Genomic DNA, 72,089 nt, shown 5'->3' with positions numbered 1-72,089 from the left:
TTCATTATTTCATTTATATCAATGGAGTTACTCCTGATTTATACTGGTGCAAATGAGAGCAGCATTTGGAGCATTACTTTCAAGCCAACGGTGTTCATTTAACTGTCACAGTAAATAGAGACTGTGGGAAACCCTGTAGGAGTGGAGAAGTGAGGGATGGAAACTTTGCAAGGATCATTCCATTGGGCAAGATGATGTTTGTCTCCCTGTGACCCAAAGATCTCTTGATGCCAATTGGCAGAGAGCATGGGGTGCATAGAGGTTCCAGGGATCCCCTGGACCTGGAATTTGCATTCTAGTTCAACTAGGAGCATCATGTAAGGTTTCTGCTGAAAGCCTGTGTCATACTGGTCATCATAATCCTTGCAAAATGTATGTGTGGATAACATGTAAGTAGATACATGTATATATATATTTATTGGCAATTGTGTTCTTAAAGCCTTGAAGTTAAAGGCAGGTCACCCAGTGGTGACATGTGTTAAAGCATGTTCCACCACACAGAAGATGGGAGACACTTATCTCCTTGGTTGACCATTGTGTATTGAGTATTTCACAATGGAAGTCTATTTCCATATTGAGACGAATGCTAGTGAAGAGGTTGCAGGGACTTCAAGAAAAGAAAGTAACAAGAAGAGGTGAATAGTGGGGGAGGGAATCCAGTTTACAGGTAAAGAACAAAGGGCTGGTTTTAGTGCTCTAATATATCTAAGGGTGCAGAAAGAGGCCCTGGCATCGTTCATCTGGAGAACTTACTTGGTCTCCTGGAATGAAGGTGTCAGCCACCCTGGTTGTAAAATGCTATCAGACATACTTTGGAGCAAGTAGTACTTTATTTAAGAAGAGGGCATCATGTTAGTTATGTTTGACCCTAGAATGCACGTTATGATTTTATTTTACATGTAACCCTTTGTTTCCAGGAATTCTATTTGCTTCGTCTCAAATCTCTATTCCTGTTTAAATAAACCCATTCTTGTTTTCACTATATATACATCTATGTGGTGAGAGACAAGATGGGGTGAGGTAATATCTTTTAGTGGACCATTTTCTGTTGGAGAGAGAGATAAGCTTTTGAATTTACACAGAGCTCTGAAGAGACCTGAAGAAGTGTGAAAGCTTGTCTCTCTCACCAACAGAAGTTGGTCCACTAAAATATATTACCTCACCCACCTTGTCTCTCTACTATTCTGGGACCAACATGGTTACAACAACACTGCATACTCAGTAGCATGTGTTAACCTGAGATGAAAGAGACAGGCTACTCCCAAAGGAATAGTACACACCAGCTCATCTGTGAATTCTATGAGTATCCAGTGGAACAGGGTCTGGACACTCCAGGGGGATGCTCGGAGGACTTGGGGGTTGGAGTGTGTCTATCGCTAACCTGCAGAAGGACAGCAGAGCCTGTGCTGGCTGAGAGGGGAGTGCTTGGGTTGCCTGTGGCTGGTGGAGTCAGGGAGATGACCCTTGACAGGCCTAGACAAGGCTTCCTCATGCTAAGGGCAGGTGGTAGTGAGGTGCCTCATAACCCTGGGTACCCCTGGGAAATTCATACTCCCCACATGGAATAAGCAGAGAGTTCAACCCCCAGAATCCAGACATCACCAAGATCCTTGTGGGTGCCAGAGGGATCTGCTCAGAGGCCCCAAGCTTCTGTAAAGACTCTGTTGTTCCGAATCTTCACTATGGTTACCTGGCAGCATGGCTACAGTAGAACCACACTGCTCTGATTCCCCAACCCACTATTGTCCCATAGCATTGGTCTGCATGAAAAACTTGTGAAAGCATATCCTCTAGATCCATTTACTTTTCTGAGGATTCCTTGTGTGACTGGGGGTGGTGGTGGTGTGTCTCGGGGGTACAATGTGCATCTCATGGACCTGCATGCCCATTATTCACACAATCTTGGACCCACTGAATGGGAGCAGGGAGTGCCATCAAAGTAGAAGCCTCTCGTTTCCTCTTGGAGAGGATAATATCGGTGCCCAAGCCTGAGTGTGATGATGTGGCCCGAAGTAAGGAGGTGTACAGAATATCGGTAGTTCTAAATTGTCCTCCAAATGTTGTACAAGTCATTATACAGTGAGAGTAAATAAATACTCTCAACACTAGTGTCACAGATATACATTGTGCAAAAAAGCAAAGCAAGCCACATAAGTCACAGAACAGCCATTGGAGTAACAACTCAGTAACAACTCAGTTATTCCTGGGGGTGGGAAAAGCAGTCTGGATGAAATGAGGATTCATCTAAACTGAAACCATTGTTGAGGGTTGCTTCAGCAGTTGCCATTTGTGTGCACCGTTGCACCTCCTGATTCAGGCTGGGATTGGACACAGAAGTGTTCAAGGTTCTCCTTGCAGGGTTTTCAGTCTGGAAGCAAAACATAACAAAAATCACACTAACGCAGCAATATGCTGCTGACATTTGAACTTTTCCCACCCCCCAAAAGAGGTATCCATCTCTGATAAGACTCATATCATGGACTGCTTGTGCTTGCACAGAGACAGGGTGAAATACTGAGGAAACAATTCATTTTGTTTTTCTATTTCAAGAAAAATGCTTTGACATATCAGATTCACACTCCAGGAAGGAAGTAGCACCGCACAGCAAATACACATACGTCAGGTGCACTGAACTGGAAATTTGCTCTTATGAGATATGTTAATCATCCCCTTGGAAAATCATTTCTGGTAGAGGTGGCTTAGCAGAGAGCTGGTGAGTTCCAGGTGGGGCAAAGAAGCCATCACAACCTTCCTTTAAATTATGGGCAGAATTTTAATAAGGGATCCCAACATCTCTCTCCAGCACATCACTGTATTAGGAAGCCCGTTCCTGTGAGATTTCAAAGCCAGTTTAGCAAGCCCAATAAATAATGCCAATGCAGATAATCATCCAAACCTCTTGAGGTTCACTGTCAGCCCTGCATTGCTTCAGACTCTCTAACTAAAGATGGAAGGTTCTTTATCCAACGGTTAATTCTGTTAGCTATTCTATCCTCTTCTGGGTGGAGGCATGGACTAATGATCTGAATATAGGGCTGTGAGCAAGGAGTTCTTGGGTCTATTTCTAGCTCTACCACTGACTTGGTCGTGGACCTTGGGCTGTAACCCATAGAGCTAGCTTAGCCTTTTATTTTACTTAGCAGTAACACAAGGAACCTACAGGTCTGTATCCTGTAAGACACTGGATTAAGCAAGTTAGCATAAGTAAAATAGGTCTATGACCCTTAGCTGCGATGGGGTGAGCTCACCCCACAATGGATGGGGAAGGGTTAACTCCTCATTGTGCGCAGAGGAAGTCACAGCCCTACCTCCCTACTGGGGATGCTCCAGGTATAGCATCAGTATAAGAGGGAGAAGCGCAGCTCAGTCTGGGTGGACTGCTGGAGAGGAAGAATGCTCCTTGCTGTCTCCTGCCCAAGAACCACTGAAACCGATGGACCGCAGAAGCCAGAGGCACTGAGACCCAAGCAGACACCCAGCTACCTGTGGATGCCCCAGGAAGGTCTGAGCTACAGGGAGTTGCACCATCTGAGGAACCCGGAGACCCCAAAGATGCGCAGACTTCCACCAGGAGTAACATGGTAGGAAGTAGCCAAGGGGGGAATAGCCATTGTCCCGATGATGGTCAGCATGTTGTAGATGGATCCCCACTGACCCAGTGGTAGACACACTCTCCACTGACAGGGCCCTGGGCTGTGGCCCATTAGAGCAGGGAGGACCCGGGTCCCCCTACCTGGCCGCCACGCCCTCACCTCCCGGGTGGCAGCCCACACACTACAACTTGCTGCCAGGCCTTGCTGCCCAGCAAACCCATGTTATCACTATTGACTCTGGCTGCCAGGCTTTACTGCCCTGCAAACCTGGGGTATCTCTATGGACTCTTGCTGCTAGGCCTTGCTGCCCTACAAACCCAGGGTATCTCTATTGACTCTGGCTGCTAGGCCTCACTGCCCTGCAGAGAAGGGCTACTTTGCTGATGTAAGTCATGTGACCCTACTGCTTTGTGGATAAGGATGATTACATAGACTCTGGCCATTTGGCCTTAGAGACCTGCGGATCAGGGCAACTCTATGGACTTCAGCCCTTAGATCTCATAGCCTAGAGACAAAGGGCAGCTCGAAGCATGGGGTGAACTCACCCTGCACTGGATGAGGTCTCTCCACCCTGTCACATTAACATATATAAAATGGCATGCCAGTTACCCTAGATTTTGGGGAACTGGGAATAGCTTCCTTAAGATAGGGACTTGGTACATAACAATACCAGGCAACAGCAGGAACACTGAACTGATACTGGGCTTGGATATTTTAGGATAGAATTGTTGGCAGATGTTTAACCACAAATTTGCTTTAGCAATAGGTGACATATGATAATGAGAAAAAAGGCATTAATATGTTAACCTATAGGCTAAGGGCACTCCAATGAGGGTGAGGAAGTTACATTTGGACATGGGAGGCTGGGTATCTGAATGAATATTCATGATAGTACCCAGGCCCTATAATAGGCTGACTCACCATGTAGTGGGGGCTAGCTTTTCATTGCTGACATTTCAGCTTTACATTGTTATAATCTAAAACCGACCTTTTTGGTGTTGTGGGTCTGGACCATCAGACTCATTGGGCATGCCAGGGACAGAGCTAGACCTTTGTCTCTCACCACCAGGTCCTTAGGGAAGGGTGTGAGTATATAAGTATATGAGCATATGTAGGGGATGACACCAAAGATATCCCTAATACTATATTACTGCTATTTCTTTGTGTGATTTGCAGCTTTGTCTTTACTGATTTTTTTAATAAAAGTGGCTAAGGCTTTGCTTTGTCCTCAGTGTGAGTGCCTTTGCCATGCACTCCGGGATTCCCTACAATATATTTAATATGTTAGTTGTAATTCTGTGGAGCCTCATTCTGGGATGAAAACCCTATTGCCCCCAGCTCATTAAATTAGTACCAATTGGCAATCAATACAATTATTAACCATTAAGGGATCAGGCTAGTAGGCAAATAATGTAACTTCTTTGTTTTGGTTCCTGCACCCATAAACTGAGCCAGTAAGGGATACCTCACAAGGCTATAGTGAGGATTATTAAATGTTTGTAGAGACCTTTGAGATACTCAGCTGAAAGTTCCTAAGTACAGTCAAATAATATATAGCTTATCCATTGATAAAGAGCTATTTGGATATCTTCTGAGAAGATGTGAACATCTGAAAAGACGCAAATACTTTTATTTAGAGGACAAGCAATGACCGTACATTTGGACATATTGTATATAGGTTACATCAGAAGAATGAAAGTGTATCTGTAGAGTAAATTACTACATTTGTAGAGCATAAAAATAGGACACACTCATAATCTTCCTTTGAGTAAAACAGGGGGAAAAACAGCTGCTATATGAAGTTTTCAGGTGCGCAGTTGAAATAAAACCTTCATGTATGTATGACGCATAGGAAGAATTGAGCCTGGATATATTAATCTCTAAAACCCTTTATTTCAGATCCAAAATATGCCTACATGGAGTAGATTAAGAATATTTATACCAGGCAAAATTCCAAAGAGTGAATATTCTGTTGCCAAGACCATTTTGTGGACAACAGTATATCATTTTACCACATACAGTAGTTCGTGCTTTCAAAGTGAAGGGATATGATAATATATAGTTATATGCACAGTCCTAAAACTACATCTGTACCCATAGGTTGAGTGAAGCGTCTCATATAGCCAAGTAGGAGACCTAGCCTTAGGAATGACCTTATATTCCCTTTCCTTAGCCTGGGAGGAACCATTGGGGCCCCAGGGAAGAGCTGCTTAGACCAAATTGTTTTTCAAAAGGTTAACTCAGGAGACCTACAAGATCTGAGTTCAGTTCTCTTCTCTGCCACAGATGTCCTATGTAACCTTGGAAAAGTCACTTTGTCTCTCTGTGCCCTGGCTTACAATCTGTGAAAGGGGTGGTGAGGATCAATACACTGACGACTATGAGGTGCTCAGATATTGTGGTAATGGTCAAAAATTTCCAAACATGAATGCCCTAAAATAAGGTGCCTAAATCCAAAGGGCCCCAATTCTATTCCATTTTAGCTTTGTTACATTATTTTTTTATGCTTCTAATGGGAAAGACGGGGAGAGGGGAAAATCACAATCTCATAATGGGAAATATGGGGCATTACCCACATATAGAGAGCCTGCTCCCTCCTGCTCACTTAAATAAATAAATAAATAAATAAATAAAATTACGAAAATAAAAGAAATTTGCCTTGTGGAGAAACCATCGAAGGAAAAAGAGCATATTTAAAAATCAGTTTAACGTCATGTGAGGCCACAAACATCAATATGCATTAAACACAATTGCCTGACTATGACATAGTGTCACTACAGGGCAGAGTTAAGGTTGTTTGGGTACCACAGCTGTGTGCCATTACCTTAATGTGTTTGGATTTCTTTTAAGTATAACCTTAATTCTGAATTTCCTGGGTTTACAATGCTCTATTTTGGGATAATTAGTGATCGCTGTTGTGAGCCAAACCTACAGCCAGACCAGGGCTGTTCACTCAGCTACAATGACTCATCCTTAGGCATGCTGCAGCAGCCAATCCCTGGGCTGGGCCCAGGTGAGATGACTCCCGGCTTAGGCATAGGGACCACAAATTAGTCTGTGCAACAGTATCACTCGTCTGCCACACGGTGTTACAGACTCCCTAAGCTTCCAGCCCGCCCTCAATCCTGTCCGGTCCAAGCCTTGTTCCAGCCTTGTCCGTGCCCTATTCTGATCTCTTTCCAGCCCTATTCCTGACCCGCTCCAGACCTGAGCCTGCCCCCTGACCCCCCAGGCCCTTAGAGTGACTCCAACTCAGCTTCAACCTTCAGCCTCCATCTGGACTCTGACTACAATCCGGAGTTGGCTCATCTACAGACTCTGACCGTGGTTCTGACCCACAGCCTGCCCCTGAATACTGGTTCCAGCACTGCCATCCCAACTCTGCATCCAGTTTTGACCTTTGGTACCTGTTCTTGACCACAGCTCCAACTAGCAGGCCTAATGACCTAGAACCCAGAGACTGATACCTGAAATATATTTTAACGTTACGGAGTTATTCTCTGAATCTGAACTCAGTCTTATTGTAGACAAAGCATATCAAACATAAGCCACTTATCTTAATTTCAAGGCCTTTCACAATCTATCCTCCCCATACCTATCATCTCTTATCAGGATTGAAAGTTCAACTCCTGCCTCCAATTGGCCCATGATGTCAGCCTCCATTTCCCACTTGTTAAGTTTTCAAAAAAAGCACCCTTGTGCTTACTCCCATGCTGCCCCTCACTCTTGGAAGGAGCTCTCCATAAGCATCCACAAAATTAACCCATTTATCCTCCTTCAGATCTGAAGCCTATAGGTATAGGTATTTGCTAGGTAAGGCAGGGTATAAGTTAAAGCAGCAATGTAAAAAGTCTACAAGGCTTGTAAGACAATAGCGTAGCTAAACAAGGAATAAAGTCCCAAAGCTTTAGCATAAGCAGCTAACCAGGAGTAACTCTAGATCAAGATAGAATGCTACTGGTAGGTAACCACAAGATGTTAATTCACACCAGCTTGGGATATTTTAAGTTAGGAACATCAGCCGATGTCTGACCACAAGAGTGCCATGGTAACTAACTGATGTATATGCTAATAAACTTGAGGTAAATGGACTAGTAACCTATGAGAGAAAGTCACCCCAACATTAGTAGGTTGAGGAAATACAAATAAGGAAAAAGGGGGTGAAACCCCTACTGAATACGTATTAGGGATAGTGGCACCAGCATAACACATTATAAAAGTTGTATACCAGCCTGCGAGCCTTGGAAAATGTAACTCCTGGAAGATGCCCAAACGGTAACCACTGGTGGTGAGGATGATGAGGATAACTTTGAGTCCTTTTGCAAGGGATGGTATGAGCATGTGAATGCTCAGACTCACATTCTGTATTATCTTTGTCTCCCTGGCTGGGTTGGAGCGTTTGTAACTTTGCTAACTGTTTTAATAAAACTATTATAAATACAGAAGATTTTTTCTAAATGTGAGTGTTTCAACTGTGCATGCTGGGGTTCCTAACTAAATTTTAATTTTAATACAGGACCTGATCTTTGGAAAAGAACCTAACAAACCTCATAGTGTTAACTGTAATTTCTTAAGTAATCAATATAATAAATACACAATAGGTCAGGCAACAGATTCCTCCTTAAAATGCTTTTCTGTCATGGATCCTAAAAAAACACAGCAATGGGTAGGTTGCTGGTATGCTGACACTGCAGCACATCACATTGACCAATATCGTCTCATTGGTTCCTTATAGTCCTCCATCAGTGTGTGTATTCATATAATTGTCTCTTGTCTTAAATTTAGGATTTAAGCTCTTAGATGCAGGAACTGTCTTTCTGTTCTGTATTTGTACAGTGCCTAGCACAATGGGCTCATCACCCATGTCTGAGACTCCTAGGTACTATGATGATACAAATAATGATAAATAACAATAATACTAATACACAGAGTAAAGGGGCCTTATAATGTAAAGGAGAATCAGGCCATTAGAGTTTTGTCACGTGGTGTAGTAAACTACTGAAAAAAAAATTGACTGACAACAGAGGAACATATGTACTCCATGGTACCCATCATTGTAGACTTTTTCGGTTTCCTGCACATTCCAAAGACACTGTATTGACAGTGAAAGAGAATTTACCTCTGCTTTCCATCTTTGCCAAGCCTTCAACCAGACTTCCTAAACCTAAAACAGCAGGAGTAAAGTACTGCAGAGGAGATGAGAACCTTGCTATTCTGAAACACAATCTTGATACTATTATTGGTATGAAAGTCATGTTTACAGACCTTACTATCCAGGACAGCTTTTATTTTTCCACCTCATCTATTCTTTATCTCTTTTCCAGTTTGATCCCTACCTGCACTGCTTAATTCTTCTCTGCCTTTTATATGTTTTATTTGAAGTGTAACAAGTCATGGAAAATAGATCCTGTCAAACTTGATCTCTTTTTTTGATGAGATTACGAGTTTGGTTGCTAAATGTAATAGTGCTGATGTCATAGTCTTCTGGAAGGCATTTGAGTTGGTACTGCATGACATTTTGATACACTCAAAATACATACAATTAACATGTTTTAGAGTAGCAGCCATGTCAGTCTGTATTCGCAAAAAGAAAAGGAGTACTTGTAGCACCTTAGAAACTAACAAATTTATTTGAGCATAAGCTTTTACGGGCTACAGCTCACTTCATCACCACATTAAATGGATTAAAAGCTGGCTAGCTGATAGGTCTCAACATGTAATTGTAAATGGGAAATCATCATTGAATTGGTGTATTTCTAGTAGAGTCCCTGCAAGTATTGGTTGTTGGCCCTACTCAATTTCACATTTTTATTAATGACCTGGAAGAAAACATAAAATCATCACTGACAGTTTGCAAATGACACAAAAATTGGGGAAGTGGTAAATAATGAAGACGACAGGTCACTGATACAGAGCAATCTTGAACTCTTGGTAAACTGGGCAAAAGGAGTTTTAATATAACTAAATCTAATGTTTACATCTAAGAAAAAAGCATGTGGGCCATACTTACATGATGGGGTACTCTATCCTGGGAAGAAGTAACTTTGAAAAAGATTTGGGAGCTGTGGTGGATAATGAGCTGAACATCAGCTCCCCGCATGACATTGTGGCCATAAGGGTTAATGCAATCCTTAGATGCACAAAGAGGGAAATCTCGAGTAGGAGTAAAGAGATTATTTTACCTCTATATCTTGCACTAGTGCCACTACTGCTGGAATACTGTGTCCAGTTCTGGTGTCCACAATTCAAGAAGTATGTTGATAAATTACACGAGGTTCAGAGAAGAGCCATGAGAATTAGGAAAGGTCCCTTATTGTGATATACTCAAGGGGATCAATCTTTTTAGCTAAACAAAAGAGAAGGTTAAGGGGTGACTTGATCGTAGCTTATAAGTAGTATACCTATATGGAGAACAAATATTTAATAATTGGCTCTTAATACAGTAGAGAAATGCATAAAGCAATCCCATGGCTGGGAGTTGAACCTAGATCAATTCAGACTGGAAACAATGTGTAAATTTTTAACAGTGAGAGTACTTAACCATTGGAACAACTTACCAAGGGTAGTGATGGATTCTCTGGCCATTTTAAAATCAAGATGGGATGTTTTTCTAAAAAGATTTGCTCTAGGGATTATTTTGGAAAAGTTCTATGACCAATCTTATACAAAAAGAAAAGGAGTACTTGTGGCACCTTAGAGACTAACTAATTTATTTGAGCATAAGCTTTCGTGAGCTACAGCTCACTTCATCAAATGAAGTGAGCTGTAGCTCACGAAAGCTTATGCTCAAATAAATTGGTTAGTCTCTAAGGTGCCACAAGTACTCCTTTTCTTTTTGCGAATACAGACTAACACAGCTGCTACTCTGAAACCTGTCAATATTATACAGGAGGTCAGACTAAGCTGATCACAGTGGTCCCTTCTGGTCTTGGAATCTATACTATTGATTTTTAATTGCTTACAGTAGAGTGTTTTGGTCAGAAACAACATAGGCCTATGTTATTTAATTTGTACAATATTTTGGAATATGTGAGCTAATCCTGAAATTTGGTGAGCACCTCCAATAAGGTGTTGAATACTTGGAAGTCAGTGAAGCTGAGGGTATACAGGCACCAGTTCAGCAAGCACCTAATTTCAGGTAGATGAGTAATCCTGTTGAAGTCAATGGACTTCTCAGATGCTTAAAATTAAACATGTGCTTAAGTACTTTGCTGAACTGAGGCTTTTAGTACCTAGCTGAAAGAGACCCACAGTTTGTATGAAAGTTGCTATATAAAATAAGACCTTGATCCTGCAAACACTTAGGCACATATGTAGTAATATTGATTTCACTAGGATTATTCATTATGTAAAGTTACTCAAATGCATAAACGTTTTTGGGATTGGAAATTAATTTTGCATTGTATGTATTATCTGATCTCTCCCCCTTCCAACTCTGTCTTCTGCATATTGTGCCCCCTCATGAGTTACTTTCAGTTGTAATATCTCCCCTTCCTCAACATCCACTATCTTCATTGTAGACTTCCTCTTTCAGGTATTCTAAAGCAAACCCTTGATTTTTTTGCCTTTCTAAAATGAGAAAAATTAGTTTAATACAGTGCACAGAAAGGCTGTTGATTGGAAACCATTTCAATGGACTTACACACATGAAGATTCTTGGTTTTCATCTCTATACTCTGTATTCCAAGAAAAAGTGTTCTTTAGTCTCTCTCTCTTTTTAAGTGCAGTTCAGTCCATTCTTTTCAAATCTGGCAAATACATGTTAGTAAAATTATACTCTTTGATCTCTACCTAACAAAGCACTGTATATCGTTAAATCAAGTGCAACCACAGCTACATAATTTGTTGTGGACGCTCACTTCTGGAATCAATTATCTATAGATTTTAGAGACACACAGAATTTACAGACTTTTCAAATAAGAACTGATGGTGAGTTGAAGGAAAAAACACAGATGTTTCAGAGTGATGCAGTGACAAGAAAGAGATCAGTAAAACACTATGAGGAGAATTATTAAAGGAAATCATAATTCCAGATTTATGGGTAATATTACCCTGAGCATGACACTCCAGGGGGAGATAATTCAGTTATTTGCAGAGAGAAATTTGCACTACTTTTGGAGTATTTTTGTCAAGATGTGTTACTAATATAATCTGGAAATGTAATTGTGGTTTTAATGCACATATGTATTAAGTCATTACTGTGTGTATTAAGTATTATTAGCAGCAGTAGTGATATAATCAGATTCTCTAATCGGGTCTGGGGCCCATTTTACTAGAGATTGTACAAATATCACTAAAGGTGATTAACAGTGTTGCATTGCTGTGACAACTGCATCAAAATGGACTGAAATCTGTATTGAAACACACTGGATTTTCCAAGATTACCATGGCAAGGCAAAACTATGTAAATTGCCCTAGTGGAACAAAGGAAGTTACCATCCCTGCTCTAAAGATTTTACAGTTTATGATCCCAATCCCAGAAGTGCTTGCATGCAGATACACTGAAGTCCACAGTCGTCAAGAAGTTGCTGGATTGGGGTGTAAGAATACAAACATATGGAGGATATGGGGAGAAAGAGTCAATCAAATATATATCATTTTTATGTATGCATTGTATACAATTGACATACCTTTTAAAACAGCAAGTAAAAGACTATATCTATCCTCAACATATTCTTTATTGTAGGCATCATGGAAGAAGTGAGTCTTGAGCAAAGTTTTGAACCAGAGGAAGCTAGTGGCCTTATGAATCAGCTCATGGAGGACATTCCATGAGAAGGTGAAAGTATGGAAGAAGGCAAAAAGATGGCTGTGGGAGAAATGGACAAGTGGGCAGTCAAGGTTATTATCATTGGCAGAGAAGAGGGGACAAGGGCTGATATGAAAAGAAACAAGACCAGAAAGGGAAGCAGAGCTATGAAAGGCCTTCAAAACTGGCAAGAAACTTGAGTGTGATGTGATGGAAAAGGAGAAATTAGGGAAGGGATTCAAAGAAGGGAGGAAGGGTGATGGAGCCAGAGTGATGGGGAAAGAAGATGATAGCAGCTGCACTTGAAATAGTCTGGAGAGGGGTGAAGAGAATGATGGGGGGAAAGAGCTGCAATAAATGAATTGGAAGACGATGAGGGGCTAGAAAAAGGTTTTTACCATATACATAGGAAGGACAGATAGGATCCTGTAAATAAAGAGAACATAGTAGATTCATTCTTTCTTCTCAAAGAGAAGATACAAGGATGTTGTGATGCAGGAATGCAGAGGAGCCCAACTCTATCTTCAATGTCTTCAGTCCAGCATTCTGCTGCAGGAATACTTTCTCTGCACCTGGAATATTTAGAGAGAGTCTTTCATACCAGAGGTGCTGATCCCACATCATAAAAGTCTTGTGGTGGACCCAGATAAAAGTGGTAATGTTACCTCTCTTTTTCCTCCACCTCTGCTCCTGGGGTTTCTTAGAGCATGCTGTAATTGATATTTTGTGGGGATAGTGAAGATGAAATCACTCCTGCTGGTGGATTTCTGGTCAAGATCAACAGAGCTTCAGAGTTATCAGACCTCTTCCATCTTCAGTCCTGTGATCACTTGTCTTTGTCCAAGGCCATCCTTCCTGTCTTGTAAATCATTTCACACTCTCCTAAATGCCACATAAGCATTTACTGTTTGTACTCGTGTTTAACCAAACTTGGTGATTACCACAGGTGTCACAAAAACTAGACATAAGTGTCTGTAACTATCAGTTTATTCCATTCTATTTGTGAATGCTAAACCAACAGACAGACACATTTCTATAGGCCTTTCCCCCCAGACACCAGGGTTAATAGTAAATCACTCCACTCAGAAATATAAACATACACATATACCAATTCCAAAAAAGCAAAAAAACTCAGGGTTGGAGTCCTGATCTTGCAGTTCTCACTCCAGTTAGAGATTTCAGCCTAGATATTCAAAGCTATTTAAATATCTAACTCCTCATCAGAGGTTGTACCTCTAGGGCACCCCCATGGTGCAAAGGTTAGAACCTCTCTCATCACAGACATCCTTGTCTGGCTGTAGGCATCGCTAGTTAAACCAGTTTATACCACGAGGTGTGCTCATTTGGTCATAAGTCTTAGGGAGGTGGCAACCCCTCTCTAGCCATAAAGCACTCCAAAATGGAATGGGAAAAACAAATAACACTGCAGAACACAAAGCAATCCTGGCTCACCCAGCAGTTCCCCAAAAAGGTAAGAGGTCAATGATCTCTGTGCAGGTGGTCTGGGCCCCTACACCTCTTGAGTCTGAAGGACCCAGGTGAGTACCCTGGGTTCTAAACAAAAAGGGAAAACAATGTAAAGGCGGTCCCTCTCTTCAGAGGGTCTGGCTCAGAGAGGCTCTTCAGCCATTCTCCTAGTAAACAGCCTCTACTCTGTGGATCTCTAATTCTGTTTATCTCCAAGTGGCACCTGGCACTGGGCTTGGATCCTCTCTTTTAAGGAGCCATCCCTCTTTAGATGTGACAGAACTCCCAGGCGGTCCTGACTGTGCTCAGAGAAGTTCTTTTGCCTCTTCCTGACTGAAGAGGGAATCTCTCCCAGCACACTCCCATTGGGAATTAAGTTCCTATATATCTTTGAGGATCTGGGCCTTAGTTCTGTGGGTGTAGGTGATTAACATATGGGGAAGTGGACATATCAAAATAGTGTTTACAGATGCTGCTCCTGTATATGCCAACCACAGCTGCACTAGACATTTGTCAGTAAAAATGAAACCTCCAGCTGCCCTGTTGATAGGCAGTAGCCATGCATTGCTGTGCTTTGTAATAGACTGTATAGATCTGTTATAATCCCAAACCAGTCCCTCGTCGCCGACCCCACAATTTGCTCGCCTGGTTTTGACCTGCCCCATCGCCAATGGTCCCTTTTGAACAGGTTCCGGACCGGGCAAGATCTCTGTGCAGCCAACCAGTATTGCTGGGGCCTTCGTGACAGCCCTTTGTGTAGCTGCGGCGCAACACAGCCAATGACACACGTTGTCGAGGAATGCCTGCTGACTAGGGTCAGTGGTGGCCTAGAAGAACTGCATCACACCACTGAAGATGCCATCGCTTGGCTAGATGACTATGCACATGCTAAATAAATAAACAGACTGTATTTATAATCAGAAGTTAAGTACCCTCCTACCCCCATTTAGTCCCCCACCCTTTTTCCTCTTTAATCTTCTGCATTCATGTGTCCATTCAATAATTCAGTGCTCAAGAAAGTGACCAACTCACGCCACTAAATAGAGCAGTTCCTTGTGAAACTACCAATATAGCAATCCTGTTGCACCTTACGCCTGTCCTGTAAGTCTATTAGTGAGACACTGATAAGATTATATGAATGCACATGGAGCCTGGAATGAGGGCATACAAGCCAACGTTTCTGAATGTGGGTGCCTCAAGTTAGGCACTATTTTGTCATCTAAGTAACAGCCTGATTTTCAGAAGTGCTGAGTATCCACAACTCTACTGTCTAACGAGTTAAGTCTCACAACAGTCCCTTTAGGTAACTAAGGTTATGTCTCTGCTACAAAATTACGTCCACCTAACTTACATTGGCATACAGCCACTGCAGCTATTAAACCGCTTGTGTCCGCGGTGCATGTCCTCACCAAGAGTGCTTGTATCAATTGTATTGTGTGACGACTCCTAAAAGTCCATACTGGTTGACATGAGCAACACAGTGTCTACACTGACCCTGTGTTGACATAATTACATCGACTGTGACTCTATGTTGCTCAAGGAGGTGGTGTTACTAAATCAGCATAGAGAGGCACTTACATCAGTAGGAGCCAAATTTAAGTGAAGACACTTCACAGCTAGGTTGACACAAGGCAGCCTACGTCGACCTAACCCTGTAGAGTAAACCAGGCCTAAGTTATATGAAGTCAGAAAGATTTAGTGACCTGCCTGTGACCACACAAAGTAGAAGCACAGTCAGAAATAGTTCCCAGCACTTAGAACTCCCACTCCTTCACTCTAATCATTAGGCAGTACTTCCACTTTAAGCCTCTACATAAACCTTGCATAGAGAACTGGATACAGCCAGCAGCAGGCGGGGTCAAAACACAGACATGTATTCACAAGGGATTCACCTAAGTAATATCAGACTGCCTTGCACCTAACTTCCCAGGGTGATTTCACAGATTCCCATTATTTCACATAGTATCAAAGCCAACATCACCCTAGTAACGTCAGTAACATGAGCATTGCCATGGTAGGAACATTTTGATCATACGGTCACAAAACTCAATTTTTTATGTTGTTTCTGTAAAAATTATAGGTCATTTGTTCCCAGCCAACATTTTTATCAGCAAAAGTTATTTGATACCATTTTTGTTTTCATACTGAACACTTAGTTTTGATTAAAGGGGAGGGGAAAAAAGAGCCTCATTTCATTTTCACAATATCTGTCAGGAGAGCAGGCACTCCTGCTTTCCACAGTGGGATTTTGTTTTCCTGTTCAGTATGTCTTGACAAATAGCCCTCTCTCCTTACTCTGCCTGCACAAGATTTCATTATACTTTTGATAACATGCCACAATCTGTAAATTTCTGTCTGATATCAAGAGTTTGTCCCTGAGCAGTAATCAAATGAGAGTGGAGAATTTTGAGTGTTAGAGTTTCCCTCTTTTACGAGCTGCCAAGCTAAATGATTTAGGTCAGAGAAGCCTCTATTGGTAGCAGAGCTCAAGCTTAACTGCAGCAAGAGCTGACTAGAGGAATGTTGTGGGAACGCTGGTTTAGGGATATTTGGGGAAATTTAAACTTTAAGGGCCAGATTCTTGGCTGATATAAATTCATCTAGCTCTACTGACTTCAATGGAGTTATGTCAGTTTACAGCCGCTGAGGATGTGGCCCTAGAACCCCTTGCTAAGGGACCATTTCTGTGCGACCACTCTCTTAAATGTGGTCTCCACAATTCCCACCTTGGACGACCCTGTGTAAGTCCCACCTGATCTGCTTACAATGCTTCCCCAGCTCCCAGGCTGCTTCTGATCCTTGCCACACCAAGCTCAGATCTAACTTCAGAAGTTATCAGTCAGGAGGGAGTCAAGTTAATTTTTAAACTGTGGCTGGCTGCATAAGTAATATACTAGAGATCAAAGGAAAATATTTTCCAAGGAAAGCTTCCCAGGGAACTCCCTTTGAAAGATGAACCTATTCCAAGGACCCCACAGACTGAAAAATCTCTCTAGAGGTCAGAACTGCCCATTTGCAGAATTTCCATTTTAACAACATTTAGTTCCCTGTTTGAATAAACTTTGCTGTGTCATTTATTGCCATGTTTCCCATCATTTGAACTTCCTTGCATATGGCTCATATAAAGCAACTGTACTACTATGTATTTCTGAGACTCAAAGATGTGTGAGCACCAATAACAAAGATTTTGCAGGTCAATTTAGATTTGCAGGTGAGTTAGTTACATTCCATCCCTCTTCCCCATGCAACCACATTGTCTTCAAATTAGGCTTTCAGTGACGCCGCCACACTCCTGTTGACATGGAGATGGCTTAACATGGCCTGATTTTTAGAGGAAGGTACTCAGTACTTCTTAAAACTAGGTTCCTTGAAGATGTCTTTAGTTAAAGATTGAAGTGGAAAAAAAGGTAGTGGTATTTTTCCAAGCTCTGTCCATAAAATAGGCTTGATCCGCTTCAGACACCAAAATGTGATACTGCTTGCAGTAGACCGTGCAGATACTTAAAATATGCTTATGTGTGCTCCCCGGTCACAGCTTCGCCTCACTGGGGTTCAAATCCACCAATGGGCTTTTGCTGGGCTCCCGAGACTTGGCTTCTCCTTGGTGAATGTTGTTTGCTCTTATGACTCGGTTTTCTTGAGGGAGGAAGCATAATGAATGCTTTCATGAATGGAAGTGGTGGCACTTTCTTAGCTCTTGGTACAAGATTCTGACATGTATACCTTTAAATACTCGCTTGCAGGTGAAGAAATATGGAACATAAGCTTTTAAACAGAGAAATATATATTTTTAAATAAATTCAATAAAGCTGGATAGAAAAATTTTGCTGCAGCCATATACACCAAAATTTTGGACCAAAACATGTTGATTTTTGGGGGGTTTTGAAATACCTTTTCATTTCAAATTTGTTTTATAATATAATATAAAAAGTCAAACTCAAAATGAAATATTTTGATTTTGTCGAAACAGAATGTTTTGATTGACCAAAACAATTTTTTTTCTTCAGCATTTTTCTTTGAGGAGAATTTCAAAATTGTGGGATATTGTTTCAATTTGGAAGGAAGCCATATTTCAAAATCTCAAAATGCTTTGTGAAATAGAATTTCCATCAGCACAGCTCCAAAATTCAAGTAACTCTCCCTCTATTCTGAGCATGGACATGAAACAATGAAGAAAGTAAGAAGTTACAGTAGCCTTGCAAATATGTAAAAGATGTAGCTCATAGCAGAGTGATAGTAGGATGGTAAAAAGAAAAGGAGTACTTGTGGCACCTTAGAGACTAACCAATTTATTTGAGCATAAGCTTTCGAAAGCTTATGCTCAAATAAATGTGTTAGTCTCTAAGGTGCCACTAGTACTCCGTTTCTTTTTGCGAACACAGACTAACACGGCTGCTACTCTGAAACCTGTCAGTAGGATAGGAAGCAATGTGTGATAGTTTGCAGCTGTGGCCTAGCATATAGTGCAGTACATGAACAGCTCATGATCTAGATCGGGATTGGCGACAAAAATTAGTAGACCAACCCATATACTTGATCAAGCTTGATGCTTGATACGATGTATTAACCAATAATATTAAGTGTAAGTGTGTATATAAGCTGATTCATGATAATGTATGCTGGATTTGTGGTATACTCTGTGTCTGCCCTCTAAACTTCGGCCTGATCAGCTCAAGTGTAGTTTGATCTTATGACAATAAAGAAACCTCAATGCCGAGTTGAGTTCTTGGGAAACAAGTGGATAAGGTCTCGGAGGCTACTCAGTGGGTTAAGTCTCAGAAACCATCCCAACATACTCCATAAGATCTCAGAGACTAGCCCAATAGTAACAAGCATTTTATATATCTACATCTATCTATGGATAGACAGATACACACACAGAGACATATATATAAAATACATGTATCCCCTTTTAACTCACGTTATCAGTTTCCTACAGCAGAAGCCAGTAGTTACTGTCAAAGACATGGGTGTGAAATTGCAGTGATGGGGCTGAATCTCGGGAAGTTTCTGGCTACTGAGTGGGAAGTCTGACTGAAAAAAATCCAAAATAGACTGAAAAATCACAGGATGGGTTGTATTCCTGTGAAAACTGGAATATAAGAAGGCCTGATCCAAAGCCCATGTCTTTCCACTGATTTTCATGGATCAGGCTCAGCTAGAGCTGCTAGAATGTGGAAACTACCCTTGACAGCTGCTACTTCTGAGGAAGGAGATTCCACCACCTCCCTAGGTAACACATTCCAGTGCTTCACCACCCTCCTAGTGAAAAAGTTTTTCCTAATATCCAACCTAAACCTCCCCCACTGCAACTTGAGACCATTACTCCTCGTTCTGTCATCTGCTACCACTGAGAACAGTCTATATCCATCCTCTTTGGAACCCCCTTTCAGGTAGTTGAAAGCAGCTATCAAATCCACCCGCATTCTTCTCTTCCGCAGACTAAACAATCCCATTTCCCTAAGCCTCTCCTCATAAGTCATGTGTTCCAGTCCCCTAATCATTTTTGTTGCCCTCCACTGGAGGTTTTCCAATTTTTTTACATCCTTCTTGTAGTGTGGAGCCCAAAACTGGACACAGTACTCCAGATGAGGCCTCACCAATGTTGAATAGAGGGGAACGATCACATCCCTCAATCTGCTGGCAATGCCTCTACTTATACATCCCAAAATGCCACTGGCCTTCTTGGCAACAACGGCACACTGTTGACTCATATCCAGCTTCTCGTCCACTGTAACCCCTAGGTCCTTTTCTGCAGAACTTCTGCCTAGCCATTTGGTCCCTAGTCTGTAGCGGTGCACGGGATTCTTCCATCCTAAGTGCAGGATTCTGCACTTGTCCTTGTTGAACCTAATAAGATTTCTTTTGACCCAATCCTCTAATTTGTCTAGGTCCCTCTGTATCCTATCCCTACCCAGCGTATCTACCTCTCCTCCCAGTTTAGTGTCATCTGCAAACTTGCTGAGGGTGCAATCCACACCATCTTCCAGATCATTAATGAAGATATTGAACAAAACCGGCCCCTGGATCGACCCTTGGGGCACCCCACTTGATACAGGCTGCCAACTAGACATGGAGCCATTGATCATTACCCTTTGAGCCCAACAATCTAGCCAGCTTTCTATCTACCTTATAGTCCATTCATCCAGCCCATACTTCTTTAACTTGCTGGCAAGAATACTGTGGGAGACCATGTCAACAGCTTTGCTAAAGTCAAGGAATAACAAGTCCACTGCTTGCCCCTCATCCACAGAGCCAGTTATCTCGTCATAGAAGGCAATTAGATTAGTCAGGCATGACTTGCCCTTGGTGAATCCATGCTGACTGTTCCTGATCACTTTCCTCTCCTCTAAGTGCTTCAGAATTGATTCCTTGAGGACCTGCTCCATGATTTTTCCAGGGACTGAGGTGAGGCTGACAGGCCTGCAGTTCCCCAGATCCTCCTTCTTCACTTTTTTAAAGATGGGCACTACATTAGCCTTTTTCCAGTCATCCGGGACCTCCCCCTCTCGCCATGAGTTTTCAAAGATAATGGCCAATGGCTCTGCTATCACATCCGCCAACTCCTTTAGCACTCTCGGATGCAGCGCATCCGACCCCATGGACTTGTGCTCGTCCCGCTTTTCTAAATAGACCTGAACCAGTTCTTTCTCCACAGAGGGCTGGTTACCTCCACCCCATGCTGTGCTTGCCCAGTGTAGTAGTCTGGGAGCTGACCTTGTTTACGAAGACAGAGGAAAAAAAAGCATTGAGTACATTAGCTTTTTCCACATCCTCTGTCACTAGGTTGCCTCCCTCATTCAGTAAGGGGCCCACACTTTCCTGGACTTTCTTCCTGTTGCTAACATACCTGAAGAAACCCTTCTTGTTACTCTTAACATCTCTTGCTAGCTGAACTCCAAGTGTGATTTGGCCTTCCTGATTTCACTCCTGCATGCCTGAGCAATATTTTTATACTTTTCCCTGGTCATTTGTCCAATCTTCCACCTCTTATAAACTTCTTTTTCTGTGTCTAAGATCAGCAAGGATTTCACTGTTAAGCCAAGCTGGTCGCCTGCCATATTTACTATTCTTTCTACACATTGGGATGGTTTGTTCCTGTAACCTCAATAAGGATCCGGGTAACTACAGGCCTGTTAGTTTGACATCTGTAGTATGCAAGGTCTTGGAAAAAATTTTGAAGGAGAAAGGAGTTAAGGACATTGAAGTCAATGGTAAATGGGACAAAATACAACATGGTTTTACAAAAGGTAGATCGTTCCAAACAAACCTGATCTCCTTCTTTGAGAAAGGAACAGATTTTTTAGACAAAGGAAACGCAGTGGATCTAATTTACCTAGATTTCAGTAAGGCGTTTGATACCGTGCCACATGGGGAATTATTAGTTAAATTAGAAAAGATGGGGATCAATATGAAAATTGAAAGGTGGATAAGGAATTGGTTAAATGGGAGACTACAACGGGTCCTACTGAAAGGTGAACTGTCAGGCTGGAGGGAGGTTACCAGTGGAGTTCCTCAAGGATCAGTTTTGGGACCAATCTTATTTAATCTTTTTATTATTGACCTCGGCACAAAAAGTGGGAGTGTGCTAATAAAGTTTGTGGATGATACAAAGCTGGGAGGTATTGCCAATTTAGAGAAGGACAGGGGTATCCTACAGGAGGATCTGGATGACCTTGTAAATTGGAGTAATAGTAATAGGATGAAATTTAATAGTGAGAAGTGTAAGGTCATGCATTTAGTGATTAAAAACAAGAATTTTAGTTATAAGCTGGGGACGCATCAATTAGAAGTAACAGAGGAGGAGAAGGACCTTGGAGTGTTGGTTGATCATAGGATGACTATGAGCTGCCAATGTGATATGGCTGTGAAAAAACCTAATGCGGTCTTGGGGTGCACCAGGAGAGGTATTTCCAGTAGGGATAAGGAGTTTTAGTACTATTATACAAGGCACTGGTGAGACCTCACCTGGAATATTGTGTGCAATTCTGGCCTCCCATGTTTAAGAAGGATGAATTCAAACTGGAACAGGTACAGAGAAGGGCTACTGGGATGATCCGAGGAATGGAAAACTTGTCTTATGAAAGGAGACTCAAGGAGCTTGGCTTGTTTAGCCTAACTAAAGGAAGGTTGAGGGGAGATATGATTGCTCTCTATAAATATATCAGAGGGATAAATACCGGAGAGGGAGAGGAATTATTTAAGCTCAGTACCAATGTGGACACAAGAACAAATGGATATAAACTGGCCACCAGGAAGTTTAGACTTGAAATTAGATGAAGGTTTCTAACCATCAGAGGAGTGAAGTTTTGGAATAGCCTTCCAAGGGAAGCAGTGGGGGCAAAAGATCTATCTGGCTTTAAGATTAAACTCAATAAGTTTATGGAGGAGAAGGTATGATGGGATAACATGATTTTGGTAATTAAATATTCATGGTAAATAGGCCTAATGGCCTGTGATGGGATGTTAGATGGGGTGGGATCTGAGTTACCCAGGAAAGAATTTTCTGTAGTATCTGGCTGGTGAATCTTGCCCATGTGCTCAGGGTTTAGCTGATCGCCATATTTGGGGCTGGGAAGGAATTTTCCTCCAGGGCAGATTGGAAGAGGCCCTGGAGGTTTTTCGCCTTCCTCTGTAGCATGGGGCACGGATCACTTACTGGAGGATTCTCTGCTCCTTGAAGTCTTTAAACCATGATTTGAGGACTTCAATAGCTCAGACATAGATGAGAGTTTTCCGCAGGAGTGGGTGGGTGAGATTCTGTGGCCTGCGTTGTGCAGGAGGTCAGACTAGAGGATCATAATGTTCCCTTCTGACCTTAGTATCTATGAAAATACAGCCAGCTCTCCTGGACTCCTTTCCCACTCATGTTATTCTCCCAGGGGATCCTGCCCATCAGTTCCCTGAGGGAGTCAAAGTCTGCTTTTCTGAAGTCCAGGGTCCATATTCTGCTGCTCTTCTTTCTTCCTTGTGTCAGGATCCTGATAGCTCACCTTACCTGATCACTCTCGTTACAGTGTGTATGGTAACACCCATTGTTTCATGTTCTCTGTGTATATAAAATCGCCCCACTCCTCAAACTCCTTTATCCTTCTTCCCAGAGCCACGTAGTCTGCAGTGATCTGCTCAAGGTCATTCTTGGCAGGGTGTGGTTTTTTCACACTCCTGACAGACATTGCAAGGTCGACCTAACTTGTAAGTGCAGACCAGACCTAAGATAAAAAAACTGAAGTCAAGGAAAAAAGCCAACAGAACAGAGAGGAGTTATAAAAGAGCAAACAGAAATTACTAGTGCACAGTGTTTCATAAATAGCATCTCCAAAGTCATATCTTTCAGAAGCTGAATCTGGAAAACACCATTTATTTCTCAGCGAGCCAGCACCATGGGAGCAGAAAGTGATTCATTTGACACAGCCGAGACAGCAGACATCTGTGGGACGGACTACGAGCATCCTGCCTCTACATACTTGTTATCTAATGGCCATTTGGAGAATCTGAATTGAAAACCAAAGAGGTATTTATTTTGGGGACAGCTCCACTAATTTTTTCCAGCCATCCTCCCTACTGTATGTTAACCTGAATTCAGTTTGTGCCAGACACACAGTAAATTATATTGTACAAACAATGTAATAAATTAATGTGGAAAAGGCTCATTTTAAAAATCAGTTGCAAGAAATAGCCATGATTAACAACTAAAGGTTTTGGTTATAAACTGAACTGGCTAATAATTAAGTACATAGGATTCACTTCCAAGAAAAGAAGGTCAAGTAGATAAAGGAATTCTGAAGGTCTGACTGGGGTTTATGTGATTTCCCAGTGTTTCTCTCATCAGTTGTTATAAACATATATATATCTATATATATATCTTCACGTAGATACAAGGAAGGCATGCCAGTTTAAGCCAGGAAGGATAGTCTAACAGATAAGAGGTTTTCAGGATTCAGGAGACCTGTGTGCAATACCTGGTTCAGCACAGACTTTCTGGGTGACCTTGATAAGTCACTAATCTATCTTGTGCCTCAGTTTGCCCCATCACTGGCAAACTGTAGATAACAACTCCCTATTTCACAGGGATGTTGTTAAAATAACACTAATTAACAATTGTAAAGTGCACAGATACTCTATTGATGAGCGACATATAAATACCATGGCTAATAATAGGCAGCTTTGTTCAAAACAAAGGAACCTGTCAAGGTTGTATAAGGGTTCAACACTGCAAAGTCCCGTGAGGGACTGAGTGACCAGAAGTCAGGTGCTTCGAACCTTGGAGGATGGAGCGCTAATTCATTTAGAAAAGTCAAACCTGTCTGTATTGAGGGGGCGCTTTGCTTAGTGTGATTTCCACTCCACCTGTCTGCCACTTTCTTGTAGAAAAAAATAATAGTGAGTGTTAGGAACGTGCCTGGGAAACAAAAGTACCAACCTTATTGCAAACATAGCACTAATTTGGTTTCAATCCAGTGGCGAATTGTTCTCATTTTAAAAAGGCAGTGCAAAAGTATTTTCGCTGAGAAAAAAAAAATGTTTTGCAAAAGGTGAACTCAAGGGTCCTGACGCAAATCCTGAACAAATTACAGGGAAGCAGAAACAGCTGCTGGGAAAATACCACAGGAGTAAGCATGCTGCCTCAACCAGTGCTGCCAGCATTCTTCAGTTTGCAGCTTTACCATTTCTAACCACCTTGGCAAAAATAGGGAGAGTGTGCAGAAAAAAAATACATTTGTTCAAGAAAAACAAGAGAAGATCCAAGTTCTCTTTAGGAAAGAACCTGAAACTTAGAACCTGGTTTCTAAGTTAGCTCACTGTGTGCTCTCACTCAGAAAGGGTATTTGTATTGTATTGGTGCAATTGGTAAAGAGACACTTACACCTAAATGATCAAAATGGTCTCTTATGGACATAAGCACTATGAATAATATGGCTCCATTTGTGAGCAGTTTATAAATTATTAATAGATGTTGTAAGAAAAGGCTAATCAAACGTTATAGATTCAATAGATCAGTAAGTTGCTTAGAATATTCTGTAACACCTTCTATTGTTGTACATGCAAGCCAGTGCACCTTACCCCTGACCAGGGGTGGTCACTTCATGTGAAGGTGAGAGTCCAACATCCATTCAGTGCTCAGCCTTCATGCTGAGGCAGCAAACAAGGATTCCAGGGCGGACGGTGGTTTTTGTCCTGTGAACACCTCTTTTCTAAAATTTGTACTCAGACCGCTAGTTTCATATGGGATATAGATCAAATGATAATGTCTTTGGGCACTACTTGCTACCAATTTAGATTCAAGATGATGACCTGGGGTGCCTTTTCAAAATGATTTCTACTTTTGGGAGCCCAGCATGAATCTGATTTTCAGAGACACTGAATATTCACAGTTTCCACTGGCTTAAGTGAGAGTTGTGAATGCTCAGCACCTCTGAAAATCAGGCCCTAATGGTCTCAAGTTGGGCACCCAAAAATGGAGGCAACCTAAAAGGAGAGGCCATTCCTGAATATATTGGGCCCTACAAGTATTATAGTGAGTCAACTACCTTTCCAATGCACTTCAAGAAACTAAGCTTAGACCAAATAAAGTTAAAAAACAATGGAGAAAAGCCTAGTTGTTAGCCTGTTTGGTGTTGTTGAAAAAGTGCCATATCAAGCTGCCCTGGGGACTTTCAAGAAGCCAAAGTGTTATTAATTACTATTATATTTATGTGCTAATGCCGGTAATCTTAAGTAACTGTTTGTGAGAATGTTTCAGCCTGGATGAATACAGAAGTATTGTATAGATGCAGTAACTGTCAAGAATATGAGCTGTGGAGCAACAAAAGCCACCTGCATGGCTCATGAAGGTCTGGAACCAAAGTACCGGAAAGACGAGGTTACGTGCCAAGAAAGAAAAATCAGTGTTGTATGTTCTACATATGGACCGAGGCACGAGGATGAAAAGCTGCTGCTAATTTTAGTGGGATGTTTCTATGACTGATGGGCTGCGTCAATTACAGGTTCTCGGGATATGTCACAATGCCTGTTTGGAATGGGAGGAGAAACGTGTGATTCCCAGATGGATACACTGGAAAGCTCTGACATGCCTTTTAGGCAAGGCTGTAGCAATGGCGATGAAAACAAAAAGAAACAAAATAAAATGCTGCATTCTCAAGGCTGAAGGCTGTAATCAGTGACCCAGCATGTTGTCAGAGAGCTGAATTCATTGCACCTTGGCAAATCCGTGCAGCAAATCTGAAATCCAGGTATTATTAGCTTCAGTCAAAATTCCAGCAACTGACATCTCTTGCTACTTTTCAAGCAGCCCAGAGGGATTAGCCAATGCTAAAGGACTTTGCCATATTTTTGGGAGCAGAGCCACTAAAAATAGTCAAGCATGTGCCTACAAGATGGCTTAGTCTGAATGGGGTTATAAAACACATAGCGGACACGTGATTTGCTTTGCTGTCATATTTTCTGACTTGTGAGCAGCAGGCTGCCAAAATAGAACTCGTTTGCTGATTTCTTCAGAGCCATGAGCTTAAAACTGGTTTTTCTGTTCTTAATTTATGTCACAGAGTCTCAACAGCAATTTAATTTGAAGCTTCAGAACAGCAGAAAGCCAGCTACTGATGACTGCAGGCTGGTTGAATGTGTGCTGGCAGAGTACTGGAGTCAGAAGCTGCAATTCAACTGCTTCAAAGAAGTGACTTGTCAATTCTAAGGCATTTTCTGCCAGTAGGTGACATGAAAACTGGAGCAGAAGTACAGAAATGTATAAGGGATTATGTAAAGAGTGTATGTGAGACTCTGAGAACATACAGACAGCAGCTCACTGCTCACAAATATATATATTTTTGTATTACACACACACACACACACACACACACACACACACACACACACACACACACACACACACACACATTGTATAACTGCAATGCCTGGAAAGATATTAACAAAAATTTTACCTCCAGAAAAATAACTCATTTCTGTCTTGACTCGTGCATAAAATGAGAGCGAAACACGTCAGATGATATATGTACCAACTCTACCCTAAACTTAAAGAAGTCTTTTAGTTTGGGCATTTTTTTTATTTTTTATATTTTAGTCAAACACTGTTTTTTTCTACTGTGTCCAGTTCTAGCTAAGACTGGAACAAGCAGTGCTGATCTACTCTGTGTGTGTGTTGAGTTGCGGGGGAAGGAAGCTCTTGCAGTATTTTCAAGCATGACCACAGGTAGGAAATACCAAAAAACCTCCAGAGAGAAGTTTTTCTCACAAGATTTGTAGCCCAGCTTTTCAGATTCAGGGGTTCAGAATCAGTATGGTTAAGCATCCAAAATCTGGGGTGCTTATCCAAACAATACTCAGACTTGTAACCTTTTAAGGGGTCTCCTATCTTTACCCACTTAAAGTAGGAACTGTTTTTATTTATTAATGTACATAGTTTGGAAATAGCTATTTCCAAACCTACATAAATGAATAAATCTGTCGTCCAACAAACATCTTGATATTGTGTCCCCTGCCCCCTCCCATGGAAAGGCAGCACATTTCAAAGCCTCCTATTTTGTTTCCTGTTGGAGGAGAAATTAATGATGCGGAGTTAGGGTATTTTCTTAGTATAACTTGTTTATTGACACCACATTAACTAGTCCTTGAACAGACGTGGTCACAAACAGCACTCAGACAATCCCTACTTTCAGGAATCTCAGTGCAAATGGCAATATACAGTTCTCAGGAAGAATTCTGCCCATTGACTTGACTTCAGTTAACTGATGAAGACAGAGAGCAAACTCTCTTGCTGTTTGTAAGAGCTCCCCTTAAAATATTTACAACACAAAGCCACCAACAATGCACCCTTTCTTCAAAGACTGTATACTGCTCTCCCTTAGGGGGAAAAAAAAAAAGTAAAACGATATGACCAGTGCCACCTGGTGACTTCTGACATAACAACAGCAACGGTGTCCTGGTAAGAAATACTTTCAAAAAGAACAGAACCCTAGGTCAGTCCTCAGCTGGAATAAATTGTAGCTCTGCTGAAGCCAATGGAGCTATGCAAATTCATGCTAACTGAATGTCCTACCCCATATGTTGGATGTACAGTGGTGCAGAGAAGCATCTGACAGTTGCCTAGCTAGAGTCATATGAAATTTTATATTTTTGGTCAGGAATTTTGCTGATCTCCCCAGTTTTTCAATCTTTTTTCCATTTCATGCAAATTCACAACCATCCAAAGGTTGCTTTTTGAAACATGTCAATGAAATGACTATTTCACAGCAAAAGCATGCAAAACCTGTGACTTCCCACGTTTTCAAGGCCAAGTCAGGGTGCCAAAATTAGCCTATTTGCAGTTAAAAAATATATGTGCCTTTGCAAAATGTAGGAGAAAAGGACCCATTTCGGGGAGCTTGTAAACCCATCCCCTCTCTTCCATCCCTAATTTCCAAGCGGACAGTCGCTACCTACATGGCCTGTCTGTCCTACTTTTTGTACTCTACTGGGTGAATTCCCTCCCTGAATGCTGTTTAACTGACAATCACTGGCACACACACACAGTAGAGTTCATTTGCATGCTTGTTTTCCAGCAACAACTTCTATTAGGGCTCTGTCCTGCAATGAGCTCCTTTAGAGGCAGGCAGGTTTCATAGGAGGCTAGTTGTGAATACAGTGCAAGTGGAGCAGAGGCATGTGCACCAGTGATTCAGTTCTCTAGTGTAGGTAGTGCAGGAGAGCCAGACTGTCTCTTCTCCCCAGTGCACTTCTCAAGCAGCAGAGAAGGAGTCCTTCCTAGTTCTCAGAATAACACTGTGGGAGAGACCTTGCTTTCAAGCCTGCTGATGCATGAGAACACCAAGGAATAGTGCACAGTCATTTAGGGACTATAGCTAGGCCACTAGCTGAATTATCCCGTGTGTGCTAACAGGGGATCCAAACTCCTTGTTGGATCAATAGTAAGAAGCTCCCCCTTTCTTCAGTTGCTCAGGGTCATTCTAGCTAGGTCACAAGGATGGCTCTGGGAACTACTGGGGCTGTCCCAAAACAGTAAGAGCAGGACACCTCAGATCCTCTATATTCCCATCTGAAAAAAACATATTTACCTAACATGTTGTGGTGTTTAATGTATTTGATCTGTAGGGGGCATGGGCAAAGCACAGATTCCATCACCCTGACAAACAAGGAGCAGCACTTTACTTTGCAAACAGCCCCACTGAAATCTAGAGCAGCTGACAAAATGTACAGGCAACTCAGCAAACTTCTTCCCCAACATGCTGGGGCGGTACAGACATGACACATAAGGGTGATCACTTCTTATTTCCATTCCTTAGCTATTCCCATGCCCAGCCCATGGATTCACTTCTTTCTGCCACCTAGGATTTATGTGCTATGACTGATTCATGCGTTATTTGCTGCCAGCCATCCTGTGTTAAATAAATATAGAAAGCAGGCCACATTACAGCTTGGGAAGTGTGATATCAGAAATATCCATGTAAGCGAAGGATCACCTCGTAATTCATGTGTGAGGGAATGAATACAGCATGTCTAAGGTTTTTCCATTGTTAATTTTTTTGAAATTCATTTTAATTGTTAACATGCAGGAGTCATGCCTTTGGGTGGTCTGTCCTGCTGGACTCTTTTGGCAATTGGATGGTGTTGCTAAGAGGAGTTCAACTTGAGTGGACCCCAACACTCTCCATTCACCCATATGTGCAATTTATAGCCATGGAAAAGTAAAGTTAGCTAACATTCTACTACCAACTGACAGTTGCAGCTTAAGCAATGATGTTTCTCACTGCAACATAACTTCACAATCAGGATTTATGGATGACAAGGAGACACTGAATGAAATTGAAGAACAGGAAATTTGAAACTGATAAAAAATATTTTTACTCAACCAGTAATTCACCAGTGGAACTTGTTGCCACAAAACACTGTAGAGGCCAAAAGCATAGCAGGATTTTAAAAAGATTAAACATTTATATGGACGATGAGAACATCCATAGTAACTTTAGAGAGGATAAAATCATAGGAATTTAAGCAGTCATGGTCCAGGGCATAAGCCAATCACTAACTGATGGTTATTAGAAGGAAACTTTCGCTACAGACAGGTTATTCCATAACTGCAGAGTTTAATGAATTTGCCTCTGAAGCAGCTGATAAGGCCAATGTCAGCCACAGGATACTAGGCTAGATGGACCATGTTTCTGATCCTGTATGGCAGTTAACATGCAGCATCTATTCATATTGCACCTAACTAAAGATAGATGAAACCCTGGACCTACTGAAGCCACTCACAAAACTCCCATTCACTTCAATAGGACCAGGATTTCACTCATGTCTTTAGCTAAGGGAAAAGGGAATCAACGATGCATGATGTTTGTGAAGAGGCTATGTATACAATGCCTACACAATAGAACCTCCAATTAAAGCTGCAATTGTGCAACTGTATTTCCAGCTGCTCCTAACTGTCTGGAAACATCTCCTTTTGTGCTCAAACTTTGCATGTTTGGTTTCTAGCTGAAGACTTACTGAAAACCATTTTTTTTAAAAACAGAAAACACTTAAAAAACAACTTTTTTGGTTTGCCGTTTTTGTTGTTTGTTGAGAAACTAATTATTTTAGCAAGAAATTTTTAAAAACAATTTTTAAAAACTCCTGTGAAAAAGATTGGCATTTTCCAACCAGCTTCATTGACAAGGCTGCAGCCATGCGAGCCTAGTCTACACTACACTAGAAATGGTTGGAAGTTTTTGAAATTTAGAAATGGTTGGAAATGGTTGGAAGTGTAGACAAGGCCTTAGTAAGCAACGGAGTCTTTGCTGCTAAGATTTTTGCTAAGTGTTATTAACCTGCCCCACACTGAAAAGTACATAGGCTACTGCTGGGAAAATGTGAATGATAAAGACAGTAAATGTCTTATTGAAGCACCCCCCAGCAAAATCCTCTAGTTGCTGCTATGAAAATATTTTGGGGGTTTTATGGTTTTATGCGGTGTGTGCAGCATTCTGTAATATTTTGCAAATTATAAATGGGTATTTAAAGAAAATAGGATGATCTTTTTTACATTGTAAATATACGACCATCAAAATGTAATCTGATGTGATGTAACCCCGTGAACAACCTGGAAGAAAATTGATTAGAGTAAAATAGTAGGAACGTTATTCATTCTCCCTTCCATTCACTCCAGTGGTGTGTGAGCTTCAAAACTTAACTGGGACTATTTAAATGCTGAAGTTATTAAACACAACAATTCTTTCCTCCATCGTTCTCCCCAGCCCACACACCCCTTTTTAAAGGAAGTTAAATGCACTATTAAGGTTTAACAATTAAAATAAAAGATCATGAAATTCAAAAACAAAGGTCCTTACAGCACTGCTGTTTGCTACACTGAATATTCTGTATATGTTATACTATACCGATCCACGTTACAACTTTTAACCAGGGATTGTGTAAAAGGTTAGAGGCAGAATCACCGTAACCAGTTACACATAGCACAGTGCAGTGTGTGTGTCCACACAGCAGCATTTCTGCCACGACAGGCATGTTTGTGCAAACTAAAGCTGATCAGCAAGACAATGGCTTTTTGATGAATGAAGTGTGGGGGAGGGGAGTTGTAAAAAAACCTGAATTTTTCAGTTTTTAGTTTCTGAATGAAAACCTGAACATTTGGACAAAAAATGAACACTTTCATTTTCGTCTTCTTTTTTGCACACGTGTGTGTAAAACAAAATATATTTTCCAACCAGCTGTAGTGCTTGTGCACTTGCCACGCTGCTTAACTGTGTTTTAAATCGGTGCATTCTGGGAACAGCTGGACAGCTTTGCTATCCCAGCCTGCCCCGGCAGGGCACAGAAGGGCTGATCCTGCAAGGTGCTGAGTGTCTATGAATCCCATTGACTTCAGTGGGAGTTGAGAGCACTCCCTTGCAAGGTCATAAGCTGAGTGCTTGGAGGACATGCAACGAATAGCATTAGCAGCACGTTGAGCAAGGCCCTCTAAGATGTCCTACAGTACTGAGAGGATGGAAGATGGTCCAACTGATTATGCAAACATAATCCTTGATGCAGAATAATACTTAACCCCCTGTTTAACTTTAGGTTAACCTTAAAAAATAAGCGAATGTGCTTAAAGTGCTGTCCTCAGCAGGGATGCTTTCCTGAATTTGGCATTAGGTAGGGAATTCTATTTATACTGCCAAAGCGGCCTCCCCCAAAACAGCCAGTCAACCAACCAACCAAACCCAAAACACTATGCTGAACTAGTTCCAGAAGGACAACCATATACCAGCCAACACACCCAGTCGAAGTGAAACGCTGTTAACTGCCACAGCTACTAAATGAAACAAACAATGGCCAGAGTCATCCACACCAGTAACTATTTACAAATGCCATTAGAAGTTTCAGAGGACGGGGTCTTAGCAACCTAACTAAAATATATATGAAACGACTCAGTTAACAAGCAAAAAGGTCTGTATGTGCAATACGGCCAAGTTAAAGGGAAATCATTGACTCCCACTTGTATTTGATCATTTTTTACTTTCTCTTATTACAACACCTAAGACTATTATAACTGCAAGTAATTACAGAAAAAATGTTTCTTACTCACTGCATTTGATGTCACTTGTTTTATAAGCGATTTCATTCGTTTTAATATAGTCGGTTTCCTGTGTATTTTGGGTGCCTCTTTCACAGAGTAGCAGAGAAAACAATTCAAAAAATAGGAAATCATCATTGTAAAGCCATAAAACCTGGCAGAGAGAGTCAAACATAGACGTAGTAACCAAAGCTGCTATTTGTTTCATTTCATTTCAAACTGTCTGGATTTCGAGAGCTCACCGTGCCTCTCAGGAGAATAACAAGAAGGGTCGACGGGCAAATATGCAGAAATTGTAGGTCCCGACACAGGGGGAAAATGTCTTGGGGATGGTGTGGCTGAAAATTCTTCTTGCCGTTTCACTTGGGTTAGTGCCCTCAATTGTTGTATGCTGCTGCCGAGCCCCTGTTTGCCACAAGCTGGGAATGGGCGGTGGGGGATGGGTCACTTGATGATGACCTGTTCTGCTCATTCCCTCTGGGGCACCTGGCATGGGCCACTGTCAGAAGCCAGGACACTGGGCTAGATGGACTTTTGGTCAGATCCAGTGTGGCTGTTCTTATGAACATCTCCTGAGCACTATCTTTGTTCTGGAGCGAGAAGGGGAAATGGCTTTGCAGGATTCGCGAATGGCTTCCTTCCGTATAGGAAATGCAAGATCCCCGCACAGAAGATCTCCTATAGCTTGGATGTAGAAAGAATATTAGGCCTCTGGTTTTAGGGACTGTCTTTAAGGGCTGAGCTTCCCGGACAGGGAGTCTGGGAAGTGTGCTGTGAAGCTCTTGTTGTTATGCACAGGTAGTTGGAACCAGATATCAAATAAAGTAGTGTTCTTGTAAGTGCATTAATCACCGAACACCATGTTGTACCAGAAGTGAATATGAGTGGAAAAATGGAGCAATTAAAAGCCCTAACAGAGGTAAAACTCTCTGGAAATGTGGAAGACAATGGGAGAAGGTGTAAATAGCACTTCATTCCATGTCAGCAAGCAATGGGTGCCCAGCAGAAAGGAAGACTGTCAGAAGGTAGCCTTATTTCTGACAACAGCTTGTTCTAAAGCCCTTGATGTGTTTAATGGTTTTCAGTTAACTCAGGCAGAGGAGGCTAACTATGAAACTGTGGTAGCCCCTCCCCGAGGGGTGGCTCAAGTCTCCTTCCTGGTGCTTACTACTTGGAATGGCTTATATAGGTTGAGTCCTGGGTTGTTTTTTGTGAGATCTGATGCCTCCACCCCCGGTGGCGCCTCACTGTGCCTGAGACACAAGGGATGCTGTCCCCTGGGAAAATGAATAGTGCTACCACTGCCAGCAAGAAGTATAAAACCCAGCACACAAGAAACAATAAAGTACATGAACACAGACCCCATCACAGAAATGACACATCCAAAACCAACAATATAACAAAAGGGGGGTCTTTGGAAAATAGCATCCAAGGGAGGAAAAAAATAGGGTTTACTAATAAGTACTAAACATTAGTCAATCAATATATTCCCCACCTCCCATCATTCACAATTTATCCCAACCCCCAGCTGTTTCCCTGGTACCTTCCTGGGTAGATGGTATGGTGGGGATAGAGGCAGGGCCGAGTGGGGCAGCACTGCGAAGGTTAGCTGGCTTCAGCAAAAAAGATCCTCTTACTACGGCTTCTCCCTAGGTGGGGCAGGGTCCTCTCTTTGCTCCCTGGCTTGGAGTCTTGTGGAGGTCTTGGCTGGCTCTCAGTAGTTGTTGCTGGGCTGGATCTCTGCCACTCTAGATGCCTGCCCCATGCACTAGATCCAACAGCAGTTCTAAAGATTCCCTTTATGGAGAGTGACAGTTAATCAGAGACTCCCTGAGCTGCTCTGCTTCTCTTAGCTCCAGTACCAAACTCAAAGCTCAAAACTGAAACTAATACTAATCTCTTCTTCTTTTTAAGTCAAGCTATCCCCTCCCACTGAGGGACTGAGCAGCTCTGGCTCATCACTGGCCCAGCAAACTGCTTGTCTACATCGCGGCAGGGAGAAACCTCCTTATTGATGTCGAGCAGGAGTTTCTAGTACATTCTGTCCCCATCCTTGACTCCAAACATGCTGAGAAATGGTGTCAGAGGACTTTGGTAAGTGGTGACTATTACTGTTGTAGTCCATAGGGTAGGACCCTCTACAGTCCAGAGTTCCAGGAGCTGGCAAACTCTAAGTGGTGCTGACACTGTGTTACAGAAATTTGAGGAGTACTGCACTCCCCATTAAATGAAACATGGGAGATGTTTTTACACAGACAGCACAAAAAGAAGGTGAAACTATAGAAGTGTTTGTGGCTGATATAAGGCTGAGGAACAGATACTGCAGTTTTTGAAGGGCTAATGCAGTTGCTGATAACAGGCCAGATTGGGATTGGGAACTGAGAGAAAAAACTCAGGGACTATTGCTTAATTAATATTAATGTCTTCTGCAGTTTCCACAGTATGCATCCGATGAAGTGTGCTGTAGCTCACGAAAGCTTATGCTCAAACAAATTGGTTAGTCTCTAAGGTGCCACAAGTACTCCTTTTCTTTTTGCAAATACAGACTAACACGGCTGTTACTCTGAAACCTATCAGGAACTATTGGAAGACCCAGAATTAACCCTTGACTAAACAATTAGAATTTGCCGAGTAAAGGGAGTCACCCAGTCCAGACTGAAGCTGATGGAGGTTGGAGAGTGCTCTAATGCTGTAGACATGATGGAGAATCCAAAATACTACAAGAAAAGAGACCAGAGGCAGAAAGGGATGCAGAGCTCAAAATCAGAGTGCAGCAAAACTGTGGACAAAAAGTAGGAGGATACCTTCCAAGAGATAGGGAACCTCTCAGAGTACAGAGTAGAGTTGAAAGATCCCAACCAGTCCACAAGTTTGACCCATAGGAAAGTGCCCCTTGCCCTAAGGCAACGATGGAAGGAGGAGCCAGTTATACTCATTGCTCTTGGAATCACAGAGCAAGCAGAAGAACCAACAGACTGGGTACACTTAGTCACTGTAGGAAGAAAAATGAAGGAAGCTTTTGTTTATGTATAGACCCAAAGGTATTAAATAAATATATAACAAGGGAACATTTGTCACTACATGGGGAGAACATTTGGGGGAGATGGCTGATGCCAATATTTTTCTACACTGGATGCATCAGCCACTTTCTGACTGGAGCCCTTAGATAAACAGAGCATGCATTTGTGCACACTCAGTACTCCCTTTGGGAGCCATTGTTTCACTCTTTCATCGTTTGTGGAATGGGTTCAACGGGAGATATTGAGGGAGCCCCACATCAGAATAGTCCATAGCTTGGTGGTTAAAACACTCTCCGGAGGGGTAGGATACCCCAGTTCAAATTCTTCCTTCCCCTCTGGCAGAGGGGGCGAGGGATTGAATTTGAGTATCCCATGTTTAGATGGGTTTAGACACCTAAGTTGCTTTGTAGATTGCACACTTCATGACTGAAAAATGAACAGTGACATTGAGGATCCTGTTAAGGCTTTTCACATATACTGAAAATACAGGCCAATGAATGTAAAAGAGCCCATGTTTGTGGCACAGAACAAATTGGCTACCACAGCAAGGTAGGCATACATCTGTTCACATTGGCTGGAAAAAACCTGTGTACTTCTTCTGGACTATTATTCTCACTTCCATGAGAAAGCCTCCTTCGATAGTGTCGGAACAGGGGGGGACCAGTTGGGTGTACTGGATCAACAGTGCCAACCAGTGGTGGCGTTACAAGATTATAACACCCAACAGCTGAGAATCCCAGGGGCCACCTCGACTAGTGGGAGAGGCCAAGGGGCCGCATCGCCTAGCAACAGTATTGCCCAGCAGTGAGAGGCCAAGGGGCTGCCTCACCTAGTGGCAGCATTGCCCAGCTGTGAGAGTGCAATGGGATGAGATGAAAGTTGACCCAGACAGAGGACTGAGTCACAAAGCAGAAGGGGACCACCAATGGAACTTGGTGGCACTCCAGAGAAGAGTCCCCTGCAATACCACGACTGGCCACAAGGAGGTGCACTGGCTGGTGAGTCACTTTGCCACACCTTCCTAGAAGATACTATAGCCAAACAGGAGATCGTGCACATCAAATCTATCTTTACTAGATAAGGTGTATCTGACATAGTAATGTGTAACAATGGGTCATAGTTTAGGGGATCAATAATGTAAGCAGTTTGCAGTGATGTACTGGTTTAGACATGTAACTGCTAGTCTACATTATCACCAGTCCAAAAAGTTGGTGGAAAATGGTGTCAAAATAATGAAGTGCCTACCGAGAAAGCCTGATGAGTTAGACTCTGGTCTGTATTTAGCATTGCACATCACAGACCAGCACCAATGAAGCCTGGATTGTCACCGGCTGACATTTGGTTCAACAGGAAATTGAAAACAAGAATGCCTGAACTACTAGCAAGAGATACCTGAGTTACTGGGGAAACCTCAGTGTGATTTGGAGTCTTGGGAGCTGCCACCATGTTATGAAAACGATGCTGTGTTTTCCTCTGATGGGCCACAATGGTCACAAACAGCAGTTTGCCTGGCAGGAGAATGAGGTTATCAGGGCAGACAGACACACTCTATAGTCAACAGAGGAAAAGGCAACACCTTCTCCAGATCCCAGAAGGGAGGGAGATAAAGGGTACTGAGCCTGCCATTTTATCCAAGACGGGCAACAACCACACCAGCTGAGACAACAGAGTCCCAGGACCTGTATGGAACAAGCAGAACAAGTGGACTTGCTGCCTCCTGACAGCAGTAATGCTAATATTCTAGGGTTCAAGTGATAATGCAGGGCACCTCAGAGACTACTTGACTATTGTTAGACAGCTAAGTTATTAGGTAGCTTATAGGTATTTGTAACAGTATGTTGGGGGATTTTAAGTGTATTGTTACCTTTTTTATTTGGAAGGGAAGATGTGTGGTCTCAGGGGTTGTGCCTTTAAGGGCTGAGTGTCCCAGACAGAAAGTCAAGGCGAGGCTCTATTGTCATTCACAGCCAGTTGGAACTGGACCTTCAGTAAAGCAGAGCCCTTGCAAGCACCCTGCTAATGACTGACTTTAAACAAGGCATGTTAATGAATGCAAGCCTCATTTGTCTAATTTCGTTGTAGAAACTCTACTGTAAGCTTTTAAATCCTATTTTCCTTGGCTGGCAGGCAGGAGGCGCCATTTAACAGCTTGTGAAGTAAATAGCTGAGTGAGTAAGCATGCAGTGAATCAAGGTTAGAACAGAACTTCTGCTGGGAGAATACTGAATAGAATTTACACAACCCATTGAACGCTTCACCGTAACTTTTTAGAAGTTAGTTAAAAATAGAGTGTTTAGTTCAAAAGTATAATCTATAGCAGAAAAATGAATGCGTGTTTTTGAATGATAGATAAGAGATTTTAAGGCTGGAGGAGACCATGGTGATCATGAGGTTTGAGCTCCTGAATTCACTCAGTAATTCCTGCACTGTACCCCAAAATTGTAGTAGAACTAGAGAATATCTGTTTAACACGTCTGTGTTAGAAATGTATATGAGGGACTATTAAACGTGGCTTTGGTGTATTTTCTATTCTTCAAATATAAACAATGAAAAGCCCCAGAATATTAGGGAATAATGGGATATTCATCTAAAAAGTATAATATATATTCATTCGATGTATGTTTTTAAATTATGCAAGATCCCTATAATACGGGATAATTTTGTAGAATAAATATTAAGGGAAGATGTTAAGTGAAACCCTACAAATTGGTTATAAAAAAAGCCAAATATGCCACACTGATGGCTTAGAATGAAATGAGATTACATCATCTGCACTGCAGCATTGAGTCTGTTTTTCCTTACCCCAGGGTGACACCCTGATACTGCCAGATGGGAATTTCTTTTTCTTTCTCACATAAATTTTCAATGAAACCAGAGCTTTCTGTTTTCTTTGAAATTTTCTTCAAAAACATTCAGATTTTTTATTGAAAAAACCCAAACTCAAAATCAAATGGCGAATGATAATATAGCAAAAATAGTAATATTTTGGTTGCCAAAATTAAAATTGGTAATTTTTAAAAGTTTGGGGGTTTTGACAAAAGATTTATCTCAAATGGACATTTTCATTTTGACAGGAAAGTTATTTTTAGCTGAGAAAACATTTTGAATTAAAAAATTCAAACAGTTCTAGCAAACACTTAAACTACACAAGTGATTTTACTCACATGAGTAGTCCTTTAATTTGCCTGAGTGAGTAAATTTATTTACATGCTAAAATGTACAAAGGATTCGTCGGTAATAAGAATTTACACAATTTAAATCAATGGGGTTCCACTGTGTGAGATCAGGATTAGGCCATCCCATTGACTTCAGTGGGGTTATTCCTGTTTACGTCAGTGAAAGCAAACTCAAGCTCCGTGATACTAATTCTTAAACATTCTTTCATGTGACCATTAGTAAACTGAAACAGGCTCACAAAAGTGCACTATTTACTAGTCCTGTTTCCAGGCCACTATTCCAGACAGTGTCAAATGCTGCCCTCAGATATGTGCAAATTACTATGATTGTCTTAAAAGAAAGTTGGATGTGTGTGTGTATTTGAGGGCAGAATTTGGTCCCATAAGAATTATAAATCAGAATTCTTAACAATTTATCCGGGTATCTGCAGTATTTTAATCAGATTAATTTCCTGAATAAAAAACTGCCAGTTGATTATATAGCTCAACAAATCCATGTGAGAAGAACACATACTGGACCCTTTGGCTACTTTATCTTCCTGTTCCACACACAGTGCTTTGCTGGGTACTTGCTATTCTGGGTTTTCTACAGCACGGAAACCACTGATTCTAATAGCTGGCATTCTGTTGAGATTTTGTAAGATAACATTGTTTTTAGAGCTAATGTTTTGGGATCACTATAAAACCCGAAAAATAGAGCTATGAAGAATATGGGAATTTGCAGCCATTGCTGAATGCACTTTGGGCTTGAACCTACTGCCACTGAAGTTGCTGACAAGAGTGCAAGGTTTTAATGCGTGCAAGATCAGGTCCATTGTTAGCAAATCTGCTAACTATTAAAGGCTCGATCTTGCATGGTGCTGAGTATTTTCGCAGGATTGGACTCCCTTATTGCACAAGAATATTTAGAATAAGGCTCAAACTCATCCAGGATTGTTTAAATTTAATCAACTTTCAAATGACCTAAAGGGGGAGCTTTAGGCTACCTCAACTCTTCCAATGATCCGATGGATGCTAGACAAATTTAAAAGGGCATGGAGATGGTAAAGAGAAAAGTCACTTTTTTAACGGGTCAATCCACTGCTCTGAATATGCAACGACAAAACTGTAATCCAAAAGACAAGGAGTTGGAACTCCTTTCCCACCTACAGCTGGGAATTTGTTTGGTAAGAACCACCTATAACATGTTGCAGAGGATACAGATTGTTTGCCTGAGTGCGACTTTCTTGGCACAAGGATTTTTCTTAACTTATAACGATTATGTAAACTCTGGACTTCAAGATTCACACTGTGAAGATATTCAAGATGAACTTAGTCACTCTGGAAATCTTAAATTGTTTCTGCATGGTTTACCCACCATCCGGCAGTGAAGAGCAAACAATATGACCCCGGTGGTGTTGACATGATGCTACCTTGTTGAAGAAAATGATTATATTGAAGAAAATTATCCCAGCACTATAAGTGACCAAATCAGGTCTTTTACATAAATATATTTTATGCCATTTTGTACCTTTTCTTTCTTGTTGTAAGAAAATAAAAATGTTAATGGTAAATTACTGTTTTCTCACAAAATTTGTCTTAACTAAATTGGAACATGGGTTAGCCGCTCAGATGCTGCATTTATTTCCACTGCTAAATAATGATAAAAAAATTATCTATGGAGAATTGTATAATTATGATACAGTGGGACGTTTCAGATGGTTGTTTTTCTCAGAATAACTTGGCTATAAACTGCGAATAGCTCTGGAAATGCAGTTTGCACATTCAGAAAGCATTGAAATGCAATTTGATTTTCATTCTGCTCACGATAAATTGAGTTCAACTATAGCAGAGTTTATTAAAACCAGTTTGCATAGTATTTGACTGGATTTGAAACTCTGGCACTCACCAATATTTTGAGAGTTAGAAAACAAAAGGGATAGTCTGACCAGTAATAATGACTAGTCAAGAGCGCTGGAGTTTTCAGTAACTTCATGGCAGACATAATTTACATCACTGTCCTTAATTGTGTCATATTTATCACATTTCTATCCACATATCCATAATCTGCATCCTTATAATTCACATACAGAAATGCCTCAGAAAATTTAATAGCAAAGTACTATACTGAGATCTCAACAGCCTAAAATTTTATTATTTTTACAACAAAACTACAGTACCTTAAATTAAAATTATATTAAATTAACAAGGTGCTGTCTATGTGCTCTCTCTGATATTTCGTTTATTTATTCACTAGAAGTCAGTGTGATCGGGGGCACAGGTCCAGTTATAGGTTCTGGCCCAAATTTGCATAATTCTGTAGTTTGCAGTTGACCTTCAACTGATCAGTGTGAATTAGTGGGAGTTGATTCTCCCATGACCATTTTCCAGCCAACACAGGAATTATTATTTTTTTCATGTATTTTACTTTGCATTCCATTTATTCAAGTAAAATTCCTGGATGCAATATTTTAACGTCCACCTTTTTTTTTTTTTTTGCAAGAACAACATCCTTGTGGCTTTGTCTTCCAACCCAAAGTTTAAATGTGTTTAGCAAACACTTAAAAATTGTAACTAAAATGTGAATTTTCTTTCAGGCTAATTTAAGAGACTAAGCTAATACATAATTTGCATTAAAACTCTGGTATTTTGATACTGTTCTGTTTTAAGTAGTACCACATGTGTGTGCTATATGACTTGCTTATATTTAAATGGTTTTCTATTGCTGGTTCATCACATTCTTAGCTTGGAGATTTTAAGAAGTAAATGAAAGAAAAAGAAAAGAAGTAAAGTAAAAAGAAATGAAGTAAAACACCATACCTAATATTACAAAGTTTGGATTCCATTGAGAACTGGTGCCTTGGGATAATCATATTGAAAATGAGATTTTTGATTGTTTAACTCAGAATTAGATTCAAAGAAACAAAGAAATATACCCTGTTGGGAAGCGATGCAGTTATCTACAGAAAAACTCGAATAGCAACATTACCATTGACTTCGATGGGAGGACTGGGGGTCAAAATCTAGAGGAAAAATGGGAGATCTCAGTCACATGTGAAAACCTAAAACCTCTAATAAATATTAGTGTCTGAGAGATCCCAGGGATTTTAAGGACTTAACAAAGAATTAGGAATTTCTAAAATTGTGGGTTTTGAAAAATGGAAGAAGAATAAAAGAAGCCAAGGTTTGCAAAACATTTCCTCCTTACCTTAAAACCTTGTTTTATATGAATTATATATAACTAAATAGCATGGCATGAAACTATAAAGAATGCCATGTAAAAGTAATTATTTCCCTGTTTATAGGGTTACCACATTAATAATTAAAAACAATCGCAGAACTCATTTTTTGCCAGAGCCAAACAGAACTTGAATTGCAAAAGTTAATGTTTTAAACACAGTTTCCAAGTGGGTTTTAAATTTGGGGACATGAATTCTCTTATCACTTTTTATAGGAAACAAATTCTGGAAGAAAAGCAAAACCTGGGGGATGTCAAATCTGATGGCAGACTCAGTGTTAATTTCAAATCTTTTACATGCAAAAAAGAAAAAAAAAGGAAAAAAAAAAGGCGGGGGGGGGGAGAGGGAGGAAGGTAAACTGCTGTTTAACAGCTTCCCACTGTTACATAAACTTTCAAACAACCATGAAATGTAGGTCTCTGGACATCAGTTAAAAGAACCACAAATAAACAGAGGGTCCTACCACACAGCTCTGTTCCCTAATATGTAACTAAAAGGTTTAATTGAGAACAGAAAGTGACTAAAACCCTTTTTGTTTATCTACTGCCCTGTGTACCATAAACACAAACAAACAAAGCAGGACCAGAACAGTGAGGTAGAGTTCTCTGTGACATTGTGAATGTACGTAAATGACTGAGGAGCCGGTTAATGTCTCTCATGGGTTATCCACCTTTGTACATATAGCAGACTTGGTCATTTTTGAAGCAAAGAATCGCCTACTTAAAAAATAAGGATGCTGCATTTAACACGGCTGTGCCAAAGCATCCCAGGGGACTTGTATATCTTTCACAGAAATTTGCTCAGTGTAAAGGTTTAGCAGTTCCTAAAGAATTAGCAGACGGGTGTCCTTTTAAGATAGCAAAGACAAGCATAGCAGCATACCTTCTTTAATCCTGCTTTAAGGCTAAAAGACTCAATCCTCTTAACATTTATGATCATCATTATTATTAATGAGTAGTAGCTCTTACTCATGCAAGCAATTGCATTGGAAGCAAGGAAGCTTCTACTAGAGCATAGGTTTTCAATAGCAGTCCAAATCATCGTAGCTATGGTATTACTATTGATTATCTGAATGCAAAAGAATTGTGACAGTGGCCATACAGGTGCTGATTGAGGCCCCATCCTTGGGTGATGGCTCAATCCCACTACCAGAAAATCAATAGTTTTGCTACTGGATCAAATTCTGCTTTGTTACACCACTGTAAACTTGGATTAACACAAATTAAGTTTTTATAGATTTATGCCAGTGTAGCTGTGAGGTTCCACCATTGCTTGGATTGCAAACTCTTAGGGATGGGGACCATCTTTTTGTTCTGTGTTTGTACAGCACCTAGCACAATGGGATCCTGGTCCATGACTAGGGACCCAGGCGCTCCTGTATTAAAAATAATAATAAGGAGCAGAATGATACGCATAACACTGGGAACCCCTGTAACCCATAACCCACAGCAACCAGATCAATAAATAAAAAAATAAAAAAAATAAAATGTTTAAAACAAAACAAAAGAAATCCTGATGCCAAGTGGTTTTAATCCCCAAAAGGGAGATGTGCCACAGTCCCCATGAAATCCTGTAGGGACTTCACTTTTGCTATTGAGCTTACATTGCAGAGGCTTAACTACTATGATGTATAAAACCCTAAGATAGATAGATAGGCAAATTTAGCCCCTGATTTGAATGGGAGCACAATGGGGCCTCTAATTTAGACACAGAGATGAATTTCTAAGTCTGTAAACTGTCTTAAAATGCTCATTATGTCAAACTGGTTGCTTACAAAAATTGTTTAAATATGTTGCCTTTCCTTTTTTTGTGGTCACTTTAATATAGGTGTGATAAATTACCAACATACACACAATGTTTAAATGTGTTACTAATCACCATGCAGGTCCTGTAACATAAGAAGGAACTATGGTGTACATTTTAGCAGAGATGATTATATAATATGGTTGTTGAGAGTACAATGTGTTACAAATGTCACTTATATTACAAGAATTGAAGTTACATTTGAACATTTTGACTGTAGTTCTGTTAGCAGATCAACAGCTTTAATTTGTACTATTAAAAAAGGTGTGGGGTATTAATCAGTGCATTTGTTTGTTCTCTTTGCTCCTATAAAACAGAAACATTTCAAAGCAATGATTTATTGGTGAAATTCCTAGGGCAGTGGTGGGTAGAGAGGAAACATACAAAGGGTCACAAGTTGTAGAATGAAATAAATAGCATTTCAGCTATTTAGCAGATAATAATGCAAATATATAGAGGAGATATAGCAAGAAAAAGATGGGAAAAAATACAGTTCCTGGCTGGGAACTCATTGAATATTTAGGAGCAGGGAACATATACTATGGGGTAGAGGAGGGATTTTCCTGGCTTCCCGTGCCCATCTGTTAGTTTGTCTGAAAGTGTGTATAAAATTTAAAGAGCTGTCATGCCATTCAGAAAATGAAAATGGATCAGAGAAATAGAACCCAAGATTTTAAAAAAATGACTCATGGTTCTGGGTCTCTCACTTGAGGTAACTTAAAGTGGGGAGAGTTTCAGAAAGTGCTGTGTACTCACCCACTGAAAATCAGGCACCTTTAGGGCGTCTCATACTTCTCACTTTGCTGAAGACAGAATGTGTGACAAAGATCCAGAATGAGGGACACAAAGAAATTATTTGTGCAGGAAACTTAAAATCTGGTAGGGATTCATTCCATTATAGCAAGTAACTCTATAATGTCAGTCTCATGATTCTTACTTATTAAATAATTTTCAACAATAAAAGCAAGGGAATGCCAAATTTGTGTGGAACATAGGGTACTTTGGAACTAAAAAGAGTACTATCCTTTGAAATAAGGAATATTTGAGAGGTGTTTTGGGCATCCAAAATCACTAGTTCTGGACCATACTGACTAAATTTCTGGTGTGATGTAGACTATAGGAGCTCAGATTCTCTTCATACCCCTCACCCCCTGCCCCCCAAATAAATACTGAGGTTTTGGTAAAAAATTGAAATCCAAAAGCTTTTGTCCAAAAACTGAAATATTTTTATTCTGAAAAATCACCTCTTTACCTCATGGATGTTGTATTTCAGGTGTATCACGCCTCCATTCTTCTTTATGGGCTGGGCTCCCTGGTGAGACGACATCTCCCGTCATAGCCAAAGTGTTCAGCTTTTTTGATGAAAAATTGACACTTTCCATGGAAAGAAGGCACTTGCAAAAAAAAAAAAAAAAAAAAAAGCTTTGACAGAAAATGTTCAGGGAACCCTAATAGGGACAAAAAACCTAAATTTCTTAGCCAGCCAATCCAAGAACCTGGACCTGAAAACACTTGTGCACACAAGTAACTTTAGGCACATGAATAGAGTCAGTCTGTTCACTGGGACTGCTCGTGTGCATAAAGTTACTCACATGTGTAATTGTAGATTCAGAGCTTGGATCGTAAACTCTTTGGGAGCAAGTCCATATGTTCTAAGAAGTCAATTTCCACTAAGCTACAATGACTTTATGTAGTCTGCCCAGTACGTGAGTGATTGGATGAAAGTTAATATAAGTCTAAACTCTTGCTTGTTTCTAGAGTCTGCAGTGCAGTTTCATTTGTGGTATATTTAAATGATTTTCCCACATTATCGTTAGTGTATTGGTATGAGAAGGGTCACATGAGCCATTTGATCATTAAGAATGAGGTGTGCAAGGGTTTTCCAATGGTTAGAATCACAGCTGGTTGAAATGTTTTGTTTGAAACATTTTTTTCAATGAAAAATCACCTTCTTCAAAAATTTCAAAGAAAAAACTAATTCAAAATTTTCCATTTGCAAAATCCCCCAGAACCTAAAACATTTTCAGTGTCCAAAACCTTAAGCAAACAAACCCCAAAAGTTCCGTTTCAAAAACCAAACATTGAAAATTTTTCAATTTTCAGAAACCAAAAACAATTGAAAAAATTCAAAACATTTTCATTTTTTTGTCAAAAACAGGAAAAAAATCTGTTAAAAAATTGGGGAAAACCCCCCCACCCCCCAAAAAATCTCATGGAATATACTTAGCATTTTCTGACCTGCTGTTGTCAGAACTGGAGCCATAAATTTGGGGTTCTATTCTTGTCTCTCACTTTACTTCTTGCCTCATTTGACCAGTCTGTAAAGTGGTAGCAATATACTAACATATAGCTGGGGCATAGTTGAGTTTTGTAAAGTGCTTTAAGGCTAATGGATATGAGAGTGTTATATTAGGGCAGGGCAGAGCAGAGGCAGGAGAGAGAGTTTTGTGACATTTCAAGCCCTCTCACACATGGTAGTTTTGAGCATCTGATCTAAGCCCCAGCATTTTCAGGTGCACATTCTATTGAAGGCTGTCAGAACGCCAGGCGACTGCTGAGTGAGCACTCTTAGCTCTGCCAGACTTTCTCCTGATTAGTAAGGTGTATAAGATGGGGGAGAATGCATGTCCCTTCTCGTTAGCCCTGCACACCCCATGCCTCTTGCCCTTGTGTGGAAGAACCTTGCTTAAACCCCATTCCTAAAAATTCCTGCCTCAAACATCTCCCCAGATGACTCCCCTAAGAAGATTCTCCTATTTACTTTGTCTTCTTCTGGGGGCCTGGAGGACTTAACCCAGCAGTTCCCAAACTGTGTGTTGCAACCCCATATGGGGTCCAATCATCAGTAGATGGTGTTGCGGCAATCCCTAGTGTGTGGAGGATGCCATTTTGCTCCACACAAAGTGACCTTGAACACATTGTACATGCAAGGTCATGATACATGGAGGATGCCATATTTGCTCAACAAAATGGCATCCTCCATGCTGTCTGGGGTCCCAGGAGGGAATAGTTAATTAATATAAGGTTGTGCTGGCAAATAGTTTGGGAATCCTTGCCTTTACCCCGCTCCTGCAGTGACTTCAGAAGGTGGTGAGTGGCCACCCCCCTGTCATTATCAGTTTCCACATGGCTGCAAAATAAGCACCAGCCAATTCTCTTGGATGTTTTGATGATTCCATGCATCAGTTGGACTGGAAGAAACAAAACTTGCTCCAGCCTCTTATAGCCATCAGTTGCCTGATGTCCAAGGATGTGCTGAAGCATATGATAGGAGATGAACCAGGAAAAGGTTTTTTTCTCCCCCCGTCAGAGGAGCCACCAGTGAGAGACAGAATGTAGGACGCATAAGGAGGGACAGGGGAACTCAGTCTAGGTGACTTCCTCCCCTCAAAAACTGGAGACAACCATGAGAAACACATCTTCATTGGGAAAGAAGGAGAGAAGCCCCTCATTAGTGAAAGAAAAGAAATGCCTCTTATGCATACACGTATGCATACACACACACCTGAACTGTACACTATTTTTGAAATGTTGGTTTTCTCTGCATCCTGATATGTATTTTCACAACAGAGCTGTTTGTGCACATACTCCGATAACATTGCTGTTGCCTATATGTGTATTTATTTTTGTCGTCTCTGATTTCAGTCTTTTTATTATTAATTATTAATTATTATTATTATTATTATTATTATTCCCCTGATATGCATAGCACAAGCTGCTATTTCATTCAGAAATATGGGCCTTATTCTCTACTGCCCTGCAATTTATGTAGTCAGTCACACCAGTGACAAATGAGTGCAAACTGGGTGTAAAATGCTACCACGCCCAGAAAAACAGCCCTCTCCACTCTCCTTGCATTTATTTGCATACAGTTAAATACAGACACAAGGTGCAGGGCTGCAAATTGGATAGTAAGGATACACTAACTTTGAAAGCATTCCAATTTTCTCTAAAGCGGAGCTAGCCTACTGGTGGTGTCATCATAAAAGAACTGTCACCTAAAGCAGTGGGATTTTGTTGCCTGGTTATCTCAGCTACATCAGTCAACAGCTTTACAGTTTTGACAGTTGGGAGAAACAGTTGTAAGATTTTAATGAGAGCAGACACTTACCACCCCCAAGTAGCTAAATGGGCTAAAAATATCCCTTGTTTTGGTATTTCTAGATTCCCTGAGGTTAGTGATATGTTTAAATTGCTGTCTGTTTGAATACAGGAACTCCCTTGACAGGTTTTTGACAGTGGAGGGTTTTGTAGTCTGCTGCCCTCTTTTAGCTGCCCTTAAAAGGCGATTGCACCCATTTTGCTCATAAAAACATAGATGTTAAGATTGAAATGATCTGACCTTTGTTTACTGTAGTTTATTTCTAAACTGGAATTATTCCTTTCATTACAATTTCTAGTGTTTTGACCAGTCTCATTTTCAAGTCTATCGAACAGTGGGCTTCCACCCTTTCCCATTGAAGGTCTGTTCTACTGTCTTATAGCACTCATGACTAGGAAAATTTCCCTCAGAGTTTACATTTTAGTTTTAGTAATTCCATCACATTATTGAGTATGCCTTTAGGTCCTTTGCTCAACGAAGTGTTCTGAACACTTGAGAAACAGGCTTGGAAGGATTGGATTTTTATTGGTAAATGTTGGTAAACATCAGCTTCACCGTCTGCACACCAACGAAAAAATATTTCCATCGATCATAATAGAAATGTACAGATAGGTAAAGCAAGAAAAATGCTGCTTGAGAAATTATTAGAGACAAAAATCATTTATTTAGCCTTTTGAATTAGGCTTGTTGCAAATGGAGTAATGAATGAATAGTAAAAAACAGATATGATGATTTCAGGATATTCACTTTGTATATTTTGACATGTGATGCTGATCATTTTGTATTTTAACACTTTATTATGTTTTAACATTTTGAATGTCTGTGTCTACTGTCATTAAATAATCACCTGATCCACCATAGTAGCCCACAGCTGTAAAAATTTAAACAGATAAAGACCTAAAAATTACTTAAACTAAACATCAGTATTACCCATTTAAATTATATTAAAAAACATCAAATTCAAGCCTAATGATACAGTATAAAAAGTTAACTGTAGTTGAGGTTAAAACTTATATCAAAATATGGGCATTACAAAGCCTCCTTCTAATTGCAACAACCATCCTGCTGAAATGAAAGAGACATCAGTCATGAGGCTGACAGCAGTATGGGAGGTCAGGGAGAGAGATTTGTACATCAATTTTATTCTAGCAGGCTTTCATAATGGGCTAGTTTCCAGAGCAAGGGCTAGGTTGGTGAGAGGAAATATTTTGTTTAACTATCAAAATTGTTTTTCTGAGATAAGATGCATTTAAGTCATTTGTATTGATTTTGTCATAGTGAAATATATATACTCGGCTTGGGTTTCTCAGCCAGTCTGATTCTTCTTCCAGTCCAATCTAATACATTGTCTTCCACAACTTTATGTAAAGCACCACAAATCATGCAGCATCATTGGACTGAGGGATAGTCTTCCATTGAGGAACTAGTGGAAGTGCCACTATAAAGAGGTACATTAATTACTTGACAACTGCCTTCTGTGATCAGCCACAGGGGGGGTCATAGACACATGTGGCCAGGGTGTTACACTATTATCATATTCCATCACCACCTCTTTTAGTCATCAGCCAGTTTATACATACTTCGTTTTTTTACTCTATCCTCCTAAGTCATCACTCCAGCTGCCTGGTGATATCTGTTGCTCTTCTCCACCATTCCTTCCATTTGTCAATATTTTTGGGGAATGTGGTACCCAGAAATGAATGCAATATTCCCTCTGCGGTGGCATCAGAGCCATATAGAAAGGGACCATTACTTCCCTAATTTGTAATATGATGCTTTCATTTGAATCTGAATTTTGGCAGCCAAATTACAATGCAAACTCATGCTCAATTTGCTATTGGAATATTTGAATCCCATTTCAAGCTATTAAAACCAAGAGGACAGACTAATAGATCTGTGTGTCCATCTTACGTGTTCACATCGTCTGGCTCGGAAATCAGCCAGTTGGCTCATTCTTCTATTTCGGGTTTGATTTATATTCAGAAGTTTAGCTGAACTATTTCATTTTTTGTTTTTAGATTGGCCCAAGGACCCTGATCCTTTTTCAAGAGAAAGAGCTTTACTCTTGTGCTACTACTTTATTGAAAGTGAACAACAAGCTTTATTAGGAAAATGTAATCAGGATGCCATATCTTTTAGCTCTCAAAGTCCAAGTGTGGGACGCAGCATGTGACAAAGACCCAAACTGAGGGACATGCAAATAGTATTCATTAAAATACTATTGGATCCATTCCTTTAGTGTAAATAATTCTTTCTGTGGCCTCAGATTCATGATTCTTTATTTCTGATGTCAATAGTTTTCCACAATAAAAATGTGGAGAAAGCAAATTTGTGTGGAGCAGTGAGAAATTTAGAACTAAAACTGGAGATTTGAGAGGAATGTCAGGATGCATGCTATCCCATAGTAATTCCTGTTGTTCAACTGCCACAGTTATTACTTGAAGTATAGAAACAGACTTCTGATTCTCTTACTAATTGTGTGCTGGATCCTCAGCTGATGTAAATCAGTGTAGCGCTATTGAAATCAACCTGTCAAAGTCCAGATGAGGGTCACATAGACTTCAATGCAGCTATGCTGATTTCAATGAGCTGAGGATTTGGACCTTTGTTTTTTGTACCAGAAAGCTTGTTTTTAATTATCCAAGCATCAAGATGTAATTAACGTAGTAAACGTATTATTTATGCTAAGCTGATTTAATAATATTTACTCATTGTCATCGAGATTACTGCAATTAGCTATGTGGCTAATATAAACCAGTCAACTGGAATAAATGTTTAGGTCCTGAATGCTGATGCAATCTCCACTACAAAATGAAAGAATGAAAGTACTGCTATAAATATAGCTAACAAGCGATATTAATTGTTTAAGTTGCTAAAGAGCATTAGGTAAAATCTACAAGAATAGACACTAAAGATCTTTTTTTCCACTGACAGGTTTTACACTAGAGTAACACAACTGATTTAGTGGAATCCCTCCTGACTTACATGGGTGTAAATGAGAGGAGACTAAGGCCCCAAATGTTACACTTTTAATGGAACCCTTCTCTTCTTGATCCTGTGGCTGACCTCCCATATTTTATCTTCCCAGGATCAGCTCTGTGGTGTTAATTATGGGGTAAGTAAGCAGTTACTTCCTAGAGCAAATCAGCAAAAGTCCAGATTTGCTCTAGAGGTCCCAGAGATCATAGCTCTGTGTTTCTTCAGGTTTCAATTTACCAGGCTCAAAACACTTAAAAGCACAAGGAGGAGAGGCTGGGGAGTGATCAGTTTACAAGTGACCTGGGAGTTCACAGGCTCCATCCCTTGAAATTACAGCCCATATAATAGGCCTTGTGCAGACAAAACTGCAACAAATTAACTCTAGCATCTTTATGGAGGGGCGGGGGGGCGGGAAGAAAAACACCTCTTAGACTTTATCAGTACTTCCCATGTTGTCCTTCACTGAAGTTTCAAAGTTACATACTTCAGAAGGAGGCTTTCGAAGTGGCATACACATTACTATCACTTTGAGCAGACATGCTGTACTTAAAAGTGGTGCTACTTGACTTAATGCCCCAGCCCTGGAAACACTTATGTGCATGAGTAACGTTACTCATATGAATAGTCTCATTGAACTTAATTGCCATTTACGTGTTAACTTGCAGCTGAATCTGTACTAGCAATTCCATTGTAAACCTGTTTTCAGGGACATAAAACTTTATTCCAGTTGATGTAAACTTAGTCATATGTGTTGTAGTGGTAAGAGGACTAGGGAGCCTTCGGTACCTCCCTTGAGGCCACTAGCAGGCAGTCCTGGCATGAGTTACAATAATTCTTGATGTCCTGATGCACCCCAGGCCAGAAAAAACTGCATCAGGACTCAGGCCAGAGTCCTCTCATGTCCCAGGTGGCCTGCGATGGGGATGTTTTGGACTAGTTTCGAAACAGCACAGCGGTGACACCAGGGCACCAGCAGGGTCTGGGTTTCTTGGGTTTGGGGGTTCCGGTCAATGAGATAGAGATGGTCGTTGGTTAGCTCAAACTGGGGCCACTGGTTTGCTCGTTGGGGGTCGGTTGCCCCTCTGTTGATCATGGCTAGCTGCTCGTATGCCCAGCTGAGTGTGGGGTCTTCCCTCTGATCCCGGCTAAAGTCAACACCCATGTTGGGGCCCTCCTCGTCAGTCAGTGGGGCAGTTGCGGCCTCTCTGCCCAGGTCATTGAGGTCATGATTCTCTTCCGGCTCACGTCTTACCTGAAGGGTATCCCCTTCAAAGCCATCGGCATGGCGGGGGTGGGGGGGGAGGGATGTCCCAGGTTCACAGTGCGCAGGATTTTGGTGAAGTCAGGCCAGTTCCTTCTCAGGATCATGGGGAAGGCGAGTCTAGGTGCCAGTCCTACCGTCTTTGGTCAGTGGGACCTGGGCACCGGGGTACGTCTTCACATCACCCTGAATGAACTGTAGGTGGATCACCCCAAGGTACAAGTGTTTGCCTGCAGCCTGAGTCAACAAGGGCAGGGACTGGTAGTCCACCGACCACCATCAGGACTGTAATTTTTGCAGTATGCTGCTTGCAGGCATGGGACTGCTCCCTGAAGACCTGGCTAAAGGTAGAGTCCATCGGGGGCACTCCCTCTGCAGGTGTTCCAAATGGACACAGGAAAAACAGGGTTCCAGACGTCCGGGCTGCATCTCCTGGAGTGGTGTGTGTGTGTGTGTGGGGGGGTGTTCAGGTTCCAAGGCCTCCTTTCCATGGGGGAGGCCTCAGGCTCACCTTGATGTGTTCCAGTTGCGTGGCAGGTCTTGGTGCCACTTTGTTTGCTTTAACTCCTTGGGGTAGGTCAGGCGTCAGCCCATGGGCTGGAGCTCTTCTCTGGGCTTGTCAGTGTCGACCTTGATGTTGTGGCTCGGGCCCCTTGCCCAACCAGAGCCTCGTTGGCCAGGAAGACCTCCATGAAAATGATTGCCACATTTAAAAGTAAAAGTGGCAAAGAGTCCTGTGGCACCTTATAGACTAACAGACATATTGGAGCATAAGCTTTGTGGGTGAATACCCACTTCATTGGACATGCATCCGACGAAGTGTGTATGAACCCATGAAAGCTTATGCTCCCATACGTCTGTTAGTCTATAAGGTGCCACAGGACTCTTTGCTGCTTTTACAGATCCAGACTAACACGGCTACCCCTCTGATACTTGACACTTAAAAGTAGTGAGGCAGTACCCGAGCACCCAAGCCCTCCCTCATGGTGGAAGGATGTAAGTGAACTGTTCCAGGGCAATCTGTTTGGCAGAGTGCCAGTCAGTTTTGAGCTACTGCTAGCAGGCATCCTTCATCTCCTGGGAGACAATCTGGGGTCAGAAGCCCAGCGAATAACCCTTCCCCAGGGTGATGTCTAGCACGTCGAGCACTGCAGCCTTTACTCTCCTGTAATCCCGGGCCTCAATAGTGGGGAGCCCATGGTAGGCCATTTGGTCTCTCCCTGTTAGATACGGGACCAGGATGGTGGCCTGCTGCTTAGGGGGCCACCTGGTGGCTGAGGCAACCTGCTCAAATGTCAGAAGGAAAGCCTCTGGGTCATGTTCAGGTCCCATCTCTGCTAATCATATGGGCATGGTAGGTCACAGTAGGGTCTTGGGCAGCTGGGACCGGGCAGCAGGGCAGCCAGCTGTTGGAGGCACTGCTGCTGTTTCTTCTAATGCTGGGCCCACAGGAGCAACTATTTCTGTTGAGCTCCCAGTTGCTACACAAGTTGCTGTTGTTGCTGGCTCTCTGCCAGCCACTTAATCAGTTTCTCGACCTCAGTGTTCAGAGAATGCTCACGGAGGAGGGGGGATTTTCTGCCATAGCCTAGGCCCCTTGGCTCAGGGGTGGGGTCATACCCCCATTCTCCACTAAGTGTAGTGGCTTGGAGTGGTTCCTCTCTGTCAGCATCAGAGGGAGGCCACGCTGCCTCCCTATGCCACCTATGCCAATCAACAGGGAATTAGCATCATCTGACTCAACCCTCTGGGTAGGGCAGAGCAATCACAGTCTGGGACCCAGCTCCTTTGGCAAGGCAGAGCAAAAGCAATCTAGAGCCCAGTTCCCTGGGTGGGGGCAGACAGCAAACCCATGCAGGCCATTCAGCCTAATGTGGGGAGGCTGCCACCCCAGGATTGGGGTTGGCAGCAGGGGGGTAGGGAGCCCAGGCCCACCCTACTCCACCAGGTCCCAGCCCAGGGCCCTAAGAGCAGCAGGGAACCCCACCACTGGTTCAGCAGGGATCCTGCCAAAACACGCTGACTGTGGTGTTAGCAACACAACTGGACTAATGTCCGTTTTCCCTGGGCTACTTCCTACCCCTATCTGTTCATAGGGCTTCATCACTCACGGACCCTCAGGCTCCTCGGGGTACTCAGCAGCCAGCAGTTCTTCTGGGTATCCACTGGGCAGCAGCTCCTCCACATAGTCCTCCAGAGGCAGAGGTCAATACAGCTCAGTCCCTGGTTCAGGAGGCAGCAGCATCCAACTCCTTCCCTGGCTATCCTTCAACTGAACTGGAGGCCCCATCTCTTATACTTCCCATTCCACCCCTCCGCTTCCGTTCCACCCTTCCCGCTTCCACCCCTCAGCCTGGTGCTGCCCACCGGGGGTGAGTAGTGGTTCTTCCCTGTCAGCATCAGAAGGAATGATGTATAAGTACTGGCAAGACTGGGGCCAAAAAATACAGTCAGTCACCATGTATCATCAAATAATGCTTTAGTCCGGTATATATTATGACTGCATGAGACAATCAGACTGTTTTGTTGTTATTGTTAAAATTCCTCCTGATATTTAGCAAGTATTAGAAAGAAAGAAAGAAAGAAAGAAAGAAAGAAAGAAAGAAAGAAAGAAAGAAAGACGTATTTGTTGCAAAATTGGTAATAACTGATTGTCATAAATATAAAGGGAAGGGTAAACCCCTTTAAAATCCCTCCTGGCCAGAGGAAAAATCTTCTCACCTGTAAAGGGTTAAGAAGCTAAAGGTAACCTCGCTGGCACCTGACCAAAATGACCAATGAGGAGACAAGATACTTTCAAAAGCTGGGAGGAGGGAGAGAAACAAAGGGTCTGGGTCTGTCTATATGCTGCTTTTGCTGGGGATAAACCAAGAATGGAGTCTTAGAACTTTAGTAAGTAATCTAGCTAGGTATGTGTTAGATTATGTTTTCTTTAAATGGCTGAGAAAAGAATTGTGCTGAATAGAATGACTATTTCTGTCTGTGTGTCTTTTTTGTAACTTAAGGTTTTGCCTAGAGGGGTTCTCTATGTTTTGAATCTAATTACCCTGTAAGGTATCTACCATCGTGATTTTACAGAGGTGATTTCTTTACTTCTATTAAAAGTCTTCTTGAAAGAAAATGGAATGCTTTTTCATTGTTCTCAGATCTAAGGGTTTGGGTCTGTGGTCACCTATGCAAATTGGTGAGGATTTTTACCAAACCTTTCCCAGGAAGTGGGGTGCAAGGGTTGGGAGGATTTTTTGGGGAAAGACATGTCCAAACTACATTTCCCAGCAAACCCAGTTATAGTTTGGTGGTGGCAGTGGTTATTCCAAGGACAAAGGATAAAATTAATTTGTACCTTGGGGAAGTTTTAACCTAAGCTGGTAAAAGTAAGCTTAGGAGGTTTTCAAGCAGGTCCCCACATCTGTACCCTAGAGTTCAGAGTGGGGGAGGAACCTTGACACTGATGTTTTTGTCTTTTTCAGGTCATTTATATTTTTGCTCTTTCCCCTCCAAGAGTGAGTTTTGCAGACGAAAAACTGTTTTCATTGTGAAAACTGCAATATTTAATTGCAAATGGAAGTGATTTTATTCCCTTGGGTTTGAGGATTTGCAGTTAGCTTTCTGTAAAGAGGTTAGATGGAAATAGTGAAAGTCTGCCCTTGTTGTCTTGCAAAAAAGCTAGATGTATTTCTGCAACTTATGTAGAGAACAGTGGGATAAGAATTAGGTCTCAAATAATCAAAGATTCTCAGGCCACAAGTTCAAATCCTACCAGGGTCAGTTCAATCATATGCAAAAGATAAATTCAGCAAGCTGTGTGTCCTGCAGAGGAGAATTTAAATGCAGAGGAATGTTATGCTTTGGATGGACATTAAGGAACCCACAGCTTTCTTTTTTCAGAGTGATAAGTTTGCTCCTCTGTCCTTAAGCAAAACATTCCCTCACTTACCAGGGGAACTTCCTTGGCAGGGTGCCAGGTGGCAACTTTTCTCCACCTGTAAAATGACATATAAAGATATTTAAGCTAATGCAGTGGGGCTAGATGCTGCCTGGTCCTGAGGTGAGTGAGTGGTGGGGAAGGGCGGGGAAGGAGCTGCTCTCTACTTGTGCAGCTTGGTTAAAAGCCAGGCAGGGGAGTGCATGGACTGCTCCATCCCTGTTCCCCAAGGAATCCCCAAATGGGTGGGACTGTATAGGGAAGAAGGAAGGGCATGGCTCTCCACTCAATGCTCTGACCAGCTGAAACCCCTGGCTGTACAAGGTTTAATAAATTGCACCCCACAAAGACGTGAATCTTCATGAATCTTTGAATCTTCATGTACCTGGAAACTCCAGGACATGGGTTACAGATAGCACTGCCCTGGCGGGGAGCAGTGGAAGGCTACTTCCTATCATGCCTTAATGTGGGCTGTCCTGACTACTGCAACCTTTTTCTCTCTGGCCTAGACTACTGAGAACTTCTACTCCTCAAGTCCATTCATAATGATACTGTCAAAATCATCTTCATCACTTCAGACATGTCATTTCCCCTCCTCCCCATGCACACTTTGAATCCCTCCAGTCTCTGCTCCTTCTCCACTGCATCAGGCACAGTCTTCTGGCTCTTACCTTCAAGACCTTCATAATTTAGCTCCTGTCTACTTATCTGATTTTATGTCACTGCTATACACTGTACAATACATTGATATTCTTGTCTCCTCTTCCAACACCAGTGTCTCATTCTGTCACCACTCTTGGCCCACTACTGAGTAGTAGAAGATGTCTGAGGCCTTTCAGGTCAATCTCCCAGAGGAGAAGAAATCTGGCCTGGAGTCTGGGTGTATTCTAAGTATAACTTGTTATTTACGCATCTACACCAATCCTGGAACAGAAGTGGTCAAACAGCTTGCAGGGAAATCCCTCTTTTCAGGAAACTTATCTCGACTCCAGTGCCTAGTTCCCAGGGAGCAACTCTGCCTCAAGAAATTATTCTAATCAGAGACCAAGGCAAACAGCAAATTCTCCGCTGCTTGCACATCTCCCTCTCCAAGGTCCATTGCTTCTACACAGAACCTTGCATAACAAACTCTAACAAGAGTACAGCATGTCTTCCCAAGGCTGAACATTTGCTAGCATGCTAAGAAAACAAAGTTTGAACTTGGAAGATTATGTATAACAATGTGACCTGGTGACACCTATCATAGCAGTATAATTCTAGGTCTCCTTATAGGAAATTAATACACATTTCAAAGATAAATCCATGTTAAGATTGTTTCAGAGGATGTTTTGGCTTCACATTTCAGTATCTTTAAAAGTTCATCTATATATTTATTTATGCAATAGTGTTTATCTTTTATTTATTTCCAAGTCCAGCTATCTTTGCCAGCAATGCAATAGTGACATTCTTTGTTATGTGCACCTAAACATAAGTAAAACATTCTCTTCACATTAATGTAACTCCCAGCTTTCATTTCTTCTCAGAAGCGTATGAAGAATCTCACTTTGCTGCAGAATAAGTTCTTGGATACCTTCATCTTGACTGGCACATATTTTAAATGGAAGAAGTTTCAATTCCACTATCCGGAACTTGTTAAAGAAAATATTATTAGTACAGAATATATATCTAGAACACAGAACATATGGAAAATGAGATTGGAGGCAGAAAAGAACATTTTAATTGCTCTGTAAACTAGATTGTGTGACAAATATTAAACAATGATAATGAGGTCCAGAATACAGATGTCTAGAATTCTGCAGTCTCTGTTAAACACAGTACAGCCAGACACAGCAGTTAAAAATACCTAACCACACAAGTTCCCCATTTTCCCTCTTTTATTCACTCTGTGTTTTCAATCTGTAATCACAATTTTGTATCAGATCAATAAACCTAAAGGATCTTCTTTCTTTTGCCAGCTGAGGCCTAAACGAGTAGAGTTGACTGTCCCATGAATGGAAAACAACAAATAAAAAACTTCAAAAGATTTCCATTTGCCAAGTTTTGCAAAATTCTGGCATATCTTGACAAAATATGTGTATGATGTGACTGTGTCCTATTATATTTAGCTCTCCTCTGATCAATGATACTTTCTTCTGCTTTGTCTAATTTCGAATATTTGGCTTCAATTAATATGCAAAAGCTTCTTTCTTTTCTAGTAGTTGATGGGGACTTGAATTAAATCATTACACACTGCATGCACTCTAGTCAGCATTTTCTATACAAAAGGAACTGGAAGGCCACACCTGTCATCCCGGGAAAGAATCTCATAAAGCTGCCAATAAAACAGTGTAGCTGAATGCACATCTGTTAATAAATTCCTTTCATCATATCCTAATCAAATGGCATTTGTAGTTTATGACCCTGCTAATGAAGGATTTGAGGTGTCTGCTCACGAATGTGATTTTATCAAACACTAATGTGTACGGCCAGCTTTTAATTACACCTCTGCTCCAGAAAAAGGAGTGTGATGAAACAGCAAAAGAGCAAGAAAAGAAAAATGCAACAGTTCATTGAAACAAAATATTGGGTTTCATCTCCGTCATTTATTAATGGGTCTGCTTTGTTTCTTTCCATTTGCAAAGCATTCATGATCTGGTCTTCATTCCTGCCACTGTGCTCCTCCTTTTGCAAGTAAGTATTCACTAAACGGTATAGATGGGTAGTTTTCAGCCTATCAGCATTTATTATTCGTGGCATGTGAGTCATCGTGTAAGTCACATGGTATTGTTTCTGCTATCTGATTGGATGACTGGAATTTTTTAAAGGAAAATACCGAACTGCGGTGTGCTTTTGTTTGTGCATGAATATGTCCATTTGCATGCAAATATGGACTGTAATGTGAAGAGCACACATTGCCCTAACATTTATGTAAACATGAATATTCACTAATAATGAATAAAATGGGGGGATGAACACAACTGAGCTTAATAGATATTAGGAATTAAAATTAATGTTCATGGAAAAACTTTTCACTGCCCAAACTCTGAATAGCTCTAATTCAGGATGAAGTCCTCTCTGGTTGTATTTATGTACATTCTGGACCAGAATGTTGTCCTCTTCATAACCTAGGAATGTGTTTGGGTTTTAGTTTAGTTTGTCACATGGCAGAATGACAAATCAGCTATATCTAGATGCTACAGTGATACATATAGAACAATGCTTTATGTAGCCAGAACAGATGTCTAGGTACTTTGTGTCACCAATGCATTCAATTTCCTGGAATTCTGGAATCTTCAGTAGCTGGATTATTCATTCCATTTCTCTTTTGGTCTTAATGATCTGCAGCAGGTGTCTACTGCAGGTTTTTTGTGTTTTGTTTTTTTGCTTTGGTTACTTAGACCACTGTATTTATATATCGCCAAAGTACTTCACTGTGAGATTATAACTGTCTCATTGGTTTAGCATAGTGACACCCCGCCCTGTCTCTCTTATTCCCTTTCTGGCTTTCCTATAGAAATTATTCTCTCAGCCCAAGGGTGAAAGTAACATAGAAGTCTTATTGGTATGGGGGCCCAGCTCCGGGCCCATGGGCAGAAGGGGTGGGGTGGGTGGTCAGCCTTCCTCAGCCAGCCCATCCACGCTGCCTGACCTGCGCAGCCCCGGGCTCCGACGGCAATTTAAAAGGGCCCAGGGCTCCGTCCGCTGCCGTGGTATGGCAGCCAGGAGCCCCGGGCCCTTTTAAATTGCTGGCCCTCGGGACAGCTACCCCTTTTACCCCCCCACCCCATTGGCGGCAGCAACATTAAAGCACTGTGTACGGGCTGGTAGCGGCGGCCACTTCTTACTAATATGCCGTACCAGCCCGTACCGGCCTACTTTCTCCCCTGGCTACATGTCATATATGATGTCTGGTATCATTTGTAGCCAACTCATCGTATTTATATATTATGTATAGGCACTTACATACATTGATACATTTTGTTTTAGTCTTATATTTTATCTCTTCTTGCAAAACACCTTCATTGCTTTACATAGGAGTTATATGTCATAATTATTAATTTAAATTAAAGTTCAATTTTACCCCCTTCCTACGTTGCCTAATGTAAATCTCTCCTAAAAGGGCCGACAATTTTGAAGCCAGGTTTGTATCTAAAGAGTCCATGTAAGGAAAACTGTCACCTCACTATCTGTCATCACAATGTAATGCTCCATGAAGCCAAATCCCATCACTCTATTCCCCATAGTATGCGCATCAGCTGAGCTCCAGATTTCTCTTTTCTTGACTTGTGGATTGCACCAGAAAGGTGTACAGAAAATCCCCATTTCTCCTTTCTTAACTTGTGGTTGGCACGGAAAGATATACCAGAAGATCCTTTGCAGTAAACCCATTTTCAGTTCTTTTCCCAAGTTTTTGCAGTTGTCCTTGTAACTCCGATCTCCCTTCACTCATGTTGTTGATTTCCATGTGGTCTACAATAAGTGGAAATTCCCCAGCATCTTCAGGATATCCTTTGCCCTTTTAGTCACATCAAGCTTTTGAAATATCATACAAATGAAGGTTGCATGGATGAATCAGCTCTGACTTTATATTTTCAGTGTCATCTGCATTAAATTTTATCTTTTTATGTTGTTCTTTAGTTTTGTGTTACATGGTGAACAGCAGGAAGTTTCACTCACCTTGTATCATTGTTTCCACATTTCTGAGTTATGGTTATACAGTAGGACTATTCTCTTATGTGAATCTAGCTCTAAAGAATCTAAAAAGGAAGGAAAGAAAAACAAAGTCAAGACAGTGGCAATACCATATCACTTCCTTTCTAATTACAAAATACTATGTTCATGCCATTTCCATGTTCCACATGAAGAAAAAATTAAAAGCTTGCGTAATAAAGTGATTTTACACAGCGAAAAGAGTACATTCTATATGTTTTTATATGTACTAAAACCTGAAGATAAAAGTTTTCTATATAGTTGGCTTAAAGAGAGTTGCTGCTACAGTTTAGTATGTGTTATTGCCTTTCCAAAGACAAAGAAAATGCAAAAACTAGAACTAAAAAAGGAAAACACCTTAGTATTGTGTCATATTACAATGCATAGCAACATGAATAACTTTTCTAATACAATTTGTAAATTGATGATTTCAAAACATTTTAAAATAAAATAAAATCCCTCATTTATTTGCCATCATCTCAAAATCTGGATTGTTTTATATGGAATAGGAGTTTTCATTAAAAGACCACCATCAACCATTGTTTTAGAAAAAAGAAAAGGAGTACTTGTGGCATCTTAGAGACTAACCAATTTATTTGAGCTCACTTCATCGGATGCTGTAGCTCACGAAAGCTCATGCTCAAATAAATTGCTTAGTCTCTAAGGTGCCACAAGTCCTCCTTTTCTTTTTGCGAATACAGACTAACACGGCTGCTACTCTGAAACCCATTGTTTTAGAATTGACCTAAGATGTTACTAGAGGGTACATATTGCCCTAACCCCCTAGTGATGGGGCTCTATTTCCATAGCCCAATATATCTCACTGTCAGGAAGTTTTTCCAGATATTCAGCCTATTTTTTTAATTATTTCATTATTACAATTTATGTTCACTTGTATCACAATAGATATTTCTTCTCTATCATTGAAGTTTACACCCTTCACATACTTGTCACTAATAAATATTTTTTTCAAAAAAAAAATCTCTCCTCACAAATAACCCCCTTGATCATTTGTGCCACTATCTTTCTTGCAATATGCTTCATAAAAATGCTGAATGTACAGCTGCACCAGAGCTGATTAGAGACAACTTAGTGTCTCATTGTTCTGTGATGTGATCTAGGCTTAAATTCATGAAGGGTACTTAGGTGTTGTGACATTGAGCAAACACCAGCATGCCTGACTTTTATGTGCCTAGAAAATCACAGGAACAACACCGCAATTGACAACGCTTCAGTTTCATGCCTAGGCTCCCTTTATATTGAGTGGGGAGAGATAGGGACCTTAGACTGCGATTCACAAAAGCCAGAAGACTAGGTGGAGGGAGCCACCTAAACTAGCCAGTGGGAGATGCCAATGAGACAGGTGTGTGCCCTTCTCACTGAGAGAGGCAGCTAAGTGTTTTTTGCAAAAAGCTGGGGAAGAAATAAAAGCTTCCTCATAGCTGTAGTGGTTTGGGTACTATACTGGAGGCCTCCAGTTCAAGTCCTCTCTCCCTGGATGTTTATGAAGATGTAACACAGCAGACCCTGGACACCTGAGGGAGAGAGAGGTTGAAGATGAGTAAGGGGATGGCCCTTGCTTGCTCCCCATTCACAGGAGCTGTTCCCTTCTATGCTTCAGGGAGAGCACAGTACAGGGGAGGTTTCCCAAAGTGAAGAAGCAGGGGAGAACTCAGCATTTCTGGGTGATAAGAGGGAGGCTGCCAATTTTTGTTATTATTATGAAGGATATGATGAAATATTTGGGCAGGTTCGTATCCTGTAATCCTAGCTTCATCTTGAGAGCAAATGCAGCGCCATTACACTTGTCCATCTCTCCCCCACCCCCCCGCCTTCTGATCAGCAGTTCAAAAATGGAGGACAAACAGAAAAAAATGCAAATTGGCAACTTACAGTGCCTCAATGTAGTGTCACTTTTGGTTTGGTTTGGTTTTGGCCTATAAGACTAGCTGTGGCTTCAGCATGGGTGGATGCAGCCCCATTACGCTTGTCCATCCCCACCATCCCTCTCAGTTCCCACCCCCATAGTTCAAAATGGGCGACAAGCAGAGAGAGAAAAAAAACAAAGCTGAACTTTACGGTGGCTGAATGCAGTAGCTTTTTAATGAAAACATTTTCAAAAGGTAAAAGCCTTGTGGCCATATCACAGCCAAAATATCAATTGCCATAAAGCTATGCTTAAAGACACTTGTTACCATCCCAAACCATCTGGATGTTAAGACACCATGCCACTAGTACAGCAGCTGGCTTATTGACGATCTGATGTTTGTCCATTCCTGGAAAGTAATAAAAGAATTTTTCACTCAGGCAAAATTCTAGGTAGTCTGAGATTCCTCGATAGGGCAACTTTTGTAACTTTAAATCCCTGTCCAATCACTTATCAGTTCATCTCTCCCAAGATGCAGAAAGATTTTCTGTCTCATCCCCAAAGCCTGAAATAACTTCTCGTTCTTCCATTTTGGTATCTGAAGCAGCAAAATATCTTGCAAGTTGCAGCTGCCTGCAAGGGCTCAACATAATCACTGCTGCTGCTGCTATATCTTCTAGTAATTCCCCTCCCTTTTATTTGTTTTATTTTTTTGGATATTTGGAAGGTAAAACTAACTCAATATTTCATTTCTTGGGATAACTCTTTGAAAAAAGTTCTCAATAGGAAGAAGTTTGGTGTTAGAACAAAATGAAAAAGCCAAGGGAGTAGTATTCTTTTGAGATAAAAATTGTTATTTTTCACTTGCGTCTCTGTAGACCAAGAATACAATTGTATGAAATCAAGGGCACTCTCCATTTCTTTTTTCAATTTGTCTAGCAGGAACAAGTGCAACAGACTTTTACTCATCAAGAGATGACCTGTGCCACTCAGTGTTAGTAACAGGATTCAGAATTTGATGGCATAGTGACAGAGGAGCAGGGATGACTTGATAATGGAAGTGCAGAAGGAGGGCTCCAGAGGGACAGAAAAAGACAAGGAGTTGAAGGAGAAGTGAAGGAAGGAGGAGGAGAAGCAGAAGATGGAGGACAAGGAGGCAGAGGAGGATCAAAGGAAAGAGGAGAAGGAGCTGTTTTCACGTATCTCCACCATGATTGTGTGATTAGGGAGTGAGACATGGAGTTTCACAAGGACATGGCGAAATCGTTCAAGGCCATGAGCCATGGGGCAAACTGCATTGGAATCAGGAACCCGATGAAACCACCTCAATGTTATCATCTATTATAAAATATGCAGAATAATTCCTTGGGCCAGCCAAAGAGCCCTGATCACCACCACATCATCAGCATCAGCTTCACTCTATTCCTGATCCAATATGCTAGAAAGGTAACTAATACACTAATGATTTCTAAAGTCTTATACGTGACACTGAGATGTTTGCACACACTTTCACCAAATTTTGGCGACTCATATGACCACTTTTTTTAGCATCAAGGAATTGTAATAAAGTTGAAGGTGTGTATAAAAATCACATTTGAATATGAGTCAACAGCCTCTACATACCATGTAACAGTCCAAATGAGCCATGAAACCCTATTATTCAGCCTTTTCTGTAACAGATCCTAAAGCAGTAACAGGTTCATTGGGCGGTTTCTGAGGGTATACTCCAAATCATAATTGTCGGCAATCCAGTCCATCCCTAAGTACAGTCCCATAAGCTCACAAACATTGTGAAGCACACAATATGCCTGATATTAAAGACACTATAGTCCAAATGAGTCAGTAAGTAGTGTTGCCTTGCCTTTAGTTGGCCAAAGGCACATCCCATCACCATCCTGCGCTTTCTGAGTGTGTAGTTAAACTGCCTCTTGTCCTGTTGGCGCACATCAGGATCAGGATAAGGTTGCATCAGCCAGGGCAGCAGATAGTATGTTGGGTCACCTAAAATCACAGTTGGATTGGACACACCATTGATGAGTGTGCTGTTAGAGAGGAACAACATTACCAGCTTGCCCATGTAGAAGCAGGTCAGATTTATGGAGCACCCTAGCAGCATGCACCTATCCACTGTATCCAAAGTAGGTGTCCATAAATATGCCATAGTGCTACACAAGGCCCTAAATAATGATGGATCTGTATCCTTTCCTTTTAGCATACTTGAAATGGGGTGAGGGGGACATATGATGTGTATATGTGTCTGTGATGAGATGTGTATCCACACCAGCCTTGATAAGGTTAATGAAGGCATGAGAGACCAATTAGGTTACTTGGAGTCACCTACAAGTGGGAGGGCTGGGGTTAATTCAGAGTGAAGCCCAGCTGGGAAGGGCTGGGACAACACAATAAAGCCAGTAGGCTGAAAGCAGAAGTGGAGCTGGGCTGGGGGCTAAAGGACAGCTGGGGGGGGGGGGGGGGAAGGGGATATATATATATATATATATGCGGTCGCTTGACTTCAGTCGGGCTGGGCTGGAGGAAGGTTGGCAGGGAACCTGAGCTACACTTTGTGGGGAAATGGAAGATACAATGGACAATACTGAAAATGATGAAGGAGATAACAGAGAGCAAGACTGGTCACAGGTTAGGAAAAAGAGAAGGGTGGACATGCCAGAGCTAGAAGAAGAAACAACAGGCAGAAAGACAGGAAAGAGTAAAGATAGCTATCCAGCTGTTACATTAATGAAATCACTAGTCAAGGATGTGTAGTTAGGGTATATAAACCCTCATTACTGGCAGTGGATTGAAAAAAGTGCTGAAGACCTAGGCAGAGCTAGAAAGCTACAACAAAGAGATCTATTAATTGTATGTAAAAGCAAGGAACAAGTAGGGAAACTATTGAAGACTAAAATGCTAGGAAAACTGAAAGACGTTGCCAACTGCCTAAGTATCTGATAGATACAAGAAGAGTTGTATATGGGAGCCTATTGAAATGACTGAAAACAAATTAAAGCAAGGCATAAGGGATAATAAGGTACTGTATGGGAAGTGGCTAATTAGCAAGAGCAGAGGGGAAAGAAAGCTGTTAACAGCTGTGCTAGTAAGGAGACACCCTTCTGGATAAGGTCACAATCGGATACCACATTTTTTTTGACAAAATCCTATATCACACCCACAGTGAGGTGCTACAGATGCCAGAGGTTTGGACATGTGGTAAATGTATGTAAAGGAAAAAGTAGATGCAGTAAATGTGGAGGGGAGCACTCCTCTGATAATGGTGTGGAAGGAACGTAATCAAAGTGTAGCAACAGTGGAAAGCACATTGCAGCATATGGAGGTTGGATAGCAGCAAAACAAGCAAGAGAGATACAAAAGTTACAAATAACATATCATACGTGGCAGCTACTAGGAGGCATCTAAGACCAAAAAGGAAAAGAAGAAAGGAAATGCAGAAAGGAGAAAGAGAAGCACACAACAGAATAAATCAAAGGATATAATGAGTGATACAGGGAAAATAGGAGAAGACATATGTATAGACAAAGAGAGGTTCACAGCTTTTATGACTGAAGTAATAAACTGCCCCTCACAGATAGAAAAAAATCAGAAAATGAAAACTATAGTTAAAAGCAGCAGAAAAGTACCCATGAGTTAGAAACTTATCAGTAGAACAATTCCATGCTTTTTTAAGTGAAGGAAATACTGAAGTATACATAGAATGGTACTATTTACTCAGTAGCACATGGACAGGGACTAAACAGAAATATCCTTGACAAGGATATTGAACCTGATATCATTTGTATACAAGAAACATGGTTAATAGATTTCAAATCTCAGGATAAGGTGTCTATAAACTAGACAAAGATGTAGGAAGAGAAGGGCAAGTTTGTACATTCATGAAGGAAAATCTAAATTTCCTTGAAATTGAAGAAACTAAATATAGAGTATAATGCTACTGAGATTCCAAAGTGAAATAAATCTTCAACTTTCAGAATATATCATGTATACAACCCCTCTGGAAAACTGGAGATTAAGGATTTGACAGAGATAGCTGAAGATGCAACAGGTCCATATATTATATGTGGAAACCTAAACAGCCATGACTGATTGTGGGGAAGCAGAAAAAATTATAAGAACAGCAAATGTCTAGAACAATTCACTGATGAAAATAATTTACTAATGCTGAATGATGATTCACCTACCCTAAATTTAATACAGCCAATGAATATCAATCCTGTTTAGACCTGGGAATTGTGTAAAATAGTATAGCAAATACATGCAGCTGGGAAGTTGAGAAAGAGTAGGGAATGGGAAGTGATCACCTCCCTGTACTTATAGTATATCAAGGCAAAGGCAATATTGAGGATGGAGGATGGCCCACTACTTGGAATATATAAAAAAGCAAACTGGGAGCTATTTAAAATGAATGAGTCATGACATTGAGGAGTTTGGTAGCAAAATATCTAAGGAAATCATGATGGCAACAAAGTTAACTATGCATCAGATATCAAGTCACCCTAGCAGTAGAAACCATGAATAAGGAATAGAAAACGGCAATTAAAGAAAAGAATAGGGCATATAAAAAAGCAAAAATAAAATTACAATGAATAATGAGGACTTAATGAAATATAAAGGAAACCAAGTAATTGCACAAAGGGCTATTAAAAAGGGGAAAAAAGCTGGAGAAAGTACTGTGGGAAAATAAAGATACTAAAACATCGAAGGTATATAAGCAGACTGGGACAATGAATGGAATATGGAGCAAGAGTAATTCTATGCCAGGCCTCATGGTAGAAGCCCAATGTTTAAAAAGCTCTAATGAAGAAAAAATGGAAGACCTAGCAGAAATATTCCACAACATTAATAGTGGTGAAAATCAGAGTATAGAAGTTCATGTGAGGAAAAGAAAAACTTAAAGAGAAGCATGGGGACTAGAAGAGGTGGGAGGAAGATGAGGATATGATATTAAATGAAAACTTCTATATGAGGGAACTTCCAAATGCTATGGCTAAAAGCAAAAATTCTGCATCAGGCAAGGATGGCTTATGTAATGAAATGCTAAAACACCTGGATGAACGGAGTCTGAAAATACTGCTAAAACTGTACAGCACTATATGGGGAAAATGTGAGCCATCAATGAAGTAGAAACTCCCAGCTGTCACCCCGCATAAGCTGAGAACAATAGGGGAATAGAACCCAGCTTTATAGAGCCTAAGGCAGCTGATAGCCCCACCAGCAAGTCCTGTAGCATGTATTCTGGTAGCAGTGTGGAGAGTATGCACCACAGGAAGTATTGCCCAAGAGACCCAAAGTGACAGTACCCTGTGACCCTCTGATTGGCCAAGTGCACCTACTTAACCCCAGGAGATGCACTAGGAAGTTGTTTGGGTAGCTACACAGACTTTGGCTTGCTATAATGTCAGGCTTTGCCTTGTTTCCTGATCTCTGACTCCAGCCTGACCCTGACCCTGATTCCTCCTTCTTGAAGCTAACCTGGCACTACCTCTGGCCTTTCACCGCAATCTGACTCTTGTTTATGGGACCTGGCCTTGCAATTCCTCCAACTCCTGCCTGATGACTTCTGTCCCAGGTGGGCAGCCTTTAGCCCAGCTGTGACTGCTAGGCAAGACTACCTGTGCCCCAGTCCTTTATGCATGGTATGTACAGGCCAATATTCCTAACACCATGTTTGGGTAAAGTCATGAAAAATCTGGTGACTGAAAAAAAACCATGTCTCATGGGCCACTATAGTGGGTGCCCACCCGCCCCTAAAAGCCAGAGGCACCTGCCAGGGCGCAAGGTGGGGAGTCCCAGCAGTGCTTACCTGGGGCAGCTCCCAGGAAGCATCCGGCAGGTCCCTCTGGCTCCTAGGGGTGGGGTAGCACTGCTGGGGGGGAGCAGGGGGAGCGGCCGCTCCCCACACTGATCACATTAAAGTGGCACCTTAGATGTTGACTCCGCGGGTGCTCCGGGGCTGGAGCACCCACGGGGAAAAATTGGTGAGTGCAGAGCCCCCACCGGCAGCTCAGCGACTGGCCCCAGCTCACCTCCGCTCCGCCTCCTCCCCTGAAGGCACCGCCCTGCTCTGCTTCTCTGCTCTGCCCGCCCCCGGCTTCCCTCGAATCAGCTGTTCGCGTGAGAAGCCTGGAAGGGCTGAGAAGCAGGCAGCGGCTTCGCGCTCAGGCCCAGGGAGGCGGAGGTGAGCTGGGGCAGGGAGCGGTTCCCCTGCGCCCGCCCCCCATGTTACCTGCTGCGGTGCGGGTGGCCCTCCTCACACCCCCCTGCCCCAGCTCACCTCTGTTCCGCCTCTGCCTCCCTGGGCCTGAGCACGAAGCTGCCGCTTGCTTCTCAGCCCTCCCAGGCTTCCCGTGCTAACAGCTGATTCGCGGGAAGCTGAGGGGGGTGGAGAAGCAGAGCGGGGCAGCGCGTTCAGGGGAGGAGGCGGAGACGGAGCAGAGGTGAGCTGGGGCGGGGAACTGCCGGTGGTTGCTCTGCACCCATCAAATTTTCTCTGTGGGTGCTGCAGCCCCAGAGCACCCATGGAGTCGGCACCTAAGGCATCACTTTTGGCCGGTTGTTAAATTTAGGAGCCCTTTTAGAGCCAGTTGTCCTAAAAGGGCTTCTAATTTTAACAACCGGTTCTAGCGAACCGGTACGAACCGGCTCCAGCTCACCACTGCATATACACAAATCACAAATGACACCCCATAGTGCTGTCAACCCCGTACCCACCTTATTCAATGTAATGATAATGTCCCAAAAAGTTGAGTAAAGGAATAGGCATTTCCTTGTTTGCAGATGGCTAGGCTATATGGGCTGAGAACAGGACATAGCTGAGAAGCAAATTAATGAAGCACTTCGGGAAAGCGTGGAATGGGGAAATGTGGGGCTTTACATCTTAAATTGTCAAAACCAAAGAAATGATCTTCACTAAAAAGAAAAATAAAAGAGATTGTAAACTGTCTCTTTATGGACAGCAAATAGCTTTGGTTAAAAGCTACTAATTCCTGGCTGTGATATTTGATAGCAAGCTAACATGGAAGGATCACATTAAAAATATTGTAGATAAATGTAAAGGTAAAATGGATCGACTTAAAAGTATTTCTTGAACCACCGGGGGTGTGGATAAGACAGCAGTGATAATGTTGTATGGGGCATTAATAAGACCAGTCACTGCGTATGAATGCCAAGCTTTTAGTACAGCATCAGAAATGAATCTAAGGAAGCTAGACTCAGTCCAAGCCCAGGCATTATGCCCTGCATGTGGTGCCTTTGTCATAATCCCTTTGTGTGTAATGTTGGTAGCTCCGGGTGAAATGCCTGTAGTGTTAAGAATGAAATTAGTGGACTTCACCTTTTAGGCAAAAGTCATAAGGAAACAAGGAAGATGGAAACGCTAAATGAAAATATGAAGAATGCTGGGAATTCAGTGGTCAGCATGGTTGGAAAAAATCAAAAATGCCTCATGTTAATAGGATTAAAATAGGGACAAAGGAACGGAGAGAAAAGAAAGAGCTAAAAGACATTAGCATATTCTGCCCCGGGAAAATGTCTGATGGTGGAAAATCACCCCCTAATATAAATGTGGAACTAAACAATGACATTAAAAGGGGGAAAGGAGAGCTAAATTTATTAAACAGAGCAAATTGATTTCTATGTGATAAATGGGGTAAGCATTGTCAAATATTTACAGATGGGTCTAAAGATGAGAGAGTGGGGACAACATTCTGCATCCCAGGACTTGGAATAAAGAAATCAATTAGACTATTAATGTTTTTAGCCATTCTGATGGCTGAAATAGCCAGGATGATGCTGGCACTGTAGTGGATACTGGATGTACGACCTACCTCAGTTGTCATCTTGTCAGATTCATTATCAGGACTACAGGCAATCAAATGGGAATTCTGATAGAAGAAATGATATAATAAATGAAAGATTGTTATGAACAATAGAACTGGCACCAATGGAAGTAAACATTAAAATAGCATGGATCCCAGCGCATGTTGGGATAGCAGGAAATGAGGCAGCAGACAAAATAGCAAAAAATTCTGTACAAAGTGAAAAAAATTATAGAGATTCTCCTAAGTAAACAGGAGTTTAAAAATCTAATTAAAATGAACTAAGAGAGGAGTGGCAGGAAATATGGACAAAGATGAAAAAACTTCACAAAGTAGCTTCTAGAATAAAAATATGCTGACATACTGCAAGAACCTGAGAGAAAGAGTAAGGTACTGGACACCGTGGCTTAAATAGTAACTTGTCCTTAATTACTAAGCACTAAGATGGGCTGGGTGAGACATGCAAGGTCAAAGAAATGGTTGATCACATCCTCTGGGAATGTAGAGTGTAACACCGAGAGGGGAATTTGTATGACAAACTCAGCCACCTAAAAATGACAGTTTACACTAAAGTACCTGCTAAGAGCATTAGGAAAATGAGGCACCATTTCTGGCCAAAAAAGTGGCAGATGAAATTCAATGTTGATAGATGTAATGCACATTGGAAAACATAATCCCAGCTATACATACACAATGATGGGGTCTAAATTAGCTGTTACCACTCAAGACAGAGAACTTGGAGTCATTGTGGATGGTTCTCTGAAAACATCCACGCAATGTGCAGCGGCAGTCAAAAATGCTAACTGAATGTTGGGAATCATTAAGAAAGGGATAGATAATAGGACAGAAAATATCATATTGCCTCTATAAATCCATGGTACACCCACGTCTTGAATACTGCGTGCAGATGTGGTCGCCCCATCTCCAAAAAGATATATTGGAATTGGAAAAGGTTCAGAAAAGGGCAACAAAAATGATTAGGGGTATGGAACAGCTGCCATATGAGGAGAGATTAATTAGGTAATTTTCAGCTTGGAAAAGAGATGACTAAGTGGGTATGATAGAGTTCTATAAAATCATGACTGGTGTGGAGAAAGTAAGTAAGGAAGTATTATTTACGCCTTCTCATAACAAAAGAACTAGGGGTCACCAAATGAAATTAATAGGCAGCAGGTTTAAAACAAACAAAAGGAAGTATTTCTTCACACAATGCATAGTCAAACAGAGGATGTTGCTAAGGCTAAGACTATAACAGGGTTAAAAAGAGAACTAGATAAATTCATGGAGGATAGATCCATCAGTGGCTATTGGCAGGGATGGTGTCCCTAGCCTCTGTTTCCCAGAAGCTGGGAATGAGCAAAAGGGAACGGATCACTTGATTACCTGCTCTGTTCATTCCCTCTGAAGCACCTGGCACTGGCCACTGTTGGAAGACAGGATACTGGGCTAGATGGACCTTTGGTCTGACCCAGTATGTCCATTCTTATGTTCTTATAGACTCAGACTGTGACTCTGCTACACCATAAAGAAGGAGAAAATTGCAGGGGAAGGAGGCTGCAGTCTCTCCCTGGGATGAGGGAGACCTTCAGGGACAAGGAGGAAGTCCGGGGGGAGAGTAAGCCCTGAGATCCTGCCCTGGAGCAAGAGTCTAGCAAGAAGCTATCAGGGGGTGAAGTAACCATGGGGAGTAGACTAGGCTCATATGGTAAGCCAGGAAATAGGCAAGGGAAAAGAGAGAGGCTGGGTAGGAAGGAGTCCCAGGAAACAGCACCAGGGATGGGGACACAGCAAACTTTTCTGGCTGGTTATAGAGTCCGTGGACCAGAACTCAGTATAGCGTATAGGG

This window comes from Caretta caretta, chromosome 3 (genome assembly GCF_965140235.1).
Source record: "Caretta caretta isolate rCarCar2 chromosome 3, rCarCar1.hap1, whole genome shotgun sequence".
Lineage (NCBI taxonomy): Eukaryota > Metazoa > Chordata > Testudines > Cheloniidae > Caretta > Caretta caretta.
The sequence above is the reverse complement of the archived record's forward strand: the minus strand, read 5'-3'. Positions refer to the sequence as shown.